At 38.4% G+C, this 71,245-nt stretch overlaps 3 protein-coding genes and 1 pseudogene across 3 annotated transcripts; all 4 read right to left on the reverse strand.

Annotated features, from left to right (window-relative positions):
* Window positions 1-223: 223 nt before the first annotated feature.
* Window positions 224-14,695, reverse strand: LOC122659030 (wax ester synthase/diacylglycerol acyltransferase 4-like). The gene is made up of 4 exons (XM_043854190.1): window positions 13,948-14,695; window positions 11,919-12,275; window positions 11,675-11,812; window positions 224-334 (listed from the first exon to the last, which is right to left on the reverse strand). The coding sequence occupies exons 1-4, from the start codon at window positions 14,623-14,625 to the stop codon at window positions 224-226; spliced, it is 1,284 nt and encodes a 427-aa protein (XP_043710125.1). The 5' UTR covers window positions 14,626-14,695.
* A 13,236-nt stretch (window positions 14,696-27,931) lies between these two features.
* LOC122658657 (wax ester synthase/diacylglycerol acyltransferase 4-like) lies at window positions 27,932-31,314 on the reverse strand. Its single transcript, XM_043853699.1, has 5 exons — window positions 30,466-31,314; window positions 29,067-29,414; window positions 28,450-28,587; window positions 28,031-28,195; window positions 27,932-27,976 (listed from the first exon to the last, which is right to left on the reverse strand). Exons 1-5 carry the CDS (start codon window positions 31,276-31,278, stop codon window positions 27,974-27,976), a joined length of 1,467 nt encoding a protein of 488 aa, XP_043709634.1. The 5' UTR covers window positions 31,279-31,314; the 3' UTR covers window positions 27,932-27,973.
* Window positions 31,315-34,035: 2,721 nt separating this feature from the next.
* Window positions 34,036-34,947, reverse strand: LOC122659031 (annotated as a pseudogene).
* Window positions 34,948-50,709: 15,762 nt separating this feature from the next.
* Window positions 50,710-53,971, reverse strand: LOC122658656 (wax ester synthase/diacylglycerol acyltransferase 4-like). The gene is made up of 4 exons (XM_043853698.1): window positions 53,131-53,971; window positions 51,761-52,108; window positions 51,156-51,293; window positions 50,710-50,889 (listed from the first exon to the last, which is right to left on the reverse strand). Exons 1-4 carry the CDS (start codon window positions 53,941-53,943, stop codon window positions 50,722-50,724), a joined length of 1,467 nt encoding a protein of 488 aa, XP_043709633.1. The 5' UTR covers window positions 53,944-53,971; the 3' UTR covers window positions 50,710-50,721.
* Window positions 53,972-71,245: the final 17,274 nt, after the last annotated feature.

The following is a 71,245-nucleotide window of genomic DNA, read 5'->3' on the forward strand; positions in this document are numbered from 1 at the left end:
ATTTTACCACTTGGAAAATGGTAAACTAAATGCAATGAGATTTTTATTGATCATACTACCCTTGAGAGGGTTGATGTCCCTTTGGGCTAACTCATTTGGACCAAGTTTGATGGAGCTTAGACGGGCTGGGCTTTGGTTGAGAATTAAAATTTCCCAGCCCAAGCTTGGACCATGCATTGACAACATCAGATTGGGCCTGGGTTTTCAAAAACCTGGCCTAAGCTTATCCCAAGGTATATATATATATGTCCATCTCAAGTTGGCACGGTCTGGCTAGAACTGCTAGCCTAAAATGTATAACTCCCATATAACTCACAATAGTGAATATCAGACTCTGAAAAATCAAAGCTACATTTAAATAATAATCATTTTGAAAGTACATTTAATGATCTTGCATGGGAGAATAGTAAATAAAGATCGATGGATGTTAAAAGGGTTAGTGACAGGATAATATCTATCAAACATAGGTGTTTTTTTTTTTTTTTTTTACCCCGAATATTATCTGGGACCCGGGGTGGCCCCTAAGCTTTTATTAGAAAAATCCAATACTTAGAAAAAACATGGGGGGGACATAACCCGCCTTACCCCAGACCCAACGGTACTCAGAAGCACTCTCACTCATAACAACCAAGAGAATCCTTTCCCCTACAAAAGGAAAATAGACAAAACAAAGCTAACCTATTGCCGGAAAACCAGCAGGCCCGCCTTATCCTCTCTGACAATCCTAGAGAGGTCAGTGGGGAGCTCCCCAGTAGTGAGAAACTCACTATTACAGTTCATCTCGAAGGCCCTATTAGCTAGGAAATCTGCCGCACGATTGCTTTCTCTAAAGGAAAAAGCCTCGGTTGTCCCTAAAGCATCCACAAGGCAGAGAACCTCGTCAAACCAGTACCAACAACACCACACCTTACAGGCTTTTGAAGTAATAAACTGCACAATGGACTTGGCGTCCGAGCTAACGTGGCAGCCAGCAAAGCCCCTAGCCGCACAAACCCGAAGCCCATCTAAGACCGCCCTCATTTCTGCTTCAGTATTAGTACATAGCCCATAGAAATTTGAGAAAGCCATCACCAAATTTTCCTCCTGATTTTGAATAATTCCACCACCACCACTCAGCCCCGGATTGCCTTTACTGGCACCATCTACATTAACTTTCACATCTTTGAATGGGGGATCATGTTTCTATTTTAGAAATAACTTTTTGTATTTATGTTACTGGGCCAAATTTCGAGACAAAAAAAAAATTGTTTGTAATGCATAGTAATTTTTATTTCTAGGCCAGAAAATAAACATAAACGTGTTTGCTAGAGAGATCACCATGGAAGAATGGACAGATGTATAGGTCAGCATTTAGATCAGCTGCATGTCAACTTTGATGTCCAACTCAATCTTAAAGCCCATCATGTATTATTGGACTTCTCTACATGTACTATATTGACTAGCTTCTCAATCATTTGTAGTGTTCATCTTGCCATGCACATAGACCCCTATTAGGACCAAATTGTTGGGGTATGATGTCTTGTAGTCCGTTGCTTGCAAGAGTGGGTTGATTTCGAAAGACTGTTAAGAGGCCATACATAGGGCCCCAAGCCTGAGGCCTAGAGGCCTATAGGAATCGGCTCACCTTGCACATTATCTTTGTTATTGGGCCCTCAAAGTAAATTTTTTAAAGTTATATGGGTATTTCGATAAACTACATGTTTAGAGTTTTTGTTATATATTTGTAGCAAGACATCTTTCTCAGTAATCAATCTGAGAGAGGTGAGAGAGGTGTGAGGATAAGCAACTAGACTTCCCCTGGAGGACGAAGACCCTCTGAGGTTGGTTCCATTGCTATCTTCGACCCGTAGGTGTCAAGAAGAGAGTCGTAGTCTTCTAAGGTTTGACAGGAAGAAGGGAAACTTGGAAAGAAGATATGGTCTTCACTGGAAATCTCAACCTAGCTTTTTCCACCTCTGCACACCCTTTTCGTCAGTGATGATGATGGAGGAGAAGCGATCGTTGATGGGTATGAAGACTTGGCAAAGGAACTCAACCATCTTAGACTTTTCAATTGGGGATTCCAACTCGATCACCATTATATTGGCAATCGAGAGAGTTGAACTGTTGATGTATTGCGAAAGAGGGCAAAGAGGGAACAAAAAGTTTAAGAGGAGGAAGTCTTGATGTGTCGTCCATGAATGAATTATTCTTTTTTCTCTCTTTCTATTTGTTAGAAGTGGAAATAGTGGGTCCGGAGAAGGAGAAGAGTCAAAACAACAAAACTGATAGGATCTCAGTTTTTCCTTTTCTTTTAAATCAGTGATAAGGACTTGACGTTATAATTGAGCTTAACCTGACAACTTGTACAGGGGTACCCTACAGTTATCTCTTTACTTGTCATATGAAATGACTGTTTAGGAGAAGTCTGTTACTTTGGTAACACCAGGATTTGGCCATTTGGGGCTGTAATAGCTAGCTTATCTTCATTGAATATGAAATCAAGAATATAAACATAAATTACATGTAATGGTTAGCAAGATCTACTGTCTAATCTAATGCTGAAATTAAGGCTATACACCCATAGTGGTTTTTATTGATGGAACCTTTCCCCGTCCATCTGGTGATTCTCCTTCAGATCTTTGGGATCGTTAGGATCAGTTGATCCTTAGTTGCCTGATCTCTTCTCTTTCAGAGGCAACACTTCCTCATGTCATTTGTGCGCAAACTTTCTTTGATGTTTGGCAAATCCTAACTCGAGTTTTTGCACCATCTTCACGATCGCAAGTTATGGATCTTAAAGATCGACTTCTGTGCCTACAGAAGGGATTGTCTATTGTAACAGAGTTCCTTCTTGAAGTTTGATCAATCGCAGATGCTCTAGCGGCTATCATCAACCCCGTTCCTGATGAACATTTGGTTCTTGCTTTGATGAAGATTTGTATTCATAATAATATCTTATTAGTCAAGCTTGCATGGAGTGTTTTCTGCCATCCTCAAGAATTATGGTTTCAAATAATTAAGCCCAGATTCACTCCTAGTAGTCCTCCATTAGACCCTGGTGTTATAACTAAAATAGGTCCCTTCATTTGGGATAATATTTGTCATGCTGGATCTTTTGTTGTTAAAACAGTTGATTTGTTGTTGTGTTACTAGTCATTCACCTCTCTCTAGTTGGGATGAACCTTGGGTTCCTGATTTGAGGGATTTCAAGGTTCATCAGTTGTGCCAAATGACTGTCAATTTTCATTTTGTTCATAAGTAAATGGAAGGGGAGTCTTGGGATAAAGTTTTATCTTCTCTATATTCCATACACTATTGCTAGATCTATATGTAGAACGTCTATTTTTAACAATCCCACACTGACCAACTAGTTTTTCCTTCAGTATATGTCTAGAATGTTTTTGTCCTGAAAAGTAACATTGTTTCATAAACTTGAATTAGGGATAGCTTCTATTTTTATAAAAAGCGTATATGTTGCTTCTTATGGAAATTGAGATCCACCCTAGGTTTAAAGAATTTTTGTACACGGATGGTTTTGGTTGATGGGCTTGCTATGCGTAATAAACTTACAAAGTTTCTTCATCTTCATACTTATACCCTCTTTGTCAATCTGGACCTGAATCACCATCGCACATATTTTTCTCATGTACTTTCACCAATCATATTGGGAGTGGATACGGAGTTCCTCCAAGCATCGTCCATTTGTGTTATTCGAATCGCTAATTCGTTCCTCTACTTTTTCTACCTCTGATTTGCATTGTCTACTATCTATATTTGTTATTATTATGTATGCTATTTGGTTACAACATAATAACTATGTTTTTGAGGATACTCAACTTTCACTCTATGATACTGTCAAATTTATTTATAAATGGACATTTGATTTGTTGCTTCTCCTCTGCTATTCCTTAATTAATTTTTCGGAATGCTTGTTATTGATGTCCCCTGCTGAATAACAAGGCTTGTTGATTGGAGATCAACCAGTTCTTATATGTGATCTTTTTTGAGGAGGGTACTTGTCGTAGTGGATGGGATTTTGTAGTACTCCATTTTTCACTGTGCTGCTTTTGAGTTTATTGTATTACAAAGCAGATGTTGACACCGTAGGCCAAAGGGATCTTGCAAGATTGTAGCAGGTCATGGCAAAAGAAGGGTTCAGAGAAGTAGAAGTGTGTGTAAATAGTCCTCAAATATGCAAATGGTTAATGCAAGGCACTCATGTTGGTTGGCTCTTAGATTTGTATAGTTTCAAAAGCAAGTAATAAGTTTGTGGTTACAAGTTAGGTCCATGAAAGTTCAGCTAAATCAACTTGTTGAGGATTATGTATTTATAGTTGTTTTATTTTATTATCACCAAAAAAATATTACATTTAGGGAAAATATTCTCTATATGGGAATGTGGCTTTCGCCAACACTCCCCTATGCTTATCTTTCTACTCCCTCTTACGAAATGACATCTCTGTCTTATTGGGGGAGGAGAGAGATAAACTTAGAATTAAATAGTATTATTTTCATCTAAAAAATCAAGAATCCAATGATATAATTAAATATTTGAACCGTCACCACTAGGAAGAGTTGTAGGGCTATATATTATGGTCTCTTTAATCTTAATTATTTTTGTAATATAGGATTACCAATTATAAGGCAAGATTGTCCCCCCCCCCCCTCCAAAAAAAAAAAAAAAAGCATTACAAGGTTATTAATTTGTCAAATGTGCTCATTTGTGGAAGGGAAGTTATCAAAGGGTATTTCTATATATAGAACGGATAGTTGTGTTCCGCAATTACTTAAATACCCCAACATACTTTTTTGCCATTGTGATCATTTTTCTTGTATAATATCAATACTAGCTTAAACTTTTTTTTTTTTTGAGGGGTAGAAAAAAAAATTATTACTAATCAACGTGTAAAACTGATCATGGTAGGAGTAGAGCACATCTTCTGCAACCAAGGATCAGAATTGGGCCAAACAGTTGAACTAGCTTAAACTTGAAGCATTGGAAGAGGATCCAAAGTAGTGAGTGCTCGGGCAAGGCACTTGGGCAGGGGTAAGGCGATCATTGCACCGCGCCTCATTAGGACGCTGCTATGGCTGCTACGGGCAGGCAGGCCGTAGACGATCTGAATTCTAAGTTATGGGGGTCATATGTCTTAAAACGCCATCCACTCCATATCGAGTTATTTTGTATTAAATGGCCTTAAACTCATTCATTCCCCATGCACCATCTCTAGATTCAATAAAAAAAACATTATTTCTAGCTCTTTCATGTATTGCCTACCACATGGTTATTCACGCATGTACAACAGAGATGAGAAAACTTTGGCTTTTAGGAAAAAGGAAATTAAATGGCTGTCCTCTCTCTCTCTCTCTCTCTCTCTCGTATGCTCTACAACATGCCTGGACATCAATTCTAGAATCTCATGTCGGGCAAAAGGCAAAAGCTTTCAAGTCATTCATGTTAGGTAGCAAGTCTTGCCTAGAATTGGGCAAAGTTTACTGATGTAGAGGAAATATCGGACGAATTCTGAGTCGATTGGACCAGCAAAAGTCCACCCAGACTGGTTGGAGATATTAAGCGATATGGATCAAATTATATATTAAATCAAAGATCTCGACGAGTTTTACAGGGGATAGGCGCGTTTCGAAGATGAAACGGCCCGCCGAAGTTTTAAATTTTGAATTTTGAAGTTTGTTTTTTTTTTCTTCTCTAAGCAAGCCTCTATATTAGGGCTGCCAATGCTCCTTAGTAATCGATTTGCATTTTGAATAGAAGAAATGTTCTCCATTTTCCCTACATGTGAATTCAAGTTCGTCAGCGTTAGAATTAGATAAAACCCCTTGTTTCCTTCTGTGTCATTTTTTTTTTTTTGGAACAGGAGGTCTTCGATCTTTGGCCGACTAAATCCCTCAAGACTCGTGTACAATCCTGCCGCAACACACACAAATCAGGAGATACTGGGATCCCATGTTCACCATCCTTCTGCGTCATTTACTTTCTTATAATATAGATCTATACAGAGAGAGAGAGAGAGAGACCCACAACCCATAGTGGAGAAGTGATTCGCTGGGCTTGGGTACTCCGGCTTCAGATTACCAATGAGAGTCATGTGTCATTGCACCAAAATGATTGTACCTCTCTTAAGTCTTAGCTCTAAGGGAGTGTGCCGGGGGGGGGGGGGTGTTGGGGAGTGGGGTAGGCTATGCCCAGACAGACACATGGGGTGGGTGTAATGATCACCCTGCCCCTGAGTGGCAAGCCCATGTGTCTGGGCGCAGCCTACGCTGCGGCACAAAGAACATGAGCCCTATAATTAAATACAAAAATGGGTCTTGAATTCTTCACTTATATATATGATTTTCAAATCAAACTCCTTAAAAAAGTAATGATAGTAATCAGGAAATAAGCCCTAATCATAGAAGGGCCAAAGTGTGACCTTTAGCCAAGTGATGTTTTTGTTATCAATCGATCATTCAAAGATCTTGATTGGTTTCATCTTCAAATTAAAGATACCCATAAAATTTTTTATAAAAGAGATGAGAAGAAAATTTGGAAGGAAGTTAATGTTGGAAAAAAACAATCCATTTAACATCTATGTGCAAGTTAATGGAAATTCACAACGATAATCAAATATATGTAAAGTAATAACACAAACAAATCAATCCAAACCATAAAAACACGCACTAATTTTAACGTGGAAAATCCTTTAAGGCGAAAGGGAATCGATATTGTTCTCAACCGATATTGATGCGAATCGACCCATCCAATACCGATTCTTCAAACCATGAACTTGATATTGTGCCCATACCGTATTGGTGAAATAGTACGGAAAAAGGGTAAAATAGTAAAAAAAAAAACTTTTTTTATTTTTTGAAGAAAATCAGGGGGTAAACTTATCTAATACAACCGATCAGTGTCGATGCCATATCGATTGTATCGATTTTACAGGTGATCGATACCCAATCCGATTCAAGTGACCAATACCCGATACCGTGCACTGACTCTCGGCATTAGTAAGCACTCCGACAATAATTTTCTCACCACCCTTCTACAAGACCAAATCGGTACTTGTTCATCAAAACCAATGGGTTGATGTTTCCTTGAGAGAGAGATTAGATTCCTGGTCTTTAAGTACCTATTTGAATTCAATCACGTTTTATGGATTCCTAATAAAAAAAAGGGAGAGAGAGGAAAAAGAAAAAAAAAATAAAATGGAAAAGGGAGTTAAGTTTCCATGAATTGATATGAAACGTGGCACTAGGAGAAAGTTATTGGAGAGGAATCCTCTTCAATGTCGTTGGAGAGGATCCGGACTCTGGGCCCCCCTCAATGACCACGCATTGAAAACATCAAATTGGGCCTGGGTTTTCAAAAACCTGGCCCAAGCTTCTCCCAATGTCACATATATATGTCCATCTCATGTTGGCCCGGTCTGGCTAGAACTGCTAGCCTAAAATGTATAACTATATATTCACTAAGGTGGGGGAGGAGGCAAGATTTGAACTCATAACACTTTTAGATTATAAATATAGTTCAAAGGATTGACCATCAAAATTAATGAAGAAGCACTTATCCACAGCTGCAATAGTAAACATTTATTCAGTTCAGCCATTTAGCTTGCATTTAAATCGGACTTGGGCTGAGCTGGCCCAACCAGAGACTCAACCCTAACCCAGCCCAGCCCAACCTTGTTTTAGTTCTTTAGTAGGGGATATAGGCTCCAAACATGTAAAGATTACAAATCAATTAAGAAACTGAAGTACTACCCAATAATATAACTTGGAACCATCTGGCAAGTTGTGGAAGTTATAGATTGCTGCAATTCATGAGTTTCTAGGATCCTTAAATTCCATGATCAGCCGCTTGAGAAATCTTTTGGAAGGCATCTTTCATGCATGAAACAAATACTCGGGAATTGATAAACTCCCTCTCTGTTCTCACCACCACCTTCAGCTTTCCCATATAACTCACAATAGTGAATATGAGACTCTGAAAAATCAAAGCTACCTTTTAAATAATAAGCATTTTGAAACTACATTTATTGATCATGCATGGGAGGATAGTAGATAAAGATCGATGGATGTTAAAAGGGTTAGTGATAGGATAATATCTATCAAACTTATTTTAGAAAATGAGACAATTAACATATTTAACATTTACGCACCCCAAATAGGATTAGATAAAAACACTCAGGCTCTACATGATAACACTTCAGTTTATGGGCCATGTATCTATTCTAGAAATAACGTTTTGTATTTCTATTACTGGGCCAAATTTCTGGACAAAAATATGTGTTTGGTAACGCATAGTAATTTCTACTTTTGGGCTAGAAAAGAAACATAAACGTGTTTGCTATGCACAGTAATTTTGTTTTATAAATTTTTATAAATTTTAAAAAATATCATTAAATACCCAAAAATTTGGTGGAGGAGGAGGAGGTGCCAGTGGAGATGGTAGTGGTGGTAGTTGAAGTTGAATTGAAGGTATTTTGAACATGAAGTTATTGCTTTGCCCATCAAATTAATCATGTGCTCACTAAAGAACAACTCCCCACCCCTCCTTATTTCTCCCTTTTGTTATAGAACAGAGAAGTTCCAAATTAAAGCTTCTACTTCTCAGTAACTTTTTGTAACTAGTTCATTCCCAGGAACAAAAAAATGAACTAGTGATAATAAACATATTACTATTCTTTTCTTCTTGTTCTTAGGAACCACAAAAAAAAAAAAATAAAAAAAAAAAAAAAAAAAAAAAAAAAAAAAAAAAAAAAAAAAAAAAAAAAAAAAAAAAAAAAAAAAAAAAAAAAAAAAAAAAAAAATAAAATAAAAAAAAAAAGAGAAGAAAGAAATAGAGAAATAGAAATATTATCATGCAGGGCCTAGGAAAAAATTTTGGGAACACATGGATGATTTAGTTCAAGGAATTAGTCAAAGTGAAGTGATTATAATAGGAGAAGACTAAATGGGCATGTTGGAAGGCATAACAAAGGTTATGAAAGATTCATGGGGGATTTTGTTTCAAAGATAGGAATGAGGAGAGGATTTCAGTTTTAGATTTTGCGGGTACCTATGATTTAGTTGTAGTAAACACATGTTTCGAAAAGAGAGAAGAGCATCTAATAACCTTCAAAAGTGGATAATATAGTAGCCAAAAGACTTCTTTCTAACTAGACAAGCTGATAGGTTATATCCTCTAAAGATTATAAGAACATATCAGTGGAGAGCTTAACTACATAACAAATAATAAGAGATGTGATATTATTTGCCTTAGGATAAGATAGTGGAATGTAAAGGGTGAAAACTTGAAGACATTTACTGATAACTTAGTATCACATGAAAGTTGAGATTTAGTTGATGACCCTAATATAATGTGGAATGAGATGACTTCACTTGTTAGAAATACAACTAAAGATGTTTTAGGTGAATCTAAAGGAATATGATACTCATCTAGGGAGACTTGGTGGTGGGGTGAGGAAGTTTAAAAAAACAATCAAGGCTAGGAAATCCAGTTTTAGAACTTGGCCACACACAAAAGATGAAGAGGATTTCAAAACCTATAGTGAAGTAGATCTCATCTCACGTGGATGTATGCAATCTTGTCGAATCACGTAAATCTCTATATGCATTGTGAGATTGTTTGTTTGCAATTTCCATTCTTTTCTACAGTGTTTCAATTTCACATTTTTCTACACGAAGGTCACCAATGAATATAAGGGCATGATTGGGCTATATGCCCACCAAACTTGAATTTAACTACCATTGAGGGAAGAATAGATCTACTTATACAAGCTTTGTGGCATGCCTGTGTGCAAATCGGGGAAGCGTTTTCATGGCGCTGCCCAACTTTTAGTGTTATGGTGCTAGGGAGGGGATCGATGCAGATAAGGTGCCTCCTCAGTCTTACGCTAAGGCAGTAGGGGGTCATTCACGCTTGCAACATCACTCGGGTCAGGATTCCACAAAAAGATTATGAAGAGAATCACAAGCTTTTCCGTCCTGCTCTAATCGGAAGAGTCAATTTTCGCTTGGCATCCCTTGATGACTTGAGGAAGGAGGCGAAATTGAAATGGAATCTGAAACAAGGGGTTTTCATGCACCCTTTGGGAAAAGCTTTTGTGATTTTTCAGTTCTCTTGCGAAGGGGACATGGCGGAGGTATGGAGACGTAGCTTCAAAGACCAGGCGATCCGATTCCAGTGATGGAAGCCGGATTTTAACAGTCATGAGAAACAGGTGCAGCCCAAGCTCGTTTGGGTACGTTTTCCTGATTTGCCTCTTGAATATTGGCACGAGAATGTGTTGCTATTGATTGCCAAAGAGGTGGGGAGGCCTGTGGCTCTTGATCGTCGTACCCGTGAGGGATTTCTTGGCCATTTTGCTCGTGTTTTGGTGGAAGTCAATGCAGGAGATTCAATATCTCGAGTGGAAGAAATTCAAGTGGAGCGATATGAGCCTGGTTCGTCCAAGGAATTCTTTTTTTCTCAGAGAGTGGTCTTTGAAGATGATATGCAGCGATGCGATTATTGTAGTAGGTTGGAGCATTAGATTTCTTCTTGCCATAAAAAAAAGGCTGATGACCTGCTTCAACAACAGAAAGATAAATCTGCTCCTATTCCTGATGCGCACTACGTTGAGGAAGATGGAGTCAACCCGTTCTTCCGAGTTCACCCAAGCGTAACTCAGGGAGAAGATCATCTAGAGAATCTCCTATTTTAGGTAGGAACTCTATCCCTAATGGTGCAACTTCCACAGCTGGACGTGGTGTGTTAGGGGGTTCAAATTTGGTGGGTGTAATTGGAGAGAAATTATCTCCTCCTATTATTTTGGAAAGGCAATATTGTGGGGATCATGTGCCATCTCCTAATGTTATGCAATCTGTGCATGATATGGGAGAATTAAATGGTGATATTTCAAAAGGTGTTTCGGTTTCAAATTCACCACGGTTTGATGGAGCGAGTCTTGGAGCTGGTGAGGGTGGGTCGGGTTCAAGTAATATGGACGGTTCTAGTGCTGGTTCCGGGTCTCGTGGGTCAGGTTATGACCAATCTGTTCAAGAGGAGGTGCAAGGCGGATGGACTTAGGTGTTGGGTCGAAAAAATTGTGATGGTCGTAGGAATACTCTTCGAGGTGGTCGTGTGGATTCCCATATGGCAACTCCAGTTATTGGTAGAACTCGAAGTCAAAGAAATGCAAATCTTGGTGTTAAGGCGGTGGATGCGGCAGTAGAAAAACATCAGGTTGAAAAGGAGTTAGGAGTGGGACGGGGTTGCAAAAATTTCCATCTCCCTTTTCGCCAGAGGAGGAGGCTCTGGCCCGTGTGGCTCTTGATCGGCCTGGTTTATAAGCTGAGATACCTCGACGATTGAATAGGATAAGGACCCCCTCAGTGCGCTTCACAGATCCCCTGTAGCCTTATTTTGTTATTTCTCTTGGATGAGCAAATAGCTTGTTGCCCTCGTCATTATGTTTTAGGACAGAGTCCCCTCTATAAGCTTTAGCTTTCTTTGTATTTAGTATGTCTTTAGGCTTGTTTGCCCCTTTTTTAATCCTCAATATATTTTTTATTTAAAAAAAAAAAAAAAGGGCTTTGTGGCATGCCATATTCAATTTCAACCAGGATATATGTGTAGCTGCGATGAGTAATAAAAACACAACCCATCATGGAGAGACAGATATAGGAGGAACAGGGGATAACACACCTGAGGAACGCCAGCCACAGTATAGTAGAAACTGCTGATAGGATGATCTGCTATCACCATTTTCTGTGAAGGACCAATCAAACTAGATATTGAGATGCTTGTGTTCTTGAAGATTGCATGGACGTACCCTGCTGCAACCTACATTGCAATTACAAAATCCTTAATCCATTTTCTTCTTCTAAATTTAAAATTTCAAAAATTAAATAAGAAATTACAACGAAGAAAAGAAATCCAAATTCCGAACCTCTCTGCCTTTAATGCTGCTAATGATGTTCCATATCCTGCTAGTGAAGTAGAGAGACAATGAATTCCTTTTTCTCCTCAGCTCATCCCTGGCTTTGATGATGAACTCCAAGGGATCAAAGTTGTTGAGATCCTCACAAGATGTAGAGGGAAGAGCTACATGCAATAAGCTGAAGTGATTCCCCCAAATGTGGGCTTTTAGCATCTCTGCAATGCTCTTAAACCCTCTCAACATCCTTGCATTCACAACCACCAACGCAGTCATGCGTGCCGCACCATTAGAGACCTGCCCAGTTCGCTGCACGTAGAGTTGGATGGCGTACGATATCACCCCAGTCATCACTTCAGTCACAGTCGTCTGTTTCAAGTTTAAAAACACTTATTACTTATTATCAATCTTGACTGGTAATATCAAAATTAGGGTGTCAATTTAGAATCGAAACCGGCTGTTTAAAATCGAATCGAATCGAATCGACTCGCATGAAAGTAAATCGATTCAACTTTGTTTTCAAAATCTGCAATCTTTTTTCGTTTGGTTTGATTTCGATTTTATGATTAAAATTGTTGAACCGAATTGAATTGTCTATTTTCGAACCAAATAAGAAATCAGGTAAAATTATAATTTTTTAAATATGTCAATCAATGTGAATGATAAATACTATTCCTATTTTTAATGCTTAGAAAAATTTTGGTACATTATGATTTACAAATAAGTGGTTTTTGGTTGGTGAAGATGTAAACGTTGGCCCAAACACCCAAAATAGGACCTATTCCATAAACGAAAATGAATAAAAATTGAAACCGAATCAAAATTGAGTCAATTCGGTTTTATTTTTGAAAATGTGTTCCTCTTCTCGATTTGATTCAATTTTGATTTCTGCATTCTGAATCTTGAACTGAAACCGAACCAATTGACACCCTTAATCACAGAGCTCTCAAATATAGTGTAATCACATGCCAGTTGACTCGAGCATAACAGAGAAAGAGAGAGAGAGACCCTCAAATCCTCGTCTCTTTTCTTTTGTTCAAAAATCATAAAATCAATTCACTTAGAAACGAAGTTGAGTAAAATAGTAAATCCGTATTCTAAAAACAGTAAAAAACTCTCAACTCCTCGTCTCTCTTCTCTTGTTCAATGGTATAAACTTAAAATGCAATGATATGTGATTCCTTGATATTTTTTGTTATATTTTTTTACTAATATATATATATATATATATATATATTACATTAAAAGTAAGAAAAAATGTAACTCGCTTTGACTAGGTTTGATATGGTCGAGTCACCAGGTTTTTCTGAAAAACGACTCTAAGTCAGAAAACCTAATTTTCTAAAAACGATTTACAAAATAAGTTGGAAGAAACTTACCATTATGTCATTATTAAAATTTGTGCATTTTTTTGAGTAGACGTATAAAGTAACAGAATTTATCCTAGTTGAATAAAACATTGTATTGTATAAAATAAAAGGCCAAAAAACAAAATAGGTTACCACCTTTTTTTTATCAATCTTGATTACAACAAGATTTTTTTATTTTCTAATTTATACTTACTAAATGACTCGTCTAATTTCCATAGGAGTCACTACATGGGTGACTCGTCTAATTTCCATAGGAGTCACTACATGGGGGAGTGTAACTTGACGGAAAATTATCTCCTCTTTCCCGGCTAGTTCCCCAGTGCCTCTAATAAGGGTAGGGTGGTCATTGCGCCCCCTTGTTAGGGGGACTAGGGAACTGGAGGGGATAAAGATCCCTAACTCGACCCACTGGGTCGATTTTGGAGTTAATTATAAAGCGGATCTTTATCTCCTCCAATTCCCTTCAGTTCCTCTAACAAGGGGGAGCTGGAATGACCACCCTACCTTTGCCCATACACTCTACCCAGGTGGGGTCCACCATCCCCTATTAGAGGAACTAGGGAACTAGGCCGGGCAGATAATTTTCCTTATAAAGCACTGAGTGGATAATTTTCCCTGAGTGGATAGTTGAAATAAAATGTAACTTGAAGTAGTGTAACAGTACGACTTACCCCTCCAACCTTGTCCTGGATATGGCGTATTTGATCGAGAGAAAAGGTAACAGAAGAGATGGAAATGGGTTCAAACTCCACCCCAACCTTTCCCGATCGGATCACAGTCTTGTCATCTTCCAACAAGGTAGCCTGCAACAAGCTCAAACCAGAATCTCTAATTGTATTAACCCACATCGAAACAAAACTCCTCATTCTAGACCACCTTGTTAACCCTCCTCCTCCGATGGGTCTAGGTTTAAATTCCGGCAAAGTCACCGGAAGAGAAGGATCATCTTCTCTCTTATAAATAGTAAATAAAGCACTCATGAGTGAGTAACCATCTCCAATGGCATGGCTCAGCTTGAACACAACTGTCCCCTTCGCATTACTGGTTGGGTACATGAAGCCATGGACTTCCCATGGAGGACGAAGACCCTCTGAGGTTGGTTCCATTGCTATCTTTGACACGTAGGTGTCAAGAAGAGAGTCGTAGTCTTCTAAGGTTTGAACGGAAGAAGGGAAAGTTGGAAAGAAGATATGGTCTTCAATGGAAATCTCAACTTTCTTCCATCTCTGCACACCCTTTTCGTCGGTGATGATGATGGAGGAGAAGCGATCGTTGATGGGTATGAAGACTTGGGAGAGGAACTCAACCATCTTAGATTTTTCAACTGGGGATTCTAACTCGATCACCATTATTATGGGAATCGAGAGAGTTGAACTGTTGATGTATTGAGAAAGAGGGCTAAGAGGAGGAAGTCTTGATGTGTCCTCCATGAACGATTCTCTTTCTCTCTTTCTCTTACTATTTGTTAGGATTTATTGTTGTTGTTCTGAAAATGTTGAGAATTATATGGAAGAGTTGTTTTAACACTTTAAGGAGATTACGAACGAAAGAAGAAAGGGTGAAACACAGAATGGGAAGTGTGAAGATGCTTTAAGGTGACCTACTTCAAGTATTTACTTGCTTTTGCTGTCGTCAGTTGTATCAGAGTTCCTAAGTTTTGACGTGGGAAAGAGAGTTGGTACGTTTATGGATAAAAAGCCTGAGATAAGGAGAATGGTCAAGATTCGTTCTTTTTTGTGTATGAGAGAGAGAGAGAGAGAGAGAGAGAGAGTCTTGCATTCATTTGGTTGCTTGGCTGATTCCGAAGGGCCATTAAGAGTAGGGCTTTAAATGGATAATCGAAAATCCGAATTCGATCCACATCTGTATCCGTTTAGGAGCATTTGTATTCGATTAGAGATATCTGGAAAAAAATCCGAATACTCCGATAAAAATTTGAATCCAAATACTTAATTATAAAAAATTAAGTAAATAACGATCTTGAGGGTTTTTGAAGATTCAATAGGCTCTAGAATATGAGGAGAAGAGAATCATGATCTAAAACCATGGATTGAGAGTGAATTGTATCCACTAGGGGGAGGAAGGTTCGGGTTACACAAGGCAGAGGTGTAAACGGATGGTCGAAAATCCGAATTCGATCCACATCCGAATCCATCCGAATCCGTTTAGAGGTATCCGTATTCGACTAGGAAATATCCGGATCCGATTACATCCAATCCGTATCCGAGCCGAATCGGATCCGTTTACAGGCCTAATTAAGAGGTTTGAAGGAATCTAATCAACCCACCTTATGCGTTAATCTACGTTATTAATGACATCTTGGAATGCAGGAATGTTCACGAGCGCACATGAACAACTCACAGTCGTTCAGATGGAATCTATTCTGTGGGAATATTCCATCTGAATGGCTGTGAGTCGTTCACATACATGAGTGTATGTGAACATTCACCCCCCTCGATAAATTATTGTGTCCATGTGGGGGTTTGGGGGGAGTAATCTGAGAATTTTTTTTAGAGGTATATGGATATTTCGATAAATTTCTTGCATAGGGTTTGATTATATATTTAAAGGGAAGTTTTTTTCTTTGGAAACAATTTCAAAGAGGTGTGAGGACAAGTGGCCATAACCCTATTATATATTGATAGTAAAGCAGATCTCATCTTTTAGTGGATGTAGGCAATCTTTTCGAATCACATAAACCGTATTACATAGATCCATTTTTTTCTGCATCATTTTAGATTTACTTTGCAATAACTGCAAGCCTTTCAAAAACAATAAGGCCCCGTTTGTTTATAGGGAACTTAGGTGGGTTGAAAGAATTGGGGTGAGAAAATTCTGATGTGGCACTTCAAAACTTAAAATGGTGAATTTACAAAAGCTTAGGGGACATCATTAATTATTTTATCTAGGCACTATCTTTTTTTGTTTTTTTGGTGCGAAGAAATCTATTCACCTTCTGTGCCAAAGAAGTTCATGAGATCCCCAGGAAAAGGGAACTCCCAAAAGCATCTCACAGGACTGGATATGGCCCATTTAGAGACATTATGGGCCAATCCATTCACTGACCTATTAACATGGACAAAATTACAGAAGGAGGGCCCATGCAAATATCCTGAATAATACAAGAGATACTAGTGGGGTGGGGGGGGGGGGAGGGCCCATGTTATTTTTTTGTGCAGTTGTGTTTTGGATGAGAGAGTGACTAATTTGTCTCTGTGGGTTGGGGTAAGGCGAGTTATGTCCCCCCCCCCCCATTATAATTCTTGATTTTTTATGATTTAATTTTTTAATAAAATGCCAGGGATCAGCCCGGGTCCCAAATAATATTCGGGATAAAAAAAAAACTAGGAGGGGGAGGGGAGGGAGAAGAGGACAAGCATTTGATGAGGGATAGATAATCCGACGATATTACGATCGAGCTAATTCCCAATCTGCTAGCAGATGAGACAGTTAATCAGATTGCCAATGCCTCACCAACCACAGTCAATGCCAAAGCAAAGCACAGTGCTCAGTAGCAATCAAGCAAACTTCTCCTCCAAGATCAAAAGCAATGCATCCAATACCACTAGCTTTTGGCCGAATACTAATACCTGCATCCACAAAAAATCTCATCCTTTTGCTATTCAAAATCCTATCAAATTGGGTTATTGTTCGTAAAAATAATAAAAATTTTACCTCAGTATTTTCATCCCAACAAATTCTCACCAACATGTGGGTCCCAAACGCATGAACAGGGCCGAAGGTTCTGCTTTGATTAGCTAGCTTTGGGGCTCTATGAACTATGATCCAGTAGTGTCCCTATTAATCAATCATTCACTCTGAGATAGTGCAACTACTGTTTAGCTCTGTAGCACCAGCACATGCGAAGAAAATAAGTTAGTAATAACTTGAGAATCATATCTCTGATCAATGTGTCAGAGATATTTGGACAGTATAGAGATAAGACGTAAGGTAGAGTCTAAAATCTGAAGCTATACATCGAACAGGAAATTGTCTCCTTCATGAGTCATCGGTTGGGTAATTGCAGCCGCAGCACAACAAATTATTGCATTTCTATCTTCTTCCAGTTATTTCTTCGAAATGGAAGTGATTAGGGTTGGAGACACAGAAGAGCACAGATTTGAAATTTCAAAATGAGTTTGGTTTCAGTTTGATGGTTTTCAGAAACTTCAACCTCTATCTGAAGCAATTAAAGATGTGGGGTAGGGTGGGGTGGGGTGGGTCAGGTGAGTTACTTGGAATTTGGTCTATTCCTTAAAACTGAAAGTTGAAAGAGCTCCCTCATTAAAGGGTAATATACCGAAACAGGAACCCTGATGATGCTCTCTAACACTAGGCATGCATGTGACCTGTCACTCTCCTATTTCTTTGTATATACGTAAGGCATCCCAATTTCTATCCCCTAGCATGACAAACCCTCTACCTAAGCAATTTGGATCCTCTGTTGTCGGGCACATAGGTAGAGTGCGGACCCCACCCAGACAGGGTGCTCAGGCAATGGATGGGGTAGTCATTTCGTCCCTACCAGTGTGAGACTGTATGCCAGTTACATGGTTGTATTGGGATATCAATGCATAAAGCAGAAAAAATAGTTCCACATCGGATATGAAAGGGGATGTTGTCGAGGGTTAATAGGTACTTGGGCACCCTCTTCTTAATGGATAGTTTTTAAGGATGAGACCCAAGTTCATAATAAGTGATATTAAAGCTGAGGCATAGAAATTCCCATTTAACCGAGGATTCTCGAGATTTGATCTCAAGCTCCATATCAGCTCCCGCGTGGAGGGGAGATCGAGATCTCAGGCTCCACATTTTTGTCTTTCGCGTGGAGGGAGAGATTGTTATTGAAATATCCACGCATAAGGCAGAAAAAATAGTTCCACATCGGATATGAAAGGGGATGTGGGTAGGTTAATAGGTATTTGGGCACCCTCTCTTTAACAGCTAGCTTTTGAGGATGAGACCCAAGTTCCTAACAGACTGCCTGGCAGTAGAGGATCACGATCCCTACCTAAGGCAGCAACAAGTTCCAAATCATAGTATGATGGCCCAAAGACCAGCCAAATTGAGCTGCCACATTACCAACTCGGTTCAACATGTCCAGCACCTCCTGCGCCAACTGTGGATGAGTTAGCAAAGGTAATCTTAGCTTGAACAGCTAAGATAAAATGCTAGCAACAAAGATCTTTCCCACTAAAAAAATGGTTCGTTGTTGGGCCTAGGTCGATTATTATTCGGGCATTCATGGTACTTGGTTGTAGTCTAGTGGGCACTCAATGAACATTGGTAACGTACCAAGACTGATTGTTTATAGCTAATTTATAGCTTGTTTAGTCAGTTTATAGCTTAATCAACTTGCTTATGGCTTGTTTACAGCCCAATTAGCCCATTTAAAGATCTATTATAGTTCGAGTAGCCCAATTAACTTGACGACGATTAGGACCAGTAATCGATCAACTAAATATAAACGTGTTTATTCTTAGCCTATGAGACCCACCCAATTAAGTAAATGATGCAGTAATAGTGTGGAGCCCTAAATCGGTGGGGACTGATTAATGCCCCCACCAAAACCGTCTTGGACCGATTAGTTGAAACCCTTAGGCCATTGCACCTAATTAATTATACCGGGGAAGAAAGATTTGAAATTGGTGCTCAGTTTTCTGCTCAAATCCTTCATAATTTTGGAGTAAATCTGCAATTCTACACCGAACTAAGTTAGCATAAAGCTTGGGCAGCGCATGAAGCTTGACGTAGGGTTGGCAACTTTAAAAACTTTTTGCTAGGCCTGGACTTTTGGACTGATACTGGGGCCCAGGTTCGGGCCCAGGAGAAATATGGGCCAGTTTTTAACTTAAAATGTGTCCAGTGTGAGCAAACTCAAGAAAAAAGGCATAGTGATAGTGTTCATATTCTTTATACATTATGTCTTACAAATATAATGGCGTGCATATTGGGCCAGGCCTTATTCAATAGGTTGGGCCAGGCCGAGCTTTTTGTACAAATCTAATGTCAAGGCCCACAAAACATGGGCCTAGGTAGCTTCCCGAGCTCAGGCTGGCCAGGCCACCTATTGCCACCCTAGCTTGAGGTGCCACCCCAGTTAACTAATTATAATTCCCTGTTGGGACTTGGGATTGGAGTAGATTATCACTCTTTCAGTCTTTCCTTTTTTTCCCATTCAATACTTGGAAGGCTAAATTGCATTCTAGGTCCCTCATGTTCTACACTCTATTGTCTAAGATTTTTCTGAATTAGAGAATTGGATGGGAAGCACCAGCTAGCAACGGTGAGGTTTATTGATTTGGATAATTTGGATGACGATATTGCTTAGTACGCTGAGCAGCATGGCTTTCGGGGTGTTCTTGACAATTCAATCCCTACATAGGCAAAATGCAGGTGACAATTCAAAGATTGCACTAGTAGGACCGATCTATCTCAACCGGTGAAAGCTCGAAACTGGTCAGACATGTTAGCTAAACATGTCGTTCATGGTGCAAGGGGATGTAACAACGGACATCCGACCGAGCCCAACACATTTAAGCCTGTTTATGGGTCGTTTGTTTTACCCCAATTATCCCATAAATTTTCTATTTCATACCAAATATATCCTTTCTTAATCTCCTTGATTAATTTATCATCTCGCATTACGTAAGCTATATAAAAGACTACGGATCGAGTAAAACATAGAATTGATAATTGAATATTATTGTACTATGAAGTTGATGGGTAAAAAATAAACGGAACACATAATCAAAGCTATTTATATTATTCGAAAATACAAGCATATGTATGTCCATTGAAATTGAGGTCCATAGAGCTCCAAATATATTTGAGATATACTTATTTAGTCATTAGTCCAGTGATGAACATTCTCTCAAGTATGTTCCTATTACATCCTAAAGAACTGAATCTCATTAGGAGTTATATGGACCAAACTTGTATCATCCGATTGTAGTCCAATTAGTATGAGCTTGTTCATAGATCGGTACCCAACTAACATTTATAATTAGGATCATGCCTAACGTACAAGGACTAATTACTTAAATGGGTCAATCATGATGTAGGATCCTAAAATAGGGGGACCGATTAGGCCCAACCAAAACTGGCACAGACCAGCCGATTGACACCCCTAGGCAATATGTCTACATCCAAGCAAACCTAAATGGTGTTTGAATTTAAATGTTTCCCATCCCCAATAATCCAATATTCCTGGTTTGATACATAATGCCAAACCTTTCTGATTTCTTCCCAAACGGACGAAGCTTGAACCTCCAATTTTAGACATCCATCAATATTGACATATTTTCTTCCCTTACAAGGATACTTGCAATTCATCTTTCCCAATCAATTTGGGGAAGATGAATTGCAGGGTTTGTTTTTTTTTTTTTGCAAGGGCAATTTTGTCAGTTCACATCATATTTTTAACGTTGCTAGTCATAAGCAGACGAAATAGGTGTATGTGTTAACGTTTCTAATGAACCTCAGGGGATATGAATTATCCAAAACTTGGGGGTATAATGATACTTTGGTTATAGTCCTCAAGTCTTTGGGACCCATCATTGATTCCAACTTCCGTATAGATTTGGATGGATTTGTAAGGGGATTCTGGTGTGGTGTGGGGGCCACATGAAAGACAAGTCCTTAAAAATGTCAGTCATTTTAAGTATCTGCTAATTATAAAAAATGTCAGCCATTTTAAGTATCTGCCCCTAATTATAAGGTTCCCTTTACCCAAAAATAAAATAAAATTTATAAGGTTCTCTAGTTTTGCATTTTTTGCTACATTCCAATTTCATTTTAGTGTGTATTAAATTTGGTGTGCCCCCCCTTACCCGACAGTCCGTTGGATTGTAATAAGTAGTGGAACCCACCATTAATTACCCTTATCTTAGGGAAGCAAACACAGTTGATCCGTTACTCTTATGGTTATGTTTGTTTGTCAAGAAATGGATAAAAATTTAAAAAAAAATAAGAGAGAATTCAGAAGATCCTTCTATTATTTTCATATCGTGTTTTCTAGCTGTTTGGAATGGTCTCCCATACATAGAAAATTTCAATTTCAAAATTTGAAACGACATTAATAGTGATAAAATTTTCTATCACTGCCATTAGAATGAAAAAATTGGTAGAGAGACAGAGAAAGCAATGGAGATACAGTTTGTTAGGATCGATAAATCCCAAGAGGGAGTGAATTGGGATATAAAAAAAACTATGAAGAACAAAACTAAGATCAAAACTTGCATAATGATAAATGTGGAATTTAGTTCCTACTTCCTTGGTTGATCCAGTAATTACTTCAATGTGCATGGATGATTTTCTAGGTTTTAGGGTCACACATTGTTACAGCCCACGGAGTCAAAACACTGTTCAATAACCTTTTTTTTCTTTTCTTAGCATCCAAAGATAGCGTAACGTTGCCAATTTTCGACCAATCAAATTGCCATATGGCAGAAATTTGGGCAGTGTTAAAAGACTTTCCACAATGCCTGTCTAAGAAAATTTTGGATCCTCTACTGCCGACGGCCCGGTAGGACCATGCTGCCTAGATACGGTGAGGAATGCAATGACTGCCTTACCCTTGTCCGAATGCCTTATCCGAGTGGGGGTAAGGCGATCATTGCACGCCTCACCATGTCTGGGCAGCACGGTCCTGCCGGGCAGCTCGGCAACAGATGATCTGAATTCATCTAAGAAATGGACGAAAATTGGCTGCTGCCCCGGCCTAATTGAAATCCTAGAGGGTATTTTGAAAAATACAAAAATCTAAGAGAGTATTTATGAATCCAAAGGGGATAGGGATTATTCCAAGTTTGAGCATACTATTGGGGGCAACAGGAACATGGGTTGTAGCCAAAAAATTTCCCTAAGAAATGTGAAAGCTTTTATTGTTTTATTATTTATTTATGTTATCATTTATTATTTCTATTTACTTTCTATTGCGCATATCTCTTTACTCCCAAATATGTTGGATAAATTAACCTCTAATTTATAAATAAACTCTTGCTGGTCCTTAGAAAAAAAAGTTTTCATTCAAGACTACAACATACAATTGATATCTGCTTAAATTCACAAAGCTTTCTATTCTGGCACCTAATTTACCCCACCCTCGAAAATATATATATATATATATATATAAAACAAACAGAGTTACATACCTTATATTTGTTTTCCCAAAATAGTTACCAGTGATATCGTTGATTACCACACCCCATGGAGGGTCCAGATTTGACCTCATACGTTCTCGGATGGGGGACCTGATTCGGACTTGATATCGGTGTGAGGTCCTCTAACACATGGACTCACCATTTTTAGTATAGATGACACAAGTATTGACCGTTTATGCTCATTGATCATGACCAGTATTTTAGTATTCTAGGAAGTAGTGGGGTCCATTAACCCCCCCAAAAAAAAAAAGCATTTCGGTCCAAAGATCAATTTATCATGACCCGTGATTAATATGGGTCGGACTCCTCTATGGTGCAGAGGTGTGCCGAATATCTTGTGGTGCGGCAGGGGAGCTCACCACGTGAATGAACTCTCATTTGGACGGCGCAGATAGAGCTGGGAAAACTGAGCGTGGTGCACATGCGATGTACATGAAGATTTTTGAATTTTGAAATCCGGATTCCTAGCTCGATCTGCGCTATCCTAATGGGAGCTCATCCACATAGTGAGCTCCCCTCACGCGTCACAAGATGTGTGACCCTGTACCGTAGAGGAGCCAAATCTCGTTAATACTATACTCTAATAATAGTATTTGAGTCCAAAGATCAGTAAGTTTGAAAGACAGCGTATTAAACCAATTAGCAGTTCTTAAGATGATGTTGGCACTAATTAAAACTGGTTTAATTTGACACACAATCTGTTAACCCTTTGGAGTTCAAAGTGATGCTTGGAGATCAGATCTACTGGATATTGCTAGTTGGTAAGCCCCTATGGAATCTGTAACATTAATTGGCTAATCAGAGCCAACGGTTACTCTCTCTCTCTCTCTGTATACTTCCAAAGATCGATGTTGGACAAATCGGTACATGAAAGAGTAGTTATGGAATCGTCTTTGGACTCCGTGGGGGTGTAACAACATGTGACCCTAAAACCTAGAAATTCATCCACATTCAAGTGAGGAACCAATTCAAACCAATCACAAGTGGTCGATGGTGAAGAAATCAAGATTTTTATTCCTCACAATGTGGAGTAACAACAGAGACAACAGTGAAGAAGGAGGAAACCAAGATCAATCCAAAGCAAGAAGCTGTTAAGGATGCCAAAGACAACATTCCTTGTGGAACTGCAACTGCTGCTGCTGCTGGTGGTCCCTATATTTATTCTATTTAAGGGATTATTTAGTAATTTTATTTCTCTCTGAAATTTTATTATTATGATTTTTCCTTTTTTTTTTTTTGGGGGGGTGGGGGTGGGTGTAGAAAGATTCTCTATTGATCAGAGCAGAAAACACTCACCCCCCACTGCACACTTAAGAAAACAATTAGTGACGAGAGGAAGAAAAAGCTAGAGAGAATACATGATAGTTTTAGAGTGGTTCAAATAACCCCTTACTATATACGTCCACTATCCAACTAGGCTCCTCGAGTTTTTGAATTTTCACTACCTCAATTGCTTTCCAAAGTAGCAATCAAACTCCACATTGTAGTATTTACATGGCTTATTACATACCCAATAACAGTTTTCTTAGGTTCATACCAAAACTCGACAAATGTTACATTCATAACTCTTGCGGGACAACTGCTCACAATGAACTTACAACAATTTCAACAAAGTGAAGAAGAAAAGATAAACTTCTAGGAAAGGTAGATAACAAGTTAAAGGTCGAATATCTCACAAAACAATAAACCCCAAGGGTAATATATAACTGAATTAAAAAAATAAAAAAGAAAGGTTATTTAGATAGTCTAACAGTTCCTCTCTATCTAGACTTCATGTGTGAGCGAAACACCAAGTGAACAACGATGATAAGTAGCGGATGTTTGCTAAACTTCAATGACAAAAAATCTAGTTGTTGACACTCTCATGGTTAAATTTCTAACCGTTGATATTCAAGCTATGTAGGTGCATCCATGCAGTTGTGCGGACGTTAGGTAAGCCCATTGACATCTTCCACGTTTGACTGGCTGAGAACGTAAAACATGTTTGAGAGTCAAGCTTACTATTTTTACGTTCACTAGATTTGTCGAGCTTATTATTTAGATTTCTTTGTAATCGAACTGAACCGTTTAAACTGAAACCGTCTAATAAATGGATCGGTTTTAGTTTTAAAATTGAGACTGTTTAATTAAACGGTTTAAATCGAACTAGACCGTTTAATCGAATAACCCGTTTAGCACTCTAAAATATACATAAATGTGCCAAAATCAAACAAAAGCCATTTACCCAAACCAAATCGAACCATTTAAAATCGAAACTGTGAAACCGTTTAATAAATGGTTTGATTATGGTTTCAAAATTGACACCATTTAATTAAATGGTTTAAACCAAACTGCACCATTTAACCGAAACTGGACCGTTTAACACCCTTACAAAAACCTATGCTAATGGTGTCTTCTTCTTTTTCATGATGCTTCAAAGACAAGTTTTCATCGTAATCTAGACTTGAAGGCTCTCTAGTTCATGTGCATGAGAGAAAAGTTCTCTTTTGCTCCACAATGCTTGTATGCTCTTTAACATGTAATCTTCTTTGATATCATTATAGCATGGATTGATTAAACTTTTCATAATCAATACACATGTTATTAATTCAGAACCAAATCTCCTACAGCTAGCCTAGCTGCCCGAATGGCCATAGCGGCACAGACCATGTGAGGTGTGCATTTACCACCTTACCCTTGCTAGAACACCTTCCCCAAATGGCAAATTTGCTAGCAAAGAAAAATGCTCTCCTTGAAGCATCTTTTGTTTGACCAACTAGACCAAGTTTTGATCATTGTGATATAAGAAAGATCTCAGTATAGATTTGACTGCTAACTTCATTTCTTATGATTGTTGTTGATGTCTTCAGATTCTGCTGATAGTCATGCCGAAGGTGTAATCTTGAGGTATACTGCTCACCCTTCATGGCATTGTTGAAGGTAGAGTACTATCAAGTCAAACTGAATTTTTTTTCGCCACAAGTGTATTGATAGAGGATCATTAAGGATGTCAGTCGGTAGTCGGTAATCGGTATCGGGAATTCGATACAATTTCGATATAGTACAAAAGATAGAAAGTGGATATCGAAACTTGACTCGGTATGGTTTGTATTGGATATAAAAAATCGTTTGTATTCGATATTAAAAATGATTTTTATTCGGTATCGAAAACATAATATTGACACAGCCCAATCAGATTAGACAAACCATTAATTCTCGAACCTTTGATTTGATTGAACCATTCCAACATCCAACTCTTACCCACAACCTGGATGATGAAAAAGTGGATACAATAGAAGAATGCAAGATCAAACAACATGAACAGATATCAATAGCTAGAAGAACCTTACCAAAAAAAAAAAATCAATAACTAGAAAAAGGGTCACATTGAATGGAGATTGAGACATAGGAAAAGAGAAGGATTATTTTTCCGACAACTGACATTCTTCTGACGGTTTTTTTATTATTGGGAAACCATGTACGAAACTTTTTCCCATTATATCCCCAAATAATATTGTACAGATTGAGTAAAAACGACTCTTCTCCTCTGTTTACTGTTCGTCCTCTATGATTACGGTACCCGCAGCCAGCCTCTGTCGTCGACTCTGTTGCCGCAAATTCTCCTGTCCCACTTATTATATATCTACAAATATACGGATAACGCATCCCGACATTAGAAGAAGATCATTTTCACCATTACTGACCTGAAATTCCTTCATTCTTACACAATACACAGACAGAGAAAGTCAGAAAAAAAAAAATCAAGCTCGGTTTCTATATTTGTGGGGTCTCTCACAAATAAATGGCGACGACCTAGCAAAATCACACCTACGCACACACAACATCAGATAGTCAAGACTCCCTCTACACAAATGAAATGGAGGCAATACAAGAGAAGCCACATGCTGAAGCTCACATCGAACTATATGAACACATGAAGCTCCAATTCAACCCAGACGGCATATAGCAGTGAATGCATTAGAAAAAAAGGATTCTAATTACACATGATGTGATTTGTCTAGAATTTGATCAAATTTTTTGGTAAATCAATTTCTATTAACAAGATTTTCTGCAACTCCCATCTTCTTCGTTCTTTTATTTTTTTTGGTTTTGTCGTTTTTGGTTCTTGGTTTTTAGTATTAGGATTCTATTTTCTTAAGGTTGCAGAATGAAGAGATAGATGGATAGAAAAGGGAGAGTGAAGCCGTGAGAGGAGAGAGATTCAGGAGAATCAAAAGAGAAAAAGGGGGGGGGGGACCGGGGGTGTGGAGAGATATATTTTGGAGAAGAAGAGGGTTTCAGGGGTTTGGTTTTGTTCTCAGAAAAAAGGGGTAGGAGTCGTTGGTGAGTTAACTAGAATCGTTATCACCTCCAATTTCTGCCCGCTTCAATTTCCTCCAATTCCTCACATAGGAATGGAAATGATCATTCAACCCCGCCCAAACACACTGCCCAAGGTGGGGTAGGGTGGTCTTTTTGGCTCTTATGTGAGGAATTGGAGGGAATTGAAGCGGACAGCAAATTGGAGGTGATAAAAATTCGAGTTAATTGTTAAACAGGAAGAAGAGGTTTAGTGGATTAAAATTGTCATAAAATAGAGGTGTATAGGAAAAAATACATTTTTTAAGAATATTACAAGTATTAAATTAAGGGGAAAGGTTTTGTACATGGTTTACACGACCGTACGAAACCTTTCCCCTTTTTTGTTTTGATGACGTTTATTTTTTACATTCTTCTGACGTTAGCATTTATGTATATTCTGCAAATGATACAGATTTTAGGCCTTTTTTTTTTTTTTTTTGGGTAAACAGATTTTAGGCCCACTAGTTTCAAGAACTCAATTATTGCTGTCTATCCTAAACGATAATTGCTTGTGTCTGTTCCCGAGTAACAAGAGGACTGTTTCAAAAGTTAAAAGATCTCGTCCTTTATCGTGAAGAAGAAGCATCTTTGGTTGTTACAATGGAGGACAAAAGGATTCTCTCCAGCACCCTGTCCGGGCTGCATATGTACCGTCGAATATGATGAGGCATGAAAAGATTGTCTCACCCCTGCTCGGGCAGGGTGCTGGACAGAATTCTTTTCTCCTCCAGACTCGGTTCTTATCCAGCATCCTTCCCTAGCTGTACGTATAGCATCGGACACAGTGTGGTCTTTTCATGCCTCACTATGTCCGGGGCTGCACATGGAGCCCGGGCAAGGTGCTCGATAGGGGCCGAGTCCAGAGGGAGGACTCTTCTAATTATTGCAATTCTTCTGCAGATGATATAATACTCCTCAACTTATTCATCAATGGCAACAAACCGTCCAGATAACGAATTAAGAAAAAAAAAGTGATTATCAACATAAGCTGAATTTAATTTCACTAAACACTTTATAGTAGATTATTTAATTTCTTGGTAATAAGATTATATAACACAGAATCTGGATCACATAATAGGGAAGACTGGGGATGGGATTAAAATGAATAACATTCATTCCCCTCAAAATTTAAGACTTAATTTCTTTTATTAGGGGAGGAGAAGAGGATAATCCTTCGACATAAACACACATGTTATGAATGTATATATATATATATATATATATATATATATATATATATATATAATTAGTTGGATATCTTGTGATGAGTATCCATTCCAAAAGCTGCTTCAGAGATGTTTTCATAGGCTTCATTCATACATGAAACGAACAGTCGGCAGTTGATGAACGATTTCTGCGTCCTCACCACCACCCTTAGCTTTCCCATATAGCTCACAATGGTAAATACTAAGCTCTGCAGTATTCCAAACCCACAATTTTTTATTTATTAACCTATATATAAAACTCTTGATTGAGAGAGAGAGAGAGAGACTCCAGACTGGTATCCATATACCCCAGACGGGGAGGGCCAATGAGAAGGAATATCGTCGTCCATATGACCTCTTCTGACCCCTAAGTCAGATGGGAGTGGAGATTTCACTTCATTGGCCCTCACCATGTGTGGTGGCACCTCACATGAGTAAAAATTTTGGACTCATATCGATGTACCTGAGGAACACCAGCCAAAGTGAAATAGAAGTTGTTAATGGGATGGCTTGCTATGGCCATTTTCTGTGATGGTCCAACCAAACTTGATATGGTGACGCTTGTGTTATTCCAGATTGAATAGACATGCCTCGCAGCCGCCTACAAGCAATACCCAAAAATAATTTTCATCTTCTAATTTTTTTTTTGGGAGTGAATGAAAATATATTAAAGCAAAAGAGCAAAGCACAACATCGAGGCCAATAAAAGCAAACCAAAAGGGTAACTCTTGATAAGATCAAAACAATCAACAATCAAAGCTGATATATCAAAATCCAGGGAAGGAGAAAACAATTAATAAATGATGATACATCAAAATTTTGGATCCAGCTCCTCTCCAGGGAGTACCCTAGGGGGCATCCAAGGGCTAGGGTATGCCTCACACATCCCGGTGCATGTCCAATCAACCATCGGGATGTGTGCGGCACAGCCCAACATCTGGATGCCCTCCGGAAACTCCCTAGGCGCTGGGCTCCCTAGAGAGGAGCTCAATCCCAAAATTTTGATTAAAAGACTTGCTTTTAGAAAAATAATAGTAATAATAATAATGATAAGATCATCAGAAAAATCTAAAGACTAACCTCAGGTCCTCCGATTTTCCTGAAAACTCCCAATATTCTTCTGGTGAGATAAAGAGCCATGGAATTCCTCCTCCTTCTCATCTCATCCTTAGCTTGAACAACAAAGTCCATGGGATCCATATTCTTGAGATCCTTAAACTTGGAAGGAAGCATTACATGCAAGAAGCTAAAATGGTTTCCCCAAATGTTAGCTTTTAACATATCTCCCACTGTATTAAACCCTTTCAACATCCTCGCGTTCATCACAACTAATGCAGTCATTCGTTCACCATTACTCACGTTCCCCGTCTTTTGCATGTACAATTGGATTGCATATGATATCACCCCTGTGATCACTTCATTCACAGTCTGTGTGTTCAAGTTTTTAATTTAATCAATACCACTCTACATAAAAACAAAATTATAGTAATCACTACTACAAGTTTAATTTTTGTTTGTGTTTTAGGTATAGCTCAAAAACTCATCAAAACTTCACTAATTTCAACATGCCCGAGGTGAAACAAGAGGCAAAACACAAAATCAGCAATGTTGCACCGAAATTTTGCTCATTTTGGTCACAAAAATGCATTTTTTCGGCTGAAAATTTTGTGTCATATGGATAATTTCAATCGTTTGCCACACTTGAAATGGCCAAGCGAAACTCACATAAAAAAAGGGAAAAAGATCTCTACTTGATGGTGTTTCCTTCCCCCTTTCACAGGCATAGTGAGATGATGCTTCTGCTCCCTGGGTAGATACCCAGGCGTGTTCACCCATTGGACCAGACGCTTGTGTAAAGATTATGCGATCAAATAGAGATCTCTTGTCCTAAAAAAAATACACTGTTTTGATGAAATTTTGTTGAAATTTCAATATTTTGCTTATTTTGATCCGATTGAAAAAACCCTTCGAAAGGAGATTTTGAACTATGATTTAGGCGACTGATTAAGATCAGGGAGAGGGTTGGCTATGATGTCAGCTTTCAATAAGCTAACGACATACACCTACCACAGGACCGGACATAGAAGGGTATGAGGGTCTTTTCCAAAAGAGGAGAAAACAGGAAGACACATGCTTGTCAACCAGCGGTGGGCCTTATCCCTTAAAAGTATTGACCAAATTCTGGATGAGGGGGTCAACAGGTGGATCGACAATCAATGAAGAGCAGTCCTGTTTCAGCTTTTTTATTTTTTTGTTTTTCATTTTCCAAACTGAAAATTTTCACTTCTTAATCTTAAATAGAAATTAACATCACTTCCTAAATATTATTTTGGGTTAGTAAGAATTACTTAGTAAGGATTAAATAAGAGCTCCTAACGTACAGATTAATAAATTAAAAATATGATACAAAACATGTACTTTAATGTAATTCTTAATTAATGAGTTGAGGCCACCAGGGGAACAAAAATGAACTACTTACTCCTCCAACGTTGGACTGGATTCGCTTAAGTTCATCAAGGGAATAGACAACAGTTTGAACTGAAATGGGCTCGAATTCAACTCTAGGATTCGCCGATCGAATTGCGGTTTTGCCGTCTTCCATGATTGTTCCCTGCAACACACTCCAAGCTGAATCTGTGAAAGTATTGATACACATAGAAACAAGGCCTTTAACTTTCTTCCACTTGCTTGTATATTTTGTCATTCTTGGGGCAACATCAGGGAAAGTAAGAGGAAGAGAAGGGTTATCAGCTCTCTTATAGATAGAAAAGAGACCAGCCATGAGTGAGTAACCATCGCCAATAGCATGATTGATCTTAAAAATAAGAGTCCCTGCGGCGTTGCTTGTTGGGTACATGAAGACATGAACATCCCATAAAGGCCGAGTGTTTGGTTGCGGTTCTAAAATTATCTTGGATAAGTATTCCTCCAAGAGATCATCATAGTCTTGTGATGATAATCCGGCCGTAGAAAAGGTTGGGACGAAGATGTGATCATCGATCATAACATCGACCCTCTTCCACCGTTGGATGCCTTTCTTGTCTTTCACAATAATGGAGGAGAAGCGTGAGTGGATAGGTATGAAGACATCTCTGAGGAAATCAAAGGTTTGAGATTTGGACATGGGGATTTCTAGCTCGTAAACACCTATGATGGGAATTGAAAGAGCAGAGCTATTGATGTATTCAGAAAGTGGGCTAAGAGGTGGAAATCTATAGGTTTCTTCTTCTTCTTCTTCTTCTATTTTGAGTAGTGCTTGTTTCTGCTGCTGCTTAGATAATGTAGACGCCATTGATGACTTCTTTTGGAATTTGGATTAGAGAACTCTGTATCTTTGATTCTCTGTTCTGCTCATCTCATGGTTGAAGCCTTTTTATAAAGCATTTGGCAGTAAAAAAAAAAGAAGGGTAGGGACGTAGGGTAACGTATAGATGTGTGATTTCTGATGTTTAACTTTTCTATTGTTACTAAAGGGTGAGAAAATTGACACCGGTTTATTAATGGGACAGTCCGGTACCGATTTTAGAGGGATGGTTTAGGTACGATTCTCGAATCTGGTCCCAAATTGACACTCTTATATATTACTCTCAGGGCCTCAAGGAACTAGTGAGTCCATGCAGGCGTTTGGCAGCAGCAGTTTTTAAAAAATTGTTTATAGGCTAGTAAAATTGTTATATAAGGTTTCACTATAAATTTGTAGCGAGAGTTTTTTCTCTGTAGATATCTGAGAGAGGTGTGAGGACAAGTGACTGTGACTGTATCCTCTGTTGATAGTGAATTAGATCTCCCTTACCATGGACGTAGGCAACATTGTCGAACCACGCAAATCCTTATGTTTAGTTGTATGATAGTTTGTTTACGATTTCCATTTTTTTTCTACATCGTTTTAGGTTTACTTTTTGCAATACTGAATGACTAGATAGATTATCCTTAATTAACCCTTCATCATTAGTTTTTGCTTGACTAGGTTGATATAACTGAATAAGTGGGTCTTCAAAAACCATTTTTCCTTAACTAGGTAGGTGGTATAAGCTTTTCATGCATGTAATGTGTCTTTGTCCCTTCCATTTATTTTGGATCTCTGTTAGGTACTTGACCAATGCGCCAAAAGCTCCGAAGCTGATGGAACGCGTTAAATCAAGCCCTTTAATTTATCCTATACTAGGCTGGCCCAATCTAGTGTTCATACACTATAGTGGGCCCCATTAAGCACATAACAGACCACCACGCTTCCGTAGCCGTCGTCTTCGGTGGCTCTCACTCTAGGTAGCTTTCACTCTGGCGGTAGGTAGCCCGTTCCAAGTGGCTTCACTCTGCTCCAAGATTTTTGCCTGGCGGCAGGTAGCCCTTTCCGTGACTCGAACCCTTGACCTGGTGCCCAGCTTTGATACCAAATGTTAGGTACTTGATCAATATGCCAAAAGTTCCGATGCTGATGGAACACGTAAAATCAAGTCCTTTAACCTATCCCATACTAGGCTGGCCCAATCTAGTGCCCATACACTATAGTGGGCCCCATTAGGCACATAACAATCTCCCAACAATGAATGTGCACAAAGTGCTCAAACTTAAGGATGTCAATTTGGGACCAGAATCGGGAACGTCTCGTTAAAACCCGGTATCGGACCATCCCATTAATCAATGAGATGGTACTGGGATCTGATTTTGGTACCGAATAATAAATGGGATGGGATGGTTCTGGGACGGGATTCCCAACGGTACCGGTTTTAGTGGGACGGTTCAAGTAAGATTTTTTATTCTGGTCCCAAATTTAAACCCTTATATATGACTGGCAGGGTTTCAAGGAGCTAGTGAGTCCATGCAGGAGTTTGGTAGCAGCAGTCCTCGAAATTTTTTTTAAGGGCTATATGGGTATTTCGGTGAAATTCTTGTATAAGGTTTCACTATAAATTTGTAGCGAGAATTTTTCTCTGTAGATATCTGAGAGAGATGTGAGGAGAAGTGACTGAAACTGTATCCTCCTTTGATAGTGAATCAAATCTCCCTACCTCAAAGTAGTCAATCCTTGTGTTTAGTTGTGTGATAGTTTTTTTCTACATTGTTTTAGGTTTATTTTTTGCAATACTGAATGGCTAGATAGATTATCCTTAATTAACCCTTCATCATTTGTTTTTAAATCCCTTGCTTATTTTAAAATCGACTAAGTAATTGATTTCTAAGGGGCCGGGGTCTCCAAATAAATCCATTTTCACCCTTGAAACCTCTTTAGTCACAAGAGGATCTTAACAAGCATATTAAAATAGCCGAAATCAAGCTTACTTTTTATTTTGAAGATTTCAGAGCGAGTTTGATATTCGAGTAAGCATGGTTAGGGTTATCGCTCAAAAACATTGGATTAGATCTCTTGCGTTGGCGATTGGGATTGAAATGATATTTGAATATTACTACTCCATGGCTATGAATTACAATTCATGGAAGGTACTGGATTGTAACCTTTTACATTGATGCACATTAGGTATACTTTTAGTTGTATGATCCTCACCCTTTATTCAATTTCCTAAATTTCATGGACAATATATATTTCACCTGTATCAGAGAGAGAGAGAGGTGATCCTAGGCCACGTCCCAACGTTGAGATGAATTTATACCACACGTTTTTATCTTTGAGTAGCAATCATCCATGCAAGACAGGAAAGGGTATCCACCATATTTATTAGGGTAAAATACGCATACCCCTAAAATGCATCCAATATTTCTCGTGTCCCCTAAAGTTCTGACAAGTCACATGCACCCCCTCAAAATTCCACGTACCACCCTTACTTTTTTCCCCCGTAAAACCATTTAAGTCCACAGATAATTTTAGGTTTTAAATATTAAAAACTTTTTTTATTAACCAAACCACCCTTACTTTTAACAATTTCTAAAATTTAAAAAAACCAAAATACCGTCATCTTGGCCAACTCATTATCTTCTTTTACAATGTAGATTCTCAATACTACCACCACCGATCACCATGAAGCCCCACCTCCAGCACCACCTCTAACTCCTCCTCCGATACAAATTTCACTACCGAGTCCACCTCCCTTGCTTATTCCTCCACCAACACCTTGAAGCTTTCCTGTTGCTCCAACATTGAGACCTCGGCATCCATTGTCGTCCATGAAGATGCCTCACAGGGTTGTTGTTGCGTCATGGTATCTTCTTCCATGGCTGCCCTCTGCTCTAGGACTTTCAAGGAAGTTGCTTTCCTATAGATCTTGCACAGTACTATGTCCTCCTGTAAAGACAATAAAATCAAGCAACACAATTACACAACCAATCCGTAACAGAACATTTGGGCATTAAAATTTTTTTCTTCTTTCTTTTTTTTTTTTTTTTTTGCGACTGTAAAGAGAGCATTTAGGCTTCCTCTATGGTATACCTTGAGTAAGTAGGAGGAGGAGGAGGAATCGGGCATGCCATAATCATTCATGACCCAATCGGTCTTGAAACCACAAGGAGCTCTGCCTTTGTAGAAGACGATGTCTTGCTGAGACCGATGAGCCTTTTTGGGTTGGATAAGCTACGGATGTGACGATCAGATCCAGTTTCCTTCCAAAACCCATTCTCTGTGGTGCGGTTTGCCGTCCACCGTTGTCGTGCTTTCTGTCTCTCGGCACGAAGAAGTACCACTCTCTCCCCCCAATCTTGGCTAGCCCTGCAAGTTGCCATTAACAATTTGTAAACATCACCCACGAATTAGAATTAATACTAATTATACAAAAATAACTAATTGATATTAAAGAAGTGGAATTCACAATCAAATCATATTAATTACCAGGCAAGTCCCAAGGGTCGTGATGATAGATATTGAGGAAGCCGATAATACGAAATGTAATTTCTTCCCGAAAACTACGTTCTTGAGATAGAAGTCTAGAAGCTCTTCTTCCGTGGGATGGAACCGGAATCCCGGTAGTTCCATCTCCAGCGATGGGGTTGTGGCATTCATGAGCTGACGCATTGGGGGCAGCAGCCATGGGTTCTTGCCCAAAGGCTGGGAGTGAGTGTTATTGCTATAGATTCCTATGGGCAAGTTCGCGTCCTTGCTGTTTCAGCAACGATAATCCATTATGAGATTCAGGGGATTCTAGATTTTAGATGGGTTATAGGAAGCTGTCAAGGGGGGCGACGCTGAGCTCTAGCTAGGGTTTGGGGAATGTTCTCCCTGTTCTTCGATCGCAAAAGGGAAAATGAGAGAGAGAAAGGAAGAAAGGGAAAAGGACAAGGGAGGGCAATTTGGGTATTTCACTTTTTCACCATTCTTGTTTTTTGTTGTAACCATTTAAGGGCTGTTTTGTAATTATGCCTTAAAAATGATACAATTGTACATTACCTTCTTCTTCTTCACGTTATCATATTAACGCCTAAAATTAACAGTGTGGACTTAAATGGTTTTAGGGGGGTAAAGTAGAGGTGATACGTGGAATTTTGAGGGGAAGTGTGTGGACTTGCCAGAACCTTAAGAGGGCATGAGAAATATTGGGTGCATTATAGGGGGTATGTGTATTTTACCCTATTTATTATGATCGTCTTCTTTCGTTACGGTTGTAATTTTGATTCCTCAAATCCTCCTTCAATTCAAGGACGACTTTACTCTCTCCTTTTTGGTTGACTAGGTTGGTATAAGTGGGTCTTCAAAACTTTTTTTCCTTAACTAAGTAGGTGGTATCACTGTTAGCAAAATTTAAACAGACGTTCTCGTATTTTACCGTTTTAAACATGTTTTGCCGTATGCTTCTCAAACATACGGAAAAAAACAGCAAACGGCAAGCATTCCCGTTTTAAACGCGTTTAAAACACATTTAAAACACGTTTTCCTTTTTTTGGTGTTTTTTAAGACCTTGGACTTAACTGATCATATCTTTCTCTCCCGAACTCTGATCGGTTTGATTCTTTCACCAACGTAAAGATGACTCGAAGGGCTACATTTTTCATGATAGCACCTTCAATTCAAAGTCAATGCATGGATACCGGAAATAGAAGCATGTATTTCAAATAAAAATTCCTCAATTTATATGAGAATAGTAGAGTTTTTTTGGTTTCGTTTTTTTTGAAATATAAACGTTTAAAACCCGTACCATCCGTTTTCCGTTTTTTACCGTTCTCTATATTTTTGACCGTTTTATTTGACAGTCCGTTTGTAATTTTTTACCGTTTAAAACCCATACCGTAAAACTTCATTTTATTATCGTTCCCATTTTTGCTAACTATGGGTGGTATAAGCTTTTCATGCATCTAATGTCTCTGTTTCATAATCAATGTTAGAAGCAGATTAACCTCATAATCAATGTGGTTTGTGTGATTACACTTTCATCAAAAACATTGATTATGAAGTGTCTTTCACTTAACAATAACTTTGTCCCTTGCATTTATTTTGGATCTACCAACAATGAATGTGCAAAAAGAGCTCAAATTGATAGAGTTAGGAATATTTTTGACAATTGAACCAACTTTGTAAACTCTTTCTTTTGTTAAGGTTTATTTGTTATCTTTTATTTTAAAAAAAAAAAAAACATGGGCCATGAAGTCACTCTCTCCTTTTATCAAAACAAACAAAAAAAAGTCACTCTCTTGCATTTATTTTGGATCTCTCCTTTTATCAAAACAAACAAAAAAAAGTGTCTCTTGCATTTATTTTGGATCTACCAACAATGAATGTGCAACAATGTCATTGGGATACGCAACCACTTAATCCTCTCCGATTCCTAAAAGTATGCAGTACCATAGTGTTAGGTGGAGATGTAGACACCAGGAGCTCGGACATCCAACGGTCTATGCTTATTGATTTCTTTCTTTTTTTTTTTGGTCTTTTTTCTCTAGCTCAGTACCGTTGGATGTCCAAGCTATTAGATGTTGACATCTCCACCTAGCACTGCCACACTACACACTTTTAGGAAATTGGAGATGATTATTTTCTCAAACAATTGGATTGATTGTTAGGATTTGGAAACATGGGTAGAAGAATGAAATGACCCAAGGGTGAAAAGGTAATTAAAACTGAGTTTTATAAAAAGTAGGGGCAAATCAAACCTATATGGCCGATTTAGGGCGATCTGAATTGGTATTGAATCGTTATCAGCCAAGAATGATCCAAGTCCAAGATTATGAACCATGGTTTCAATAGTCATGGAAATTGTTGTCTCTCTCTCTCTCTCTTTGTGATAGCGTGGGGTATCTGGGCACATTGGCCCAACTAATCCCCCCGTCTACAGGATGGCAACCGTGCTGACTGCAACAGTTAACTTCCATCACAGCAGCCAACCTGCTTGAGACTAGGGATGTAAACAGGTATCCGAAAATCCGCATCCGTATCCGATGCGTTTACATCCCTACTTGAGACTGAGTGATGGCTGGCCCAAGGTGAGGGCAGTGGGATTCAATCTCAGTAGGACGTCCGAGTTAACGGCTCGCCCCCAGATCTTTACCACTGGCCAACACCCCTTGGGTTATGGGAACTGTTTTCTGTATTGGTTGATATCAACACTTCTATCAAGTCTTTTTGTTCAGATTTATTCCAAACAAATAGTGTACTGTATACTATATTCAATTGCTCTTAGAAAATGAATAACAGTAGATTATTAACTCAGATCAGGCTCAAACTCAGGTCGGTTAGTAAACGGTTCGTTGCTTTTTATCAAACAAAAAAAATAAAAAATTCTTTGCTGGCCCTAGGCCGATTATTATTCAGCCATTCGTGGTACTTGGTTGTAGTCCAGTGGGTACTCGATGAACATTGATAACGTACCAAGACTTTGATGATGTACCAAGACTGATTGTTTATAGCTAGTTTATAGCCTGATTACGCCGTTTATAGCTTAATCAACTTGCTTATGACTTGTTTACAGCCCAATTAACCCATTTAAAGATCTATTATAGTTCTGAGTAACCCAATTAACTTGACCACGATTACAGACCGATAATCGATTGACTAAATATAAATTTGCCTATGCTTAGCTTATGAGGCACATTTAAGTAAATGATGTAGTAACAGTGTGGAGCCCTAAATCGGTGGGGACTGATTAATGCCCCCACCGAAACTGTCCTGGACCGACTAGTTGAAACCCTTAGGCCATTGCACCCAATTAATTATACTGGGGAAGACAGGTATGAAATTGGTTCTCAGTTTTCTGGTCAGATCCCTTATTTTGGTGTAAATCTGCAATTCTACACCAAAAAGCTTGGGCAGCGCATGGAGCCTGACCTAGAAATTGGCATGTTTACGAACTTTCTGCTAGGCCTGGACTTTTCGACTGATACTGGGCCCAGGCCCAAGACCAGAAGAAATATGGGTCAGTTTTTAACTTAAAATATGAAGTTCCTCTCACTTAACAATAACTTTGTCCCTTGCATTTATTTTGGATCTACCAACAATGAATGTGCAAAAAGTGCTCAAACTTAAGGATGTCAATTTGGGACTAGAATCGGAACCATCTCATTAAAACCCGGTATTGGATCATCCCATTAATAAACAAGATGGTATTGGGATCTGATTTTGGTACCGAATAATAAATCAGATGAGATGGTTCTGGGACGGGATTCCCAATGGTACTGGTTTTAGCGGGACAGTTCAGGTAAGATTTTCGATTCTGGTCCCAAATTGACACCCTTATATATTACTGGTAGGGTTTCAATCAAGGAACTAGTGAGTCCATGCAGGCGTTTGGTAGAAGCAGTCCTAGAAATTTTTATAAGAGCTATATGAGTATTTCGGTAAAATTCTTGTATAAGGTTTCACTATAAATTTGTAGCGAGAGTTTTTTCTCTATAGATATCTGAGAGAGGTGTGATGACAAGTGACTGTAACTGTATCCTCTGTTGATAGTGAATCAGATCTCCCTAAATTACCATAGAGTTAGGCAATATTGTCAAACCACGCAAATCCTTGTGTTTAGTTGTATGACAGTTTGTTTATGATTTCCATTTTTTTCTACATCGTTTTAGGTTTACTTTTTTGCAATACTAAATGGCTAGATAGATTATCCTTAATTAACCCTTCATCATTAGTTTTTGCTTGACTAGGTTGGTATAACTGTATAGGTGGGTCTTCAAAACCTTTTTTAGGTGGTATTAGCTTTTCATGCAATGTTAATACTCTTCTATCCGTGCACGCAAAGTTATTAATTATTAAACTCTTCTAGCATGCAGCCCCTGTACGAAATTATCTCTGCACCTCCATGGAAAGGCGAAAATTCTTGAGGACATAATAGTCATTTTGTACAGCTCTGTGTCTTGGCATAGGGGCTGCCCGCCGCATGGGACCAGATAGTGTTCTCTTTTTCCCATATTTTTATCATGGACTAAGTCTTGTGGCATTAAAAACATGGCAGGGAACAGAGGGATTACTATATGTATCTACCATATTTATTATGGAGCTGCTGCTGCAATACGTCTCTACTTTGGCACCAATACAACACAGGGAGTGAGAGAGAGAGGGGCCGAGGAGGTGATATCCTAGATTCCTAGGCCACGTTTTTATCTTGGAGTAGCAATCAGATATCCATGTTTACAATATGGAAATGGGTTGCAAAGAGAGGTGTTATGGTATGAAATGCAGGGCAAAAGGGTCATCTCAAATGACCAAGGGTTAGTTTGGGCATTATAAAAAATCTAACTACGCCATGTCAGCACATAATAGACAGATGCTAACGGTAGGTGAGGAATTAATAATTTTTGAAAAACTAAAGGGGAATCGAATGTAAGGTGGGAAAATCAAGGAGAGGAACGTGTAATTAGATCAAAGTACAGAGAAGATATATGTAATTTTCCCTATTTATTATGGTTGTCTTCTTGTGTTACTCCCTCCTTTTTACTTGACTAGGTTGAATTGGCATAAGTGGGTCTTCATAACCTTTTTTTCCTTGACTTTTTTTGGTAAAGACCTTTTTTCTTGACTAGGTATAAGCTTTCATGCATGCAATGTCTATGTTCTTGTAACATGGACTATGAAGTCACTCTCATTTAACAATAACTTTGTCCCTTGGATTTTGTTTTTTTGATCTACCAACAATGAATGTGCAAAAAGAACTCAAACTGATAGAGTTAGGATTATTTTTGAGAATTGTACTAATTACTTTGTAAACTCTTTCTTTTATTAAGGTTTGTTTGTTTTTCTTTCATTTTTGAAAGAAAAAAAAAAAAACATGGACTATGAAGTAGGGATGTAAACGGATCAGATTCGGCTCGGATAGTGCTATATCCGCATTCGCATCCGCATCTGATTAGCTTTCAGAAGGATTCTGATATTGCTAAACGGATACGGATACGGATTGGATATTTTATCCGTTTACATATAAATATAGCTTTTTGGATAGCTATAGCCTCTCCATATCCGCATCCATTTAGCTTTCGGACGGATTCGAAAGTGCTAAATGGATACGGACATGGATATGGTCGGTTATTCATTTACACCCCTACTATGAAGTCACTCTCTTGAATTTATTTTGGATCTAAGTACCAACAATGAATCTGAAACAATGTCATAGCACACTTTTAGTGATTTGGGGAGGATTATTTTCCCAAACAATTGGATTGATTTTCAGGATTTGGAAACATGGGTAGAACAACGAAATGATCCAACGGTAAAAAGGTAATTAAAACTGAGTTTTATAAAAGTAGGAGCAAATCAAACCAATATAGCCGATTTAGGGTGATCCGAATTGGTATTGGATTGTTATCAGCCGAGAACGATCCAAGCCCAAGATTATGAACCATGGTTTCAATAGCCATGAGAATTGTTCTCTCTCTCTCTCTCTCTCTTTTTGTGATAGTGTGGGGGTATCCACGCACATTGGCCCGACTAATCCCCCCTGGCTATAGGATGGCCATTGCGTTGACTGCAACGGTTAACCTCCATCACAACAGCCAACCTGCTTGAGACTAGGGATGTAAACCGGTATCCGAAAATCCGCATTCATATCCGATCTGTTTACATCCCTACTTGAGACTGAGTGATGGCAGCTGGCCCAAGGTGAGGGCAGTGGGAATCGATCTCAGTAGGACGTCCGAGTTAATGGCTCACCCCGGCCCAGATCTTTGACCAACACCCCTTGGGTTATGGGAGTTTTTTGTATTGGTTGATATCAACACTTCTATCAAGTCTTTTTGTTCCATACATATTAGTAATTAAGCAAGCAGGATAGATGTTGGATAAAACAGTAGCAAACCAATGGATGGACCACAGCTAACAGTAGGTTAAAATTTATTCCAAACAAATAGTACTATATACTATATTCAATTTCTCTTTGATGATGTACCAAGACTGATTGTTTATAGCTAGTTTATAGCTTGATTAGCCCGTTTATAGCTTAATCAACTTGCTTATGGCTTGTTTACAGTCCAATTACCCCATTTAAAGATCTATTATAGTTCGATCAGTAGCTAAATTACCTTGACCACGATTACGGACTAGTAATTGATCGATTAAATATAAACGTGTCTATGCTTAGTCTATGAGACTCAATTAAGTAAATGATGTAGTAACAGTGTGGAGCCCTAAATCGGTGGGTACTGACTACTGCCCCCATCGAAACTGTCTTGGACCGACTAGTTGATGCCCTTAGGCCATTGCACCTAATTAATTAGACTGCGGAAAGATTTGAAATTGGTTCTCAGTTTTCTGGTCAAATCCCTAATTTTGGAGTAAATCTGCAATTCTCCACCAAACTAAGTTAGCATAAGGCTTGGGCAGCGCATGGAGCATGACGTAGGGTTGGTAACTTTAAAAACTTTTTGCTAGGCCTGGACTTTTGGACTGATACTGGGGCCCAGGCTCCGGCCCAGGATAAATATGGGCCAGTTTTTTACTTAAAATGTGTCCAGTGTGAGCAAAGTCAAGAAAAAAGGCATAGTGATAGTGTTCATATTCTTTATACATTATATCTTATAAATATAATGGCCTGCATATTGGACCAGGCCTTATTCAATAGGTTGGGCCAGGCCGAGCTTTTTGTACAAATCTAATGTCAAGGCCCACAAAACATGGGCCTAGCTAGCTTCCCGAGCTCAGGCTGGCCAGGCCACCTATTGCCACCCTAGCTTGAGGTGCCACCCCAATTAACTAATTATAATTCCCTGTTGGGACTTGGGATTGGAGTAGATTATCACTCTTTAAGTCTTTCCTTTTTATCCCATTCAATACTTGGAAGGCTAAATTGCATTCTAGGTCCCTCATGTTCTACACTCTATTGTCTATGATTTTTCTGAATTAGGGAATTGGATGGGAAGCACCAGCTAGCAACGGTGAGGTTTATTGATTTTGGATCATTTGGATGACGATATTGCCTAGTATGCTGAGCAGCATGGATTTTCAGGGTGTTCTTGAGTCTTGACAATTCAGTCCCTACATAGGCAAAATTCAGGGGTGTAAATTAAAGCCCGCACCAATCTATCTCAACCGGTGAAAGCTTGAAATCGGCCCGACATGTTAGCTAAACGTACTGTTCATGGTGCAAGGGGATGTAACGACGGGCATCCGACCGAGCCCAACACGTTTAAGCCTATTTATGAGTCGTTTATTTTATTCCAATTATCTCATAGATTTCTTATTTTATACCAAATATATCCTTTCTTAATTTTCTTGATTAATTTATCATCTCACATTTTGTAAGCTCTATATAAAGGGCTATGGACTGAATAAAAACATAGACTTGATAATTGAATATTATTCCACTATGAAGTTGATGGGCCAAAAATAAACAAAACACAGAATCAAGGCTATTTATATTGTTCAAAATGTCGTCATATGTATGTCCATAGAGAGTGAGGCATATAGAGCTTTAAATAAATTTGAGATTTACTTATTTAGCTATTAATCTAGTGATGAACATTCTCTCAAATATGTTTTTATTTCATTTTAAAGGATTGAATCTCATTAGGAGTTACATGGACCAAACTTGTATAATTTGATTATAGCCCATTTAGTACGAGCTTGTTAATTTCTCCCCTACCAGTGTGAGATCGCATGTCAGTCACACGGCTGTGTTGCGATATCCACGCGTAAGGCAGAAAAAATAGTCCCGCATCGGATATGAAAGGGGATGTGAGTGGGTTAATAGGTACTTGGGCACCCTCTCCTTAATGGCTAGTTTTTGAGGATGAGACTCAAGTTCTTAACAAGTGGTGTTAAAGCCGAGGCGTGAAAATTCCCGTTTGGCCGAGGATTCTCAAGGTTTGATCTCACGCTCCACATCAACTCCTATGTGGAGGGAGAGATCGGGATCTCATGCTTCACGTGTTTGTCTTCCGAATGGTTACAGCACGACCCAGCTCGACCCTTTAACTTATAAACTTCACCTCCCCTTCCCTACAAATTTCTTTTTTTTGTTTGTTTCTTTGTTAGTCTTTGATATTTATTGGTGAGATGAGGCATAGTTTTAGTTTTTGGATCATACTTTGTTAGATGTGCTTCTATTCGGTATTGTGCTGCTATTTTTTTATTCCCCTCTACTTACTTTGTTAGATGTGCTTCTATTCGGTGTTGTGCTGCTATTTTAGTTGGGATAAGCTTTATTTGATTTTGAGTTGAGGTGTACCGTGACTGCCCAATAATGTGATGATTTGAACTTAAAATTCTGGTTGCATGTCAATTAGTAAGCCCACATCGTTTAGAGTTAAACGGTTCAATAGCCCGTTTTGGACCTGGTTTAGACCTGTTTAGCCCGAATAAGGCTACCTCGATTAAAGACCGAACACCGACCAACCGAAATGAAACCGTACCATGCCCGCCCAAGGCAAGCCCAAATGCCTAAATGGTCGGACACGGTGTATCCTATAAAATTGGTGAGGCCCAGCTAGGCCCGACCAAGACCGACCGAACCCGACCGATTGACACCCCTATGAAAGGGGATGTGGGTGGGTTAATAGGTACCTGGGCACCCTCTCCTTAACTACTAGTTTTTTTAGGATGAAACCCAAATTCCTAACAAACTACCTGCCAGTAGAGGATCACGATCCCTACCAAAGGCAACAACAAGTTCCAAATCCATAGTATGATAGTGATGCGGCCCATTCCCGCATCCTAAAATTGCAATGAGGTCAATACCCGTCAACACCATAATCAAGGATGGACCAGTTCAACAGGTCCACAACAATCAGCTCAACCGGGCCCATAGACCAGCCAAATTGAGCTGCCACATCACCAACTCGGTTCAGCATGTCCAGCCCCTCCTGCCCCAACTGTGGATGAGTTAGCAATTCATCTAGATTTCGTCTAAAAGTTCCGAAGGATTGCAAGGTTGCAGGAAAACTTTCAGTTTTATTATGTTAACCGAAGGGATTGAAGATCTATGGATATCATCAATCTTCCTATTTTGATATTGGAAAGCCCATCAAGGATTCTTTCATATCTTTGGTCAATGGAAAAATAAATATTCCGCCATTAATAGTTGGAAGGTAATCTTAGTGAACAGTGAAGATGAAATGCGAGCAACAAAGATCTTTCCCACTAAAAAAATCGTTCGTTGTCGGGCCTAGGCCGATTATTATTCGAACATTCATGGTACTTGGTTGTAGTCCAGTGGGCACTCAATGAACATTGGTAACGTACCAAGACTGATTGTTTATAGCTAATTTATAGCTTGATTAGCCAGTTTATAGCGTAATCAACTTGCTTATGGCTTATTTACAGCCCAATTAGCCCAGTTAAAGATCTATTATAGTTCGAGTAACTCAATTAACTTGACCACGATTAGGATTGGTAATCGATCAACTAAATATAAACGTGTTTATGTTTAGCCTATGAGGCCCACCCAATTAAGTAAATGATGTAGTAACATTGTGGATCCCTAAATCGGTGGGGACTGATTAATGCCCCCACCGAAACTGTGTTGGACCGACTAGTTGAAACCCTTAAGCCATTGCACCTAATTAATTATACTGGGGAAGAAAGATTTGAAATTGGCTCTCAGTTTTCTGGTCAAATCCTTAATTTTGGAGTAAATCTGCAATTCTCCACCAAACTAAGTTAGCTTAAAGCTTGGGCAGCGAATGGAGCTTGACGTTGGGGTTGGCAAGTTTAAGAGCTTTTTGCTAGGCCTGGACTTTTAGACTGATACTGGGGCCCAGGCCCAGGATAAATATGGGCCAGTTTTTAACTTAAAATGTGTCCAGTGTGAGCAAACTCAAGAAAAAAGGCATAGTGATAGTGTTCATATTCTTTATACAAATATCTTATAAATATTTTATAAATATAATGGCGTGCATATTGGGCCAGGCCTTATTCAATGGGTTGGGCCAGGCCAAGCTTCTTGTACAAATCTCATGGCAAGGCTCACAAAACATGGGCCTAGCTAGCTTCCCGAGCTCAGGCTGGCCAGGCCACCTATTGCCACCCTAGCTTGAGGTGCCACCCCAATTAACTAATTATAATTCCCTGTTGGGACTTGGAATTGGAGTAGATTATCACTCTTTCAGTCCTTCCTTTTTTCCCCGTTCAATACTTGGAAGGATAAATTGCATTTTAGGTCCCCCATGTTCTACACTCTACTGTCTATGATTTTTCTGAATTAGGGAATTGGATGGGAAGCACCAGCTAGCAAAGCTGAGGTTTATCGATTTGGATCATTTGGATGACGATATTGCCCAGTACGCTGAGCTGCATGGCTTTCCGGGTGTTCTTGACAATTCAATCCCTACATAGGCAAAATGCAGGGTGTCAATTCAAAGACCGCACCGGTAGGACCGATCTATCTCAACCGATGAAAGCTCGAAACTGGTCCGACATGTTAATTAAACGTGTCGTCCATGATGCAAGGGGATGTAACAACGGTCATTTGATCGGGCCGAACGCATTTAAGCCTGTTTATGGGTCGTTTGTTTTACCTCAATTATCTCATAAATTTTTTATTTTATACCAAATATATCCTTTCTTAATCTTCTTGATTAATTTATCATCTCGCATTACGTAAGCTATATAAAAGACTATGGACCGAGTATAAACATAGAATTGATAATTGAATATTATTGCACTATGAAGTTGATGGATAAAAAATAAACGGAACACTTAATCAAAGCTATTTATATTGTTCAAAATGCAAGCATATGTATGTCCATTGAGATTGAGGCTCATAGAGTTCCAAATAAATTTGAGATTTACTTATTTAGTCATTAATCCAATGGTAGAACATCCTCTCAAGTATATTCATGTTACATCTTAAAGAACTGAATCTCATTAGGAGTTACATGGACCAAACTTGTATCATCCGATTGTAGTCCATTTAGTATGAGCTTGCTCATAGATCGGTACCTAATCGACATTTATAATTAGGACCATGCTTAACCTATAAGGACTAGTACGGTATCGAGAATCTGGTACAATTTTGATATGGTACAATAGATATCGAAACCGTATTGTATCAAATACAAACTGTATTTCTAATACCGATACCAAACCGACTCGATACGATTTGTATTCAATATAAAAAATCGTTTGTATTCGATACTAAAAATGATTTTATTCAGTATCAAAAACATATGATATTGCCACGGCTCAATCATATCAAACAAACCATTAATTCTTCTTAGGAGCTTTGATTTATTTGAACCATTTCAACATCAAACTTTCACCAAAAACATACGATGATGAAAAAGACGATAGAAGATGAAAGAACATGAACAAGAATATCGATAGCGAGACGAAGGGTCACATTGGAGATTGAGACCTAAGAAAAGAGAAGGATTATTTTTCCGACAACTGACATTCTTCTGACGTTAGCATTTGTGTATATTCTGCAGATTTTAGGCCCACTAGTTTCAAAAAAACTCCATTATTACTTGTGTCTCTTCCCAAGTACCAAGAGGACTGTTTCAAAAGTTAAAAGATCTCTTTCTTTTTTCGTGAAGCATCTTTGGTTATTACAAGGGAGGACTCTTCTAATAATTGCAATTCTTCTTTGGATGATATGATACTCTTCAACTTATTTATCAATGGCGACAAACCGTCCAGATAATGAATTAAGACAAAACAAAAAACAAAAAAAAAGAAAAGTAATTACCAACATAAATTGAGGTTTAATTTCACTAAACACAAACCGTCCAGATCTCTTTCTTTTTTCGTGAAGCATTTTTGGTTTTTTTTGTTTGTTTTTTTGTTGGTTTTTGGTATTTTTTTGTTAGATTTAGATACATTTAACATAGGTGAGATGATGCTTAGTTTTAGTTTTTAGATCTTACTTTGTTAGATGTGCTTCTATTTGGTGTTGTGTTGCTATTTTTTTTATTACCCTCTTAGTTTGTTAGAAATGTTTCTATTCGGTGTATGCTGTTATTATTTTTCTCTCTATTTACTTTGTTAGATGTGCTTCTATTCGGTGTTCTGATGCTATTTTAGTTGGGATAAGTTTTATTTGATTTTGAGTTGAGGTGTACAATGAATGCCCAACGGTGTGATGGTTTGAACTTAAAATTCTGATTGCATGTCAATTAGTAAGTTCATACCGTTCAGAGACCGTTTAGAGTTAAACGGCTCATTAGCTTGTTTTAGACCCAGTTTAGGCTCATTTAGCCCGAATAAGGCTGCCCCGATTAAAGACCGAATACCGATCGATCGACCAAAATGAAACCGTACCATGCCCGCCCAAGGCAAGCTCGAATGCCTAAACGGTCGAACACGGTGCAGCCTCTAAAATTTGTGAGGCCTGGCTAGGCCCGATCGAGACCAATCGAGCCCGACCGGTTGACACCCCTAACTGATACTGGGGCCCAGGCCCAGGTGAAATATGGGCCAATTTTTAACTTAAAATATGTCCTCCAGTGTGAGCAAACTCAAGAAAAAATGCATAGGCTTCATTCAGTTGCAAAGGGAATTAAAGGGAAGGGAAGTAAAATTTTCAAACTTAAAATAGAAATTTGTATAATCATTACTCCATGTGACTATATTACTACCTCCAAATCATTCAATAATTGGTTATTTAATACCACTTTATTTTGCATCCATTTCCCTTTGGTTTAAAAAGTAAAATAAAATTATATGTAAAATGTATCATTACTAAATATGATAAGAAATTCAAGTAGTTTATACACTCACATGAGATAATGATTAAAAAATTCTTTTTTTAGCTTCGAAAATTTTCACTTTCCTTCCCTTTGTTTTCTCTTGCAACCAAACATAGCCATAGTGATAGTGTTCATATTTTTTATACATATATCTTATAAATATAATGGCGTGCATATTGGGCCAGGCCAAGCTTCTTGTACAAATCTCATGTCAAGGCCCACAAAACATGGGCCTAGCTAGCTTCCCGAGCTGAGGCTGGCCAGGCCACCTATTGCCACCCTAGCTTGAGGTGCCACCCCAATTAATTAATTATTATTCCCTGTTGGGACTTGGGATTGGAGTAGATTATCACTCTTTCAGTCTTTCCTTTTTTTTCCATTCAATACTTGGAAGGATAAATTGCATTCTAGATCCCCCATGTTCTACACTCTATTGTCTATGATTTTTCTGAATTAGGGAATTGGATGGGAAGCACCAGCTAGCAAAGGTGAGGTTGGATCATTTGGATGACGATATTGCCCAGTACGCTGAGCAGCATGGCTTTCGGGGTATTCTTGATAGTTCAGTCCCTACATAGGCAAAATGCAGGGTGTCAATTCAAAGACTGCACCGTTAGGACCGATCTATCTCAACCAATGAAAGCTCAAAACTGGTCCGACATGTTAGCTAAACGTATGTCGTCCATGATGCAGGGGGATGTAACAACGGTCATCCGATCGGGCCCAACACATTTAAGCCTGTTTATGGGTCATTTGTTTTACCTCAATTATCTCATGCATTTCCAATTTTATACCAAATATATCATTTCTTAATCTCCTTGATTAATTTATCATCTCGCATTATGTAAGCTATATATAAAGGACTATGGACCGAATATAAACATAGAATTAATAATTGAATATTATTGCACTATGAAGTTGATGGATCAAAAATAAATGGAACACATAATCAAAGCTATTTATATTATTCAAAATGTAAGCATATGTATGTCCATTGAGATTGAGGTCCATAGAACTCCAAATATATTTGAGATTTACTTATTTAATCATTAGTCCAGTGCTCTGTTAGCAAAAATGCGTTTAAAACTCCGTTTTAAACACGTTCCCATTTTTTACCGTTTTAAACACGTTTTGTTGTATGCTTCTTAAACATACGGTAAAAAATGACAAACGACAAACATTTCCGTTTTAAACGCGTTTAAAACACGTTTAAACACGTTTTCCTTTTTTTGGCATTTTTTAAGACATTGGACTTAACTAACCATATCTCTCTCTCTCCCGAACTCTGATCGGCTTGATTCTTTCACCAACGTAAAGATGACTCGAAGGGCTACATTTTTTATGATATCACTTTCAACTCAAAGTCAATGCATGGATAGCGAAAATAGAAGCATGTATTTCAAATAAAAATTCTTCAATTTATATGAGAATAGTAATGTTTTTTTTGGTTTCGTTTTTTTTAAATATAAACGCTTAAAATCCGTACCGTCCGTTTTCCATTTTTTACCGTTCTCTGTTTTACTGACTGTTTTATTTGACCGTCTGTTTGTAATTTTTTACCATTTAAAACCCATACCGTAAAACTCCGTTTTATTACCGTTCCTGTTTTTGCTAACTATGGTCTAGTGATGAACATACTCTCAAGTATGTTCTTGTTACATCCTAAAGAATTAAATTTCATTAGGAGTTATATGGACCAAACTTGTATCATCTGATTGTAGTCCATTTAGTATGAGCTTGTTCATAGATCGGTGACCAACCGACGTTTATAATTAGGACCATGCCTAATGTACGAGGACTGTTACGGTATCAAGAATCTGGTAAAATGTTGATATGGTACAATAGATATCAAAATCGTATTGTACCAAATACAAACTATATTTCTAATACCGATACCCTATCGACTTGATACGATTTGTATTCGATATAAAAAATCGTTTGTATTCGATCTTAATAATGATTTTATTGGATATCGAAAACATGATATTGCCACGGCTCAATCTGATCAAACAAACCATTAATTCTTAAGAGCTTTGATTTGATTGAACCATTCCAACAGCCAATTTTCACCAACAACGTACGATGATGAAAAAGACGATAGAAGACGAAAGAATATGAACAAGAATATCGATAGCGAGAAGAAGGGTTACATTGGAAATTGAGACCTAAGAAAAGAGAAGGATTATTTTTCCAACAACTGGCATTCTTCTGACGTTAGCATTTGTGTATATTCTGCAAATGATACAGATTTTAGGCCCACTAGTTTCAAAAAAAACTCCATTATTGCTTGTGTCTCTTCCCGAGTACCAAGAGGACTGTTTCAAATGTTAAAAGATCTTTCTTTTTTCGTGAAGCATCTTTGGTTATTACAATGGAGGACTCTTCCAATAATTGTGCAATTCTTCTGCAGATGATATGATACTCTTCAATTTATTCATCAATGGCGACAAACCGTCCAGATAACGAATTAAGAAAAAAATAATAATAATAATTATCAATATAAATTGAGGTTTAATTTCACTAAACACTTCACAGTAGATTATTTAATTTATTGGTAATAAGATTATATAACACAGAATCTGGATCACATAATAAGAAATTAAGACTGGGGGATGGGATTAAAATGAATTACATTCATTTCCCCTCAAATTTTAAGAGTTACCCTAAATCTCTTTTATTAGGGGAAGAAAAGAGGATAATCCTTCAATGTAAACACACATGTTATGAATGAGATATTATATCTTAATTAGTTGGATTTCTTCTTATGAGTATCCTTTCCAAAAGCTGCTTCATTGATGTTTTCATAGGCTTCATTCATACACGAAACGAACAGTCGGCAGTTGATGAACGATTTCTCCGTCCTCACCACCACCCTTAGCTTTCCCATATAGCTCACAATGGTAAATACTAAGCTCTGCAATATTCCAAACCCACAATATTTATTTATTAATCTATATATAAAACTCTTGATTGATTGATTGTGAGAGAGAGAGAGAGAGAGTCTGGACTCGTATCCATATACCCCACATGGCGAGGGTTAATGAAATGGAATCTCATCATCCATATGACCTCTTCTTACCCCTATGTCAGATCGGGTAGAGATTTCACTTCATTGATCCTCACCATGTGTGGTGGCACCCCACGTACATGAGTAGAAACTTTGGACTCGGATTGATGTACCTGAGGAACACCGGCCAAAGTGAAATAGAAGCTGTTAATGGGATGACTTGCTATGATCATTTTCTGCGATGGTCCAACCAAACTTGACATGGTGACGCTTGTGTTATTCCAGATTGAATAGACATGCCTTGCAGCCGCCTACAAGCAATACCCACAAATAATTTTCATTTTTCATCTTCAATTTTTTTTTATTTTGCTAATGAATCGAAAATATATTAAAGTAAAAGAGCAAAGCACAACATTGAAGCCAATAATGGCAAGCCTAAAGGGAACTCCTGACAAGATCCAAGCTATTAGCAATCAAAGATGATATATATATCAAAATTCAGGGAAGGAGAAAACAACTAATAAATGTTGGGCCACATATTCTCTGTGCCGAGTGCAGGTTGCGCCCAGACACATGGGGGTGGGCGAAACAACAACCCTGCCCCTCCCCCCTAAATGGCAGGAAACTCAAACCATATGTCTGGGCGCAGACTGCGCTGCAGCACAGAGAACATCAACCCTAAATGATGGTACATAAAAATTTTGGATTCAAAGACTTGATTTTAGAAAGAAAAAAATAATAATAATGATAAGATCATAAAAAATATGTAAAGACTAACCTCAGGTCCTCTGATTTTCCTGAAAACTCCCAATATTCTTTTGGTGAGATAAAGAGCCATGGAATTCCTCCTCCTCCTCATCTCATCCTTAGCTTGAACAACAAAGTCCATGGGATCCATATTCTTGAGATCCTTACACTTGGAAGGAAGCATTACATGCAAGAAGCTAAAATGGTTTCCCCATATATTAGCTTTTAACATATCTCCCACTGTATTAAACCCTTTCAACATCCTCGCGTTCATCACAACTAATGCAGTCATTCGTTCACCATTACTGACGTTCCCTATCTTTTGCATGTACAATTGGATTGCGTATGATATCACCCCTGTGATCACTTCATTCACAGTCTGTGTGTTCAAGTTTTTAATTTAATCAATACCACTCTACATAAAAACAAAATTATAATAATCAATACTACTACTACTCTTAGAATCTTTCTTAATTTGTTTGTGTTTTAGGTATAGTTCAAAAACTCATCAAAACTTCACTAATTTCAACATCTCCGAGGTGAAACAAGAGGCAAAACCCAAAATCAGCAATGTTTCACCGAAATTTTCGGTCACAAAAATGCACTTTTTCGATTGAAAATTTTGGTCAATTAGATAATTTCATCCATTTGTCGCCCGAAATGGCCAAGTGTAACTCAGAAAAAAAAAAAAATACGCTGTTTTGACGAAATTTCAACATATTTTGCACATTTCAGTCGGACCGAAAGTCCAACGAAAGGAGATTCTGAACTATGATTTTAGGCCACTAATTAAGAGTAGGGAGAGGATTGGCTATGCGGTCAGCTTTCAACAAGCTAGCGGTATAGGAAAAAAATTTGCTGCTACTCTTGTTGCAGGAATGTTCTTGCTACCCTTCTGGCACCCAAGGATGGAATAATTCACTTTACCCTTTGGGTTCATAAATATCTTCCTAAGTTTTTGTATTTTGTAAAATACCCTTTAAAATCCCATTTTCTTGGCTGTCACTAGTGTAGCAGCAAAATTTCGTCGAGCGGCATACACTTCTCACAGGGTTGGACACAGGAGGGTATGAGGGTCTTTTTCAAAGGAGGAGGAGAGAGGAAGACACGTGCTCAGCCTTATCCCTTAAAAGTATAGATCAAATTCAGGATGAGGGGGTCAACAGGTGGTCCAACAATCAATGAAGAGCAGTCCAGTTTCAGATCTTAATCTTAAATAGAGATTAGCATCACTTCCAAAATATTGTTTCTTTAGTAAGAATATTCACTTAATAAAGATTAAATAAGAGCTCCTAAACAGATCAATAAATCAAAGATGTGATACCAAACATGTACTTTAATGTAATTCTAAATTAATGAGTTGCGAGACCACCACCAGGGGAACAAAAATGAACTACTTACTCCTCCAACCTTGGACTGGATTCGCTTAAGTTCATCAAGGGAGTAGACAACAGTTTGAACTGAAACGGACTCGAACTCAACTCCGGGATTCGCCGATCGAATTGCGGTTTTGCCGTCTTCCATGATTGTTCCCTGCAACACACTCCAAGCTGAATCTGTGAAAGTATTGATACACATAGAAACAAGGCCTTTAACTTTCTTCCACTTGCTTATTTCTTTGGTCATTCTTGGGGCAACATCAGGGAAAGTAAGAGGAAGAGAAGGGTTATCAGCTCTCTTGTGAATAGAAAAGAGAGCAGCCATGAGTGAATAACCATCTCCAATAGCATGGTTGATCTTAAAAATAAGAGTCCCTGCAGCGTTGCTTGTTGGGTACATGAAGACATGAACATCCCATAAAGGCCGAGTGTTTGGTTGCGGTTCTAAAATTATCTTGGATAAGTATTCCTCCAAGAGATCATCATAATCTTGTGATGATAATCCAGTAGGAAAGGTAGGGACAAAGATGTGATCATCGATCACAACATCGACCCTTTTCCACCGTTGGATTCCTTTCTTGTCTTTCACAACAATGGAAGAGAAACGTGAGTGGATAGGTATGAAGACATCTCTGAGGAAATCAAAGGTTTGAGATTTGGAAATGGGGATTTCTAGCTCGTAAACACCTATAACGGGAATTGAAAGAGCAGAGCTATTGATGTATTGAGAAAGTGGGCTTAGAGGTGGAAATCTATAGGTTTCTTCTTCTTCTTCTTCTTCTCCTATTTTGAGAAGTGGTTGTTTCTGTTGCTGCTTAGATAATGTAGACGCCATTGATGACTTCTTTTGGAATTTGGATTAGACAACTCTGTATCTTTGATTCTTTGTCCTGCTCATCTCATGGTTGAAGCCTTTTTATAAAGCATTTGGCAGTGAAGGGTAACGTATAGATGTGTGATTTGTGTCCATTTTTTTTTTTAACTTTTCTATTGTTACAAGGGGTGAGGAGAAAATTTTCTTGACTAGCAACTTGAGAGCTGAAAGGTACTTGTATGGATGAGTTTTGTGTTTTTTTTTTTGGGTTCTGTAGGGCTCCCTGTCAATACGGGTTAATCTGAACCGGGCCAATTTTGTATAGGTTATGGACCGCTATCAGTTGTTATATACTCTTGTCTATTTCTCTTTTTATTTCCTGTCACTTCAGAAGAAGAAAATTGCGCCTATGTATTTATCTTTTGGTTCAATTTGCAGATGTAGTTTGGATTTAGCTGCGGGATATTTTCATTCACCCACTTGTGCCTTCTGTGACTTGTGGTACCGTGTTTTGCCATTAGTGGCCTGCACTCCCGTGAGTTGGGGGTGGGTTGATGTCTTGTATTCCATCGCTTGTATAAGTGGGCGGATTTCAAAGGGCTGTTGTTAAGGGGTCTAGAGGAATTAGTCCACCTTGCGTGTTAATCTATATTACTGGCAGGGCCTCAAGTGGGTCTATGCAGGGATTTGACAGCGGTAGTAGTCGAAAAACTTTTAAGGGCTATATGGGTGTTTCAGTAAAATTCTTATTTAAAGTTTTACTATAAATTTGTAGCGAGAGTTCTTTTTTTGTAATCGATCTGAAAGAGGTGTGGGGACAAATGGTTGTTACCCTATTCTCCGTTGATAGTGAATAAGATCTCCCCTTACCATGGACATAGATAATCTTGTCGAACCACATAAATCCTTGTGTTTAGTTGTGTGATTGTTTGTAGAGGTGCAAGTTTGGCCCTGATGGCCTGAGCCCACCTTGAGCCTGAATAGGGCCTAGGTTGAGATACCTTGGCCCTGAGGGCGGGTTAGGGTTGGGAATTTCTGGCCTTGAGTTAGGGCCGGACTCGGTCAAGGTGGAGGCCTCGGACTGAGCCCGGCCCAGCCCAACCCGACCCTGTCTTCTTCTTCCTGTTCTTTGACTTCTTTCTTCTTCTTCTTTTTTTTTTTTTTTTTTTTTTTTTTTTGTTTCTTCTTCGTCCTCTTCTTTTTTTTTTTTTTTTGGTTTCTTCAATCTTCGTCTTCTTCTTTCTTCTTTTTTCGTCTTCTTTCTTCTTTCTTCTTCTTTTTCTTCTTCTTCTTCTTCTTTCCAGCCCATGCATCTCCCTTGCCCCCCTCCCATGGTCAGAGCCAATCAGGGTCAGTCCGACCCGACCTTGAGGGAGGGTCAGGGTTGGATTCTTCTGGCACTGAGTCAGGGTCGGATGGGGCCTGGGCCCAGCTAAGAGGACTCAGAGTTGCGCTGGGGTTTTAAAAGGCCCGACCCTATTGCAGCCCTAATTATTTGTTTACGATTTCCATTTTTTTCTGCATCGTTTAGGTTTACGTCTTGCAATATTGAATGGCTAGATAGATTATCCTTAATTAACCCTTCATCATTATTTTTAAAACCTTTACATATTTTAAAATCAACTACTTTGAGTTAGGAAAGACTAGCAAAGATAGTGATACACTCGGATCATGAGTAGTCACTAAGTCCCTGGTACACCCTTATTGAATGCTGTTGGTTGGGATATATCCGTTGAGGTTTATTCCTTAAGAAGGAATATGACCGTTGTGAAGTGTTTTTGTATTTAAGAGTTTGGGTGTATGAGTTTTGTGGTATGAATGAAACTTCAGTGTTCTGTCCGTGGATGTAGGTGTTTCACCGAACCACGTTAAATCGTCTGTGTCTCCTCGCATTGCTATATCGATCCAATTCTACATGGTATCAGAGCAGTATCTATAAATCACGGAATTTCCTCCCGCAATCGAGTCACTGCCAAGAATTATTTATTCATTTGTGCTTCTAAGCGCAAAACGTTGAAGGAGGTATTCGGAATTTTTCAAATTCAAAAATCAGGTTCTTACGTTGAAGGAGCTATTCGGAATATTTTTTTCAAATTCAAAGGTCAAGTTCTTTGTTAATGACCTGGGAACTCACTTCCCATTTATTAATTTATTGGAACTCACCTCTAACGTGTCTTGACTTTCTTGACAGATGCATTCTTGAGCTCCTTCTTTCTTTTACTTCTTTATGTTTGGAACTAACACTATAACAGAGAACTCTCCTTTGGTGCAAGAGACAAAGATTGTCCTTCCACCAAGTTGTTTTTCTAGAACGATTTCAAGAGCGTGGGCTGGGACGAGCTCTTTTTCAATTTTGCCTCAGTTTTTCTTTTCAAATGGTCGATTCTTCCGGACATGAAACCCAATACAGGTATCAAGCTCACCTCTATTCTTTTGAATGGCTTGAATTATCTACCATGGTCACGGGCAGCTTCCTTGGCCTTATGTGGTCGAGGTAAAATTGGTTATGTTAATGGGAAAATAGCTCCTGTTTGCCAACGATCCCAAGTTTGATGATTGGCAAGCAAATGATCAAATGATCATGTCTTGGATTCTAAATTCCATGGAACCTACTGTGTCGAAATCTTCATATATGCGACAATGCTAAAGTTTTATGGGATTCAATAAAATCCATGTATGGTCAGCAAAATAATGCCTCTAGGATTTTTCAAATAAAACAAGAAATATCCCTGATTACACAAGGTGATATGTCCTTTATTGATCTCTTTGGTCTGTTAAAACGAAAATGGGAAAACTGCGTATTTATCGCCCTCCCACAAACATTTAAAGGTTTCTGAGACTCAAGAAGAGCATGATAAAATCTTTCAACCGCTTGCATGTCTTAAACCAGAGTATGAACAACTTCGCAATGTGATTCTTATGAGTCCGAGTTTCCCACTCTTGAAAATGTCTCGTGCTATTATTCAACAAGAAGAAATCCGGAAACATGTTATGAATCTCCTTCTCGTATCTCCGATAGTGCTCATGAAAACAGATTGCTTTAATTGCCAATCTGGGGTAACCGAACACAAACAAGGAAATGAAAGGAGAAATTTCAATAGTTCAAGAGGCCGAGGAAGAGGTCGTGGGAACCAACCCCTCTTCAAATGTGATCATTGCAAAGGAACGGGCATACCAAAGCAGGATGTTGGGTCTTGCATCCGCATCTTCGACTGCCTTGAGATCAATGAAGAAAAAATATGGCTCAAGCGCGCGGCATGTAACACCACAAGTTCGGTTGAGCTTCGACTCAACACGCAACAGCTTACCCAGAGCCATTGGCTAGAACTCCCACCATGTTCCTTCCATAGCCTCTCATTCCTCATTAGCTCGTGAAAATGGTACACCTTATGCTCATTTTACTTCAAATAATTCTAATTCATGGGTTGTCGATTCGGAGCCACGGACCACATGATGAGGCAATAGTAATTGCATTTCACAACTTGAAAAAATTCCCTCAAAACAATTTGTGACTGTGGCTAATGGATCTATTATCCCTATTCAAGGAAAAGGGTACACTAAAATTTTTCTTCCGACACGAAGCATTATTTCTACCATCCTTTCCTTCAAATTTGTTATCTGTTAGTAAGCTTACTAACTCCTTGAATTGCAATGTTATTTTCTCTCCAAATAAGGTCATTTTTCAAGACCGGATCATGGGGAGGAAGATTGGTGACGGATACCTTCAACATGGCCTATACCTCTTGGAACAACCCACTCATGCTCTTCAGGCTAGATCAAAAGAGCAAAAAGATTGCAAGCTTTGGCATCTTGAATGGACATCCTTCGGATAAAATCTTGAACCTTTTATTTCCTTTAAATGGTTTTAATTCTCATAGTTGTGACATTTGCCATTTTGCTAAACAAACTAAACTTCCCTTTACTCAATCTTTTCATAAATCGGATGCCTTGTTTGACCTAGTACATTCGACTTATGGGGACCCGCCCGGTAGAATCACGAGATGGGTTTAAATACTTTATTACCTTCATTGATGATAAATCTCGTGCTACCTGGATTTATTTGCTAAAACATAAATCAAGCCTTGATCATTTTCAAGGAATTTACTTGTATGATCCTTAACCAATTTAGTGCTCACATAAAGGTTCTTGAACTGATAATGGTACTAAATATATCAATCATCTTTTAGTGACTACACAAAAGAAAAAGGAATTATACATCAAACCACTTGTGTTGGGACTCCCACAAAATGGTATTGCAGAAAGAAAAAATCGCCATTTGCTTGAAGTCACCCGATCCCTCCTATTTCAAAGAAATATGCCAAAAGAATATTGGTCTCGATGTGTTAATCGCATGCCATTTAATCAATAGGATACCCAGTTGTGTTCTAACTTATAAATCTCCAATGGAGATCTTGGGAAAAACATGTAATTTAGAACATCTTCGTGTTTTTGGGTGTCCTTGCTATGTCTATAAGGAAGGGTGTGGCAAATTAGACCCTCATGCTACCAAATGTGTGTTCCTTGGATATTCCTCTACAAAAAAGGGATACAAGTGCTATGACCCTCTTCGTCATACGTTATATATTTCTCATCATGTTCATTTTGTGGAAAATAACTCCTACTTTAAGGATCCTTACAGTAGGAGTCGGGGAGAATCTAAATGACCTTAACTATGATCTTACTCCTTTACCTATTGTTGCACAAGAGCATATACAAGAGCATAGTCATCTTGACACCATTGAGGTCAATCCTCCTCAAGAAACCCAGGAGAACTACGAAACTCAAGAAGTTCGTCGGTCAACCCGTATTTCTAGACCTCCTCTAGACTTCAAGATTTCTACACGTATCACACAGTCTCCTTTCCCATTCAAGACTATGTTGGGTACAACCAAATTTCCTCTGATCATGTTGCTTTCCTTACCACCATTGAGAGTAATAAGGAGCCTACTAAGTTTTCGAGGCCAATTCTCATCCCAAGTGGAGGAAAGCAATGCAAGAAGAGCTTCAAGCTCTAGATAAAAATAAAATATGGGAAATTGTAAAAATTCCCAAAGGAAAGAAGACTGTGGGATGCAAGTGGGTCTATAAAATTAAATATAACAGTGATGGTACCATAGAAAGGTACAAGGCTAGGCTTGTTGCTAAAGGCTTCACTCAAACATATGGAGTGGATTACAAGGAAACCTTCGCTCCAGTAGCGAAAATGAATACTATTAGGGTCCTAATGTTCATAGCTGTGAACAATGGATGGCCCTTAATGCAAATGGATGTGAAAAATGCCTTTTTACATGGGGACCTAGAGGAAGAGGTCTATATGGAGCTTCCTCCAGGACACCCCCAAGAGCTCAGATTGGATATTGTTTGTAAATTGAAAGAGGCTATATATGGGCTTAAACAATCGCCTAGAGCCTGGTATGCTAAATTAAGCTTGGCCCTAACAAGTAATGGATTTAAAAGAAGTCTTGCTGATTCATCCATGTTTTCAAAAGAAGTTCTTCAGGAATCACAGTTGTCCTAATCTATGTTAACGACATTGTTGTCACTTTGGAAATGATGAAAATAGCATTTCAAATCTAAAAATGTACTTGAGAAAGAAGTTCGATATCAAAGATCTTGGAAAAATGAAGTATTTCCTTGGAATTGAAGTTGCTTATTCCAAAAGGGTCTCTTCATTTCTCAAAGAAAATATGTTCTTGACTTATTAAAAGAAACAGGAAAATTAGGAGTTAAACTGTTTGTACTCCTATTGATCACCAATCCAAAATTAGAATGAATGATGGTGATCCCCTTGAAGATATTGGTCAGTTTCAAAGGTTAGTTGGAAGATTAATTTACCTTACAATCACTAGACCTGATATTGCCTATGCGGTTGGTCTTGTAAGTCAATACATGCATGCTCCAAAAAGGGTCACATGGAAGCTGTAAATAGAATTTTGAGTTTCCTAAAATCCTCTCCTGGAAGGGGATTTGGATGAAGAAAAACAATCATAACAATATCCTTGGATACTCGGATCTTGGGCCGGAAATCCAACTGATAGAAAGTCTACTACAGGATTTTGTACTTTCGTAGGAGGAAATCTTGTCACCTGGAAAAGCAAAAAACAAAACGTGGTGGATTGATGCAGTGCGAGCGAATACCGTTCAATGGCATCTACAACCAGTGAATTGATATGGCTAAAATATCTCCTTCAAGATCTCGGCATGGAGCCAAAGACTCCGATTAAATTATTTTGTGATAACCAAGCCGCAATGCACATCGCCTCAAATCTTGTCTTCCATGAACGAACCAAGCACATAGAAGTCGATTGTCATTTCATCCGGGAAAAAGTTCGAGAACAAGATTATTGAAACTTCCTATGTTCAAAGTGCAACTCACTGGCGGACATATTTACCAAAGCTACATCAAAAGATCACTTTTATTCCATTTTAGCCAAGTTGGGCTCTATTGATATCTTCGCCCCAACTTGAGGGGAGTATTGAATGTTGTTGGTTGGGATATATCCGTTGGGATATATCCGTTGAGGTTTATTCCTTAAGAAGGAATATGACCGTTGTGAAGTGTTTTTGTATTTAAGAGTTTGGGTGTATGAGTTTTGTGGTATGAATGAAACTTCAGTGTTCTGTCCGTGGATGTAGGTGTTTCACCGAACCACGTTAAATCGTCCATGTCTCCTCGCATTGCTATATCGATCCAATTCTACAACCCTTCTCTCTCCTCTCATTCTCTCTACATTGGCTTCTCATTACTTGGATCCTCGCCTAGTCCTTGAACACACTTTGCACTCATGTTGTATCCTTGAACTCTCACTTGGATCCACATCTTAGAATCTTATCACTACTAATCATGGTAGACATTTGTCTTCTTTTAAAGGACTCATCTTTCATCCTTGGAAAACTCTAGTCTCTTGAAGACTATCTCCTTGAAGATTTTATTTCCTTAAAAAACTCCAATTCTTGGAGACTCTACAATATATTTGCTTCTGATCGATGCCACTTAGCACAAATGGATAGGGGACCCCAATAGACCTTGCCATGAGTAAATCTCTTGCCGGCAAGGTATAGGACAAAGATCGCCAAGCAACAAAATTGTGGTGCTAGCATATCACATTGGTGTGTGATCCACATTAAATCTTTGTGTCATGCATCTTTGTTTGCTTTGTTTTATTTGTTAGTGTTTCACAACCCAAAACTACTATAGCTTGACTATTCAACTCTTAGTCTTCTTAATTTGTTTTCTTCTTCTTCCTCCTGTCATCATTCATTATTTTAGGCATATATAAGCTTTATTTCTAATTCTTATAACAATTCTTCAACAAGAACCGTGAAAAATTAAAGCTTGGTAGTCTCTTCTACTCTACTCTACTCTACTCTACTCTGTTGTTATCCATCATCAATTAAATGACAAATATTGGTGGGTCATATCCCAGCAATTTCCCATTAGGTCGGAGAGCGTCTGTCTTATACTCTTATTTCTACTCTTTTGGCTCTTAGTTTTATGGAAGTTTTGATAATGATAAAAGATACCGACCTCCACACAGCTCACCTCAACTGACTGCTTTTTTCTTCAATACCGTCCATCTACTGTTAATAATTTTTTGGATCAACTTGCCCACCTAGTAATAATTGTGGGTCCCTAAACGGCTTGGATCCAACAAAAGCGTGCCACCGTTTGTCGGACCAGTCCAGCAAAAACAGAGGGATTTGATCATTTCAAAGGGACCCATCTGTGAAATGACCTAAACACCCCTTATTTTGATGGGTTGAATCCTCACCTCCCACCACGACTAGAGATGAGCCGAATTTCCACTTGTCCTTGATGCAACCATTCAATAAACTCTAAGATAGACGTTGATGCCACAATTCTCTAAACTTTAATTGCCACGTGGTAGAATTTTTAGGATCATTTAGTAATGGGCTCTTAGGTGGATTGTGTGGGAAATATTTATATTATATATTGGAGCCACCCTCTATTATTGCCTAGGACTAAAACCAAAATTGAACCATCCAGTTTTTGGAACATTGCTAGGTTTTAAATTGACCTGATTCAGTTCATGAGTTTCCTTTATTATTATATTATTATTGTTGTTGTTTATTTTTCCAACATTTTGATTACTTTTATTCGTTTATTTAAAAGCCACAATTGGACCGTCAAAACAATAAAAATTGGTTGGGCCAAAATCGGACCCCCTTTTGGTTCGATGTCCCACTTGGACGCTTAGGCGATATTTGGCAATAGTCTTCGTAAAGAACACCTGTTCTTGAGAAGAAACATTCTTTTACATTTTGTTCTGGAACAACGTTTTGTGTATGTATATGACCGTTTGATAAACCCATTTTAGAACAGTTCTCGGGACAATTATAGAATAAAAATGTCGTTTAGTAATACCTGTTATTCAAAACATAAACAACAATCTTGCTTCAACAATAAGCAAAACTGAAGATCAATAACCAAAGCCACAGTTACACTTACCTAATCCGTCACATTAGATGATTAGACATTGATAATGAGAAAGTTCCCTAAAGATGGGAATAACGCTTGATATTATTAAAATTGCTTAGAAAATATCATATTCGTGAAGCATAAACATCAAAACACTTCTAAGAATATGGAAAATATATCGAAACACTTACGATGGAGCTTCCGTCTTAGCATAAGTGCGGATATATATAAACTAATCATCTAAATGGTGATTGACGGTCGGCTCAAGTCTTAAAGCATCCATAAAGGTGCAATTTAATTAATTAATCATCTACTATCACCCTCATTCGATCTAATCATGTGTTATGTTCCTTTAAACTTTATTTACTTGGAAAATATATATTTTTTAAAATTCTAGTTTATCTGTTCATGAATATGAGCTAACGGGCGAAAATTGACCACTCGTGTATGTGTAATATCATTTACCATAGGTGTCAATGGTATCAATGAACCCAATTATTGTAATTGCTCAAGATATTTTTTTAAAAAAAAGCTTCTAGGGTTTATTTCTTAGTTCAAAGATCCCTCTTATTAACTCGAATCAAAGAATCAATAGATGTGAGGGCATCTGCTAACGTAGCAAGTTGAGCCTAACTCATCAAGACCCCAACGTCCAACTTTGTACTACCAAAAGAAAAAAAAATTAATAGATCTAATTTGCCCAAAATGGAAATAGTTTTGGGTCATGAATTTATAATCTAAGTGATCAAGTCGATTCTATGATTATACGTTCATTCCATATCGAGCTAGACTAGAATAGAAATAGGATTATATAAATTCTCATTATGAAAAGGGGGTCATTAATTTGAGTTTATGATATGATAACACAATTGTGGGAATAGTGAACCAAGCCCACCAAAAACAATATTATTGGGGCCATTAATCCTTCTTTATCATCATCATCTAGGTCTGCTTTTTGCCCTCTATTATTGTCTGATCTTCAGACAGAGATAGGTACGGGACATCCACCATATTTGGAATTTACCTACACTTGCAAATTAAATTTTAAAAAAAAACAAAAGACCAACAGACCTATGTTATGACAATACAGCTCCTCTATTATTATTTATTTATTCATATTAGTGCCATTCATTCATTCATTCTTGAATCTTCACATTCATATTTAGCTTAGTTTGCGTAATCTACCTTGTTTCTTCTTTCCCTTTGATTTAACACCCAATTAATTATTCATCATTCATAGATATTTTCTTTGACTCCCAAATCCATTCACCTCAGAAGATTATAATAGAGTATTGCCTATCATAAGTCGGGGGCTTTGAGAAGATCAAATTGGATACAATATTAATTCGTCACACTAAATGATTACAATATCTTTACAGAAAGGCAAAAGTCATAAAAAAATGCAACGATCATTTTGTACAACCTTATGTCTAGAATCTAAATGAAAGAACAGACACAACAGACACCCCATGCGATTAAGTAGCGTTCGCTGTCCCTTTAATTAATTGAAATAGTTTGAAAAAAACGTCGTAAGAATTTATTGTTGGGGGCTATTAAGCTATTTATACTATAAATAGAGCGATTGTGATCGAGAGCCAAGATTGATGACTCTTACCACACATCTTAACGAAAGGGTTTGTGGGTGTGTTAGTCAAGTGCTGTGCCCACTCCCTCTATTATGAAAAGGACCACCTTTTTTTCTGGGAACTTTATCAGTCCAATTGTCATCTTCCGTCCAACATCTGGCCCACAAATTTTGTAGTGTTGGTGACTGATGAGTTCATTTTTTCTTTTAATTTTCATTTACGAACTGAATCGAAAGGTTAATCACAATGAAGGACAAATTTTCAACCCCATGTGGGAAGAAAGAGTCCTCTCTCTCTCTCTCTCTCTCTCTCTATAATCCATTGCATATGTGCTTTTGTGCCTGCGGATTTATACTTGTGGATACAATAATAATAATTAAGGAGAAAGAACGCCACTCGATCATAGTGTCGTTCTTGTGCCTTGATACAAAGATGCATAAAATGATCATGTTATGTGTCTAATAGGATTCAATTTAATATATAAATGAGAGATTAGAATATATTAAAGGATTTGATTTAACATGTTTCATCAATTTTTTAAATTTTGAATCACGTATTGATCAAATATCTAACAGATCGATCACCATTTTTCTAATTATTTTTAGGGTTTCAGAAGGTATGATGATCATTTTACATCCCTTGTATCAAGGCACAGAGGTGGCGGGGTGGATTACGGGACGGGGTGGCATACTCTTTCCCTAATAATAACTATAAGATCTTGCACGTGTCTTTAAGAAGATAAACCTTAAAATTTGAAGGAAGAAATGAAGAGGGAGAGTTGTAGCCGCCAGGCCCCGCCACTGACTTTCCACAGATCATCTGATTCAGGACATACGTCTCTCAGTGAACCCCCGGAATAAAATAATATTTATTGATTGATATGGCAACCAAATGTTATAGAGAGAGAGAGAGAGTTGGTTTAAAGAGGAATATTGATAAAAGAACACCCGTGAACCAATGATTGAAGTTTCCTGATCCACTTGTGACTGGACCTCCTTTTACTCAGTCCCCAATTGAAGTCATGAAACCCTCCCAGCTCCGTCAATCAAACAACCACCGCCGTATATATTATACATAAAATAATTCTAAAATCTTCGTGCAAATAAGATACAAAAATAAATACATATAATCATAACCACGGTGATGTAAAAGAAAAAATCAAACGCAACGAATCATTTGATTTACTATTATGATTTAGGCCAAATGTTTTCTGTGTTGGGGGCGTAGGTTGTGCCCAGACACGTGGGTAGGGATGTCAATGGGCTGGTTCGGGTTTTTTGATTTCGATGTGACTTTTATAGAAATCGAAACCAAACCATTAAGAAATGTTGGATTTCAGTGCGGTTTGATTTCGTGTCGGTTTCGATTTATGATAACGGATTGATATCGATTTGGATTCGGTTTGGTACCGGTTTTATATAACTAGTAAGGTCTGGTTAGTGCTAATTTTTCTTCTCTTTCTCTTTTAAGTATATAAAATATTTTAAATACAATGCATCTTTGTATCCTATGTCCTATGGCCTATGGATACAATTGGTTGGGTAATCACTAACAAAGGATATGAGATAAAGTGAGAAACTATCACAACACATTTAGGGGGCAATGGGGCATTAGGCATTTATTGATTTACTTATTTATCGGGTTAGGTCGGTTCGATTTGGGTTCAGACCTAACGGTTCGGGCTACCGGTGCACCGTCGGGCTAGCCCAAATCAAACCAAACCGTTTGCCTCTCTGGATCCACAAACCAAACCCGAACCATTAAGAGTTTGATCCGGTGTGGTCCGGGCTCGTTCGGGCTGGTTCGAGTTGATTTCATCGGTTCGGGTTGGGTATTGACACCCCTACACGTGGGAGTGGATAAAATGATCATTTTGTCTTTCCCTGAATGGCAAGAATATCCAACCCATGTGTTTGGATGTAGGCTGCAATGCGGCACTGAGAACGGAAAATTATTTTCTCTTGTGATTCTTTGTGGTATAGTTCCCTAGTGCCTCTAATAAGAGGGGGATGGGACCCACCTAGGCAGTGTGTTCGGACAGGGGTAAGGTGGTCATTTCCGCCCCCTATAAGAGGAATTGTAGGAACTATACAGGGCAGGGGACGCTAGGATAATTGGATAAATACCCCACTGAGAACATCAGCCCTATGATTTAAATCGACAGATAAGGTATTTTTTCTTATGAAATAAAGATAAATTAAAACATAATAGTAATATATTAGAGATCATATAGGTAGATGAACGATGTTCTATCCTAGCTAGGGGTGTCAACCAGTCGGGCTCGGTCGGTCTTGGTCGGGCTTGGACGGGCCTCACTAATTTTATAGGCTGCACCGTGTCCGATCGTTTAAGCATTCGGGCTTGTCTTAGGCGGGCATGGTACAGTTTCAATTCGATCAGTCAGTGTTCGTTCTTTAATCGGGGCAACCTTATTCGGGCTAATCGGGCCTTAACTGGGTTGTGGGCATGTCTAGCTCTAACCGGGCCTCAATCGGGCCTTAACCTGACTATGGACATGTTTAACTCAAACTGAGACTTAATCGTCTGGGAGGAGAATGGTCATTCCACCAGGGTCAGAGTGGGAGGAGAGCCCAAGTGTGAGGTTTGGCCCTCTTGCACGCACCGATGTCATCTCCTCCAAACGCCTTCTGTAGATGATCTTCTCCCAAATCCAAGTTAATGGAGGAGAGTTTCATTAAAGTGCCACAGAGGACCAATTGTCCACAGTACTCCTCGATTCTCCTTACACTCAAAAAAAAATTACAATTAATGGGCGTTTGTTAAATGCCCGGATCAATTCAGGTTAGTAAGAAAAGACATACTATGGATTTAGTTCCAAGTATCTGATAAGTCAAGTTAAAAAGTTGGGCCAACTCATGTAGGTACAGTAGGAACACAACAGTAATGGTTTAATTTTAAAATTAAAATTTTTCCTGAGCAGAGTTGGGAGAGCAAGCCACTTGTTATGGTCCTTAAGGGAGTTGGGTAAATATTGAAGAAAGAAATAGTCACTCCAGTCAAGAATGGCTCCCTTCTCAACACCCAATCTGTTGCCATAACCTTCATAGGTAAGTGGGCTAGAACCAATCACAAGGTTTCAAAACCAGTAAATAGGTCGGGCTACGTCGGGCTAGGTCGGGGTAGCATTCGATCGGTTCAGTCGGATGCCCGACGGGCTAGAACTTCACACCGGGACCGCCCGGTTACTAAACATGTCGGGCTTAAGCCTGACAAGTTTAGTAAACGGTTCGGGCTGGGCCGGGCTTTAGCCAATCGGGCTCGGTTGATTATGCCGGGCCGGGCTTGGAATTAACACCCCTAATCCTAGCATAGTTTGCCAGATTATAAACTGGCTGTATCAGATGTCATACGGATAAGGTATTAAGGAAACACTATTTAGAACCAAAATAATATAAGATTTGGGTTGTTATAATGTTACGTCGATTCTTCAAAACCTCAATCTCCAACCTTCTCCATAGCAACGAAGCAAATCACAAAGATGGGTTGGGGATCTGTATACTCCCTTCAGTATGTCTTAGACTCTAGCACCGATACAAGGGTACTCGATCAGAGAGAGAGAGAGAGTGAGGTCATTCAATACGTTTAGTTGGAATAAGGCTGAGTTGTTGTGTAGTCACCATCATCCATGCATGTTTACGTAACGGATCGCAGTGGCGTTTGAGAAGAGAACCTTTTTAAGTCTTATGGCATGAAATACACGGCAGGGAACAGGGATTAATATATGTAACTACCATAAATATTATGTTCCATGCATCTTTTAATTTGTTACAACATTATATTTGGGAACTAAACATTATCGATCTCAATCTTCTAGACTGATTCCTATATTAATAGATAAACTCTACATCAGTTATGTCCTAGCTAGCTATTGATTTGAACATAAAAGAACATGTTTATCATCAACTAATTAAAATTATCTACATATCTGTCAAATTGGGCGACTATGATTTTGATTTGATTTATTAAACCCTCCTTTAATTCAGGGATGACTTAATTACTCCCTCCTTTTTCCTTGACTAGTTTGCAATTCTGATCTATTCCTTTCTGAAACTGTCCAAAAACAGCTTTTCATTCATGCAAAATCTCTGTTCTAACACAAGCACTATGAAGTCAGTCTCAGTTACCAATAACTTTGTCGATTCCTTGCATTTATTTTGGATGGATCTATCAACAATGTCGTTGGGATGATTTGTCAAGATTTGGCAACATTAATTGGTAGAACAGGGCAATGTACATGTTTCAAATTTCAATAGCCATGGGAACTGTTTTCTTTATTTATTAATGCTTGATATCAACACTTCTATTAAAGTCTTTTTGTTCTGTACATGTGATTAATTAAGCAGGATAGATATGTTGTTGGATTTCAGATGCTCACAGATTGGCTAATAAAGCTAGCTCTGAAAAACAGGAGAATTATGTCTGTGTAGACCTGAAATCTACTCACAGGTTGTAAGCATATTACTACTAAATCTCGTCTTGGAAGGCTATTTCAGTCAGATCGAAATTTTTGAGATTCCGAAATTTCAACAAAATTTTACCAAATATTGTATTTTATCTATGAGTTTTACTTGGCCATTTTGGAATGTAAAATGTCAAAATAAAATAACCGAAATTTCAACAAAACGATGGATTTTTTAGACCGAAATTTTCAAAACTAGATGATTGAAATTTTTGAAAAATTGCATTATTTTCCATTTCGAGCTACCATCTCGTCTCCGACCCATTGAAATATTCAAAATTTCGATGAGCCAATCCCCCCCCCCCCCCCACCCACGAAAAACAAAAAAAAACAAAAGTTCAAGTTCATTTGGCCACAGCTGGTATATCTAGTATGCTAAGCTCGTTTTTTGATACAAAAGTATGGCTGAGGCCAAAGATGTTGCTTTTATCAGGAAGGTATACTTGCGACCTTCCTGATAATTCCTTATTCCAACTTCCAAGGATCCATATACCCTTCGTGTAGGGTAGAGAACCAACCTCACGGTGGTTTCTTTAAGGTTATTAAAGCACCTTGGAATAGTAATCAGTAGTTGTACGCACTTGATTAGGAGGGATATCGCCAAGTTTATTTTCTATTCTATTTCCTGCGCAGGTCCATTTCCATAAGTTCCTCTAATAGATGGGAGTGAAAATAATCACCTTACCCCTATCCGAACATACTATCTGGGTGGGATCCATCCCCCTCTACTAGAGAAACTTGGGAAAATGGAACAGATAAAAATACGGGTTAAATGGAATAATTTTACATAGTTAACGTTTTAATCAAGTTACACCTGTTAATCCCAAAAATCAGCAACAATGGATGCCGAAAGTTTTAATACTCTTCTATCCGTGCACGCAAAGTTATTAGTTATTAAATATTTTTAGAGAGAAAACGTTGTCTCACCACCCCTACGCGAAAAGGAAAAACAATCCATTGAGTGGAAGTCAGAGGAACACAACATGCGATCAGGTAGTGTACTCTTATCTCATATTTTTATCATGCACTAAGTTTTCCCACATTCATGGTAAAGGAAGAATCTTTTGATCGAGTTTGTGCGACGGACTTGAGAGGGGCTGCCCCCTACAATATACTAATATAGGGGTATCATCGATCCTGTACTATAAGGGGCAGACAAGGACAACCATTGATGGCTGTCCTTTTCGGGCTTCACCGCGTGGTGAAGGAGAACTTCCCCATTTCTTTAACATGAAAAAGAATTACAATATGTGATAACATACAATGAACATTCTTATGTACAAGAATTAAGAGAGCTCTAAGTCTTGTGGCATTAAATACATGGCAGGGGACAAGGATTCATATATATGTAGGCCACGTCCAAGCGTTGAACTGATATTGGTATAAGTGGTCTTCATAACGTTTTTAATTTGACTAGGTTAGTTGAGGGTCTTCAAAACCTTTTTTCCTTGACTAGGTAGGTGGTATAAGCTTTTAATGCATGCAACATCTCTGTTCTTCTAACATGGACTATGAAGTTGCTCACTTAATAAATTTGTCCCTTGCATTTATTTTGGATCTTCCAACAATGAATGTGCAAAAAGTGCTAAACCGGATAGAGTGAGGAATGTTATTTTTGAGAATTGTATTAACTTTGTACACTTTCTTTGAAGGTTTATTTGTTTTCTTTCAAAAAACTTTTTAAAAAAATGTGTTATTCTGACATGACAATAACTTTCTCCCTCGCATTTATTTTTAGATCTACCAACAATGAATGTGCAACAATGTCATTGGGATTCGCAACCATAATCAATTGGATTGATTGTCAGAATTTGGAAACATGGGTAGAACAATGAAATGACCCAAAGGTAAAAAGGTAATAAAAATTGAATTTTATAAAAATAAATAGGGCAAAATCCAACCGATATGGTCGATTCGGAACAATCTGAATTGGTATTGGATTAGTATAAGCCGAGACCGATCCCGATCCAAGATCCGAAATTATGAACCATGGTTTCAATAGCCATGAGAACTGTTTTCTCTTTCCTTCTTTGTTTTTTTCCTTTTTTTTTTTTTTTTTTTGGATAATGTGGGGTATTCGCGCACATTGACCCGACTAATTCCCAGGCTACAAGACAGCAACCACGCTGACTGCAACAGTTAACCTCCATCACAGTGGCCAACCAGCTTGAGACTGAATGATGACGCCCAAGGTGAGGGTAGTGGGATTTGATCTTAGGACGTCCGAGTTTACGGCTCGGCCCAGATCTTTACCACCAACCCAACACCCCTTGGGTTATGGGAACTGTTTTCTGTATTGCTCATTAGACAAGTTAAGAGTAAACAGAGGTAAACACAGTAATATTGCATTCTTTCATCATCTTAAAACATGAATTGGTCCAAGGTGATCATGACTTAACTCAGCTAATTACTAAACCCATCCTATCACTACTTTACCTAGATGATGACGGGCGTAATTTCCATTGTAATTACTGTTAAAATGGTTACATGCAGAACACTGATATTTGCTACTGTAAGAGGAGCAGCAGCACATACATACCATGAGATCATGAGTTCATCAACCCATCAAGACGTGGATTCGTAGCTCCATTCATGTCTTGTTGGCCATGCCTTGAAACCTTTTTCAAAACAGAAACATTATACAGTCGAAAGATTTCATTTACAAAGAAGTGGGACTTGGTAGCAATTCAAATTGATAGAGAGCACTCTTGAAAGTAAATTTAAATGATTTTCCATTTCCAATTTTAGAAAGAAAGTATGCATAATATTCCACAACCATTAACATATGGTTAATATTTGTGAAACTGGAACATACAT

Source organism: Telopea speciosissima, chromosome 4 (assembly GCF_018873765.1).
Source record: "Telopea speciosissima isolate NSW1024214 ecotype Mountain lineage chromosome 4, Tspe_v1, whole genome shotgun sequence".
Classification (NCBI taxonomy): Eukaryota; Viridiplantae; Streptophyta; class Magnoliopsida; order Proteales; family Proteaceae; genus Telopea; species Telopea speciosissima.

Excerpts from the sequence above, each read along its gene's own strand:
- LOC122659030 (XM_043854190.1), bottom strand. The coding sequence starts at position 14,625 with ATGGTGATCGAGTTAGAATCCCCAGTTGAAAAATCTAAGATGGTTGAG. Across the intron at positions 12,276-13,947 it reads TCCAGGACAAGGTTGGAGGG|ACGACTGTGACTGAAGTGAT; the intron begins GTAAGTCGTACT and ends AACTTGAAACAG. Across the intron at positions 335-11,674 it reads CTGTGGCTGGCGTTCCTCAG|AGTCTGATATTCACTATTGT; the intron begins GTGTGTTATCCC and ends TTGATTTTTCAG.
- LOC122658657 (XM_043853699.1), bottom strand. The coding sequence starts at position 31,278 with ATGGCGTCTACATTATCTAAGCAGCAGCAGAAACAAGCACTACTCAAA. Across the intron at positions 28,588-29,066 it reads GGAAAATCGGAGGACCTGAG|GCGGCTGCGAGGCATGTCTA; the intron begins GTTAGTCTTTAG and ends TATTGCTTGTAG. Across the intron at positions 28,196-28,449 it reads CTTTGGCTGGTGTTCCTCAG|AGCTTAGTATTTACCATTGT; the intron begins GTACATCGATAT and ends GGAATACTGCAG.
- LOC122658656 (XM_043853698.1), bottom strand. The coding sequence starts at position 53,943 with ATGGCGTCTACATTATCTAAGCAGCAACAGAAACAACCACTTCTCAAA. Across the intron at positions 51,294-51,760 it reads GGAAAATCAGAGGACCTGAG|GCGGCTGCAAGGCATGTCTA; the intron begins GTTAGTCTTTAC and ends TATTGCTTGTAG. Across the intron at positions 50,890-51,155 it reads CTTTGGCCGGTGTTCCTCAG|AGCTTAGTATTTACCATTGT; the intron begins GTACATCAATCC and ends GGAATATTGCAG.